At 34.2% G+C, this 72,089-nt stretch overlaps 1 protein-coding gene and 2 pseudogenes across 1 annotated transcript; all 3 read left to right on the top strand.

Annotated features, from left to right (window-relative positions):
• The window catches only part of LOC125863663 (uncharacterized), a 10,960-nt pseudogene extending 3,397 nt beyond the window's left edge, over positions 1–7,563 (top strand).
• A 20,275-nt stretch (positions 7,564–27,838) lies between these two features.
• LOC125863661 (isoamylase 1, chloroplastic-like) lies at positions 27,839–38,757 on the top strand (annotated as a pseudogene).
• A 5,983-nt stretch (positions 38,758–44,740) lies between these two features.
• On the top strand, positions 44,741–64,925 carry LOC125863660 (two-component response regulator ARR14-like). The gene is made up of 11 exons (XM_049543702.1): positions 44,741–44,843; positions 46,171–46,323; positions 48,345–48,710; positions 49,269–49,345; positions 50,462–50,731; positions 51,096–51,173; positions 53,219–53,293; positions 53,478–53,552; positions 61,200–61,277; positions 61,630–61,707; positions 64,827–64,925. Exons 1-11 carry the CDS (start codon positions 44,741–44,743, stop codon positions 64,923–64,925), a joined length of 1,452 nt encoding a protein of 483 aa, XP_049399659.1.
• The last annotated feature ends 7,164 nt before the right edge of the window (positions 64,926–72,089 follow it).

Here is a 72,089-nt window from a genome sequence, read left to right as displayed (position 1 = left end):
GTTGTTATCTTCCTCGTGGTGAAAATTTTATAGTTTCTTTTTAGGCTATTTTTGCTTATGCTACAATGCTGATTCTTCTTTCAATTTTCTTTCAAATAGTTTCATCTTGGAGGAAGGTAAAATGACAAGTTTTCTATTGGCCACCGCTGGAATGCTTCAATTACGTCATGCAATAGTAAAAAAGAAGATGTTTCTTGAAGGACTTCTTTTTGTTCTGGTGGTTCCTCTTCTCAGATTTGGTTTGAACTTGGACGGTCAAAGCAGGCAGTCAATTCTTTATTTTTGAAGTCATTTGCTTCATGGACTATAAGCGTTGACAACGACACCAACTTATGGATTTATGTTGCTGATATATTGCCCTTTTTAGCTCTTGTCATTTTAGCTTATATATTTTATTACAAGAGCATCAGGCACAGTTCTTGTCGGGGGATATTCAAGTTAGTTGCCATTGGAACCATATTTGCTTCTTCTCTTGTAGCTCTGGCTTAGGCTTTAGATGGTAACTTATTCAGCCCAAGCACAATTATTGTGGATATAAAATCATATTGGATTCCTCGGATCATCTATGTTATTGGTCTTCTGCAATTATTTTTATTAGTAATATCTCAACTTTTTGGTAAAGAGAAGACTTCTGGTTGGGAGGAAGATACAATTGTTAAAGAAACTGACATGTTATCAGTATAGAGTTCAACAATAATCATTTTATTCGAGAAACAAGGTCCTCTAGTTGCTCTAGCAGCAGTAATTCAAGGGTGGTGCGTAATTAGGTTGATGATGTTGGAACGGGCAAAGAATGACTATTACGACAGTTCAACTTCATATTCTTCTCCGGTAGCAAAATGGAGTCTTTTAGTTGTGTGTGTTTTTCTGCACCGAACATTGGTGTGCCTTTGATGGCATCCGCTATGCTTCCTCAGTCGTTGGGTTTGACGAATTCAATCTTATTCGTCAAGCTGCCTTGCTTACCATAGATACATTTGGTTTCTCCCACATTCTTCCAGTAATGGGACTTCCACTTATCGTTGCTTGTCGACGACATCCAGAAGTCCAGGCTGAGAAAATGAAAGCATTGTTTTTCTTCAATTATGTCAGGTTTATTTGATGTACGGACTTACTATGGTTATATCTATGACACTTACAATTATATGTGTAACGATTCAAAGGTGACACTTAATGGTATATGGTAAGGTGTCAAGCCCCAAGCCTACACCCTAGGAGGGACTGGCACTCGAGAACCATTGATGGCCCCCAGCGAACCCTTGGCCTGGCGTACTTACTCAGCGGAAGACTTAAACATAAGAAACATAACTCATGCAATAACTTAATAGATAATAACTTAGCCAAAATGGCAACTCAAGTCTTAAACGTATACAACTGAAATGAATAAGACTAAAGAACTATACTATTCGTCTATGAAGCCTCTCTAACAAAGAGGGATGTCGGGACAAGACCCGCAAATATCTTAACAACTGAAACACTAGAAAGCAATGTAAAAAAGAGCCCTTCGGAAAGCAAGGAGGCTTACCAACAGACTATGAGTGCTCAACTGGATCAACGAGGTGCTGGAAGCTAATCCCGATTACTTGTGTCTGCATCATAAAAATGATGTAGGCCAAATGGCATCAATACATTGATTGTACGAGTATGCGAGGGGAATACTAAACATAACATAAGCTTGAAAAGAATTTGAAAGAAACACTTACCTTGGCTTTACTCAACTCATGAATAACTTAACTCAATATAAAGTAATAAAACACATGCGATATATGGAAAACTTTTAAACAGTAGAAAACAACTTAGTTCGTTAAAGAAAATGCAATAAAAAACTCAACTTTACTCATATAATAAAATAATATAGTTTCTGTGGGAGTTTCTCTAACCGACAACCATCACTATGAGCCTAAGTGGTGATACAACATCTTACCCACGCTGCCAGAATTGTCCTATACTTTGCCGTCATATAGAGCGCTTCAACTAAGTGAATCCACTAGTCTATGCTTAAATGCACTTGGGAGTCATCTAAAAAGTATGATCATTTACTACCCATGATGGCTACATGGTTTATGAAGACTTGAGTTATTATGAACTCGCGTCCCCATATCGGTGTTCAATACTACTCTCAAAATGTACTTAGCTCATATGTTTTTAAAGCAAAACTTATTTCTTTGGTTTGAGATAATTACTCAAAACTTAGCTTAAAAGCTCTCTTAGAATCAATGTTCCCTTTCTTGCTCAAATGTGAAAAAATTTCTAACTTTTGGGAATACTTAGTTCCCATATAATCTTTGAAGAATGAACTTTATTCTTAACTCTTTAGTCAACTCAAAACTTAAGTCTTAAGACAAAGCTAAAACGTTTGCGAAAGACTTTTGAAAACTTTATGAACTTCTCTTGACTTGCTTCTTAACTTCTTGACTTGACTCTTAACTTTCCTTGAATTGAATTATGAATTCAAGGTTCATGATCTCATGTTTATGGATGATTTCATGATGTTTAGACGTACCTTATAGTGTTGGAATCAACTAGAAAACATAGGTACGTTGCTAAGGAACTAGTATGGAAAGATGGGGGAAGAATGGGAAGAACTGGCGTCCCTGGCACTCTGAGGGGCGCGGGGCACCAGAGGGTGACATTCAAAGAATGACTTGGGGCGCTCTAGCTGGTGCGGTGCCTCAGGGGTCAACATTCAGGCCCCCTCCCCAGGTGCATCCGACTTTTCTCCTTCATTTTTCAGCTTTAACCCCTCTATTTCAACTTAGTTCTTTCCCCAAACACTTAGTATCGATTATACTCTCAATATATACAAGATTCAACTGGAAATCACACCCAAAAACATGAATCAAACTCAAGAAAACTTCAACAACACAACCCATAAGAATTCAAACGAATTTCATCAAGACATCATAGGATTTACATTCAAATCAATTATACTTCGCTGAATTTAATCATGATTGGCGCATGGGTGAACTAACCCAACGCTATATGATCTCACATACCTCGTAGGAATCACCCTTGACGAAATCCACACGCAAACCTCCAAGAAATCGACGAATCTTGAACTTTCTTCTCTTTTCTCCAAGCCCTAGCGTGAATTTCAAATTGACTAAACTGATCTAATTCTTATTAGACCCCAAATAAACTCCTCAAAACGAATTAAAATAATAGGGTAAGGAAATGACTAAAATACCCTTTCAAAATCCGGTTTTAAACTTTCCTTATTTGAACATCCCAACTTCAAATGGGAATATCTCACTCATACCAACTCGGAATCGTGCAAACTTGGCGGCGTTGGAAAGATTATTCCAAGATATTTCCTACGATATTTGGAAACACACCTAACCCATCCTGAGCTAGGAGTTATGGTCGTTTGAAGTTGACTAAAAACCCAAACTAACATAACAAATTTCCAGATTTTTCATTCTTTCCTAAAATGACTATTTCCAATTCTAACTCTTTCTAGTTCTTTCAATTAGCAAGATGTTACATAAGGCTGGGCACCGGACCAGAACCATCCGACCAAAACAAATCGGTATCGGGCAGGAACGGGACGGGTTGACCGATTTGTTGATTGGTACCAGGATGAATCGGACCGAAATTACCGGGATGAATATTCGGTCCCGTCCCATCCCGTCCCACTATATACCGGGATGGTACCCGACCGGACCTGAACGGAATCGAAACGGACCGGGACGGGACGAAACATATTTCAAAAAATAATAATTTTTTTAGTTATTTTGAATCACGAAAATATGAATGCTTTTTTATTTAATGTTTTTTTATTTTTCTAAGTTTAAATTTTAATAGTTTTGAAATTTATAATGTAATTTTACTAAAGTTTATTTTAAAGATATTTTTTTTCACTTTTACTTATTAAGTTTGTAAGTTGAGTTTAATAAAGTTTTTTTAAAAATTAATTTTTGAGCTTAAGTTTTCAAGATTTGAATCTTTTGAAGTTTATAAGTTATAACTTACTAATATGTTATAAGTTATACTTATAACTTGTAATTTAAATAACTTAAGTTTGTAATTTTAAAAGATTAAAATCAAAATAAAAGTATATAACAATGACACAGATTAAAAAAAATATCAATCCAATTTATTCAAATTTGTATTACAATTTACAACTATTAGTAGAGTGCCTAATTTACGCAGCCACCTTCTAGGAAGGGTTCTCGAATGTAATACTAATAGAGGTATCGTCCTACATGGCCTTTCTCTAACGCAGATATAGATTGACCGATATCAACTACTGATATTGGTAAAGCTCGTTGACGATCTTGAAGTTCCATGTCGTCGTCACTATCATATCCAATAGTTGAATCTATGAAAAGTTCATATTGACTACTTAACTTTGGAAGTCCTAGATTTCTCCGCTCAGCATTTATCCAATCTCTAAACAACATCGATATCTCCAAACTGTCCTTTGCTAACGAATATATGTGATCTCTAATTTGAAATCTTGTCGTGCTGAAAGCTGCCTCCGAAGCTACTGATGATCCTTGAATTGCAAGCACAACCTTCAACATCCTACTAAGTTTTGGAAATTGAGTTCCACGAGCCCTCCACCAGTTCAGAAGTCATGGTATACCTCATCGTTTGTAATATTATCTGAACCATGTTCAATATATTTAACGAATTCACATTTATTAGAAGAATCAAGACCAAGTTTATGTTTCATTCTACCATGGACACCTACTTGAGGCATATACATTTGAGGATTTTCAACATTGTCTAAGGAACAATATTTATCGTACATTTCTTTAGCAAGTAATTTTATACTATTTTGACATGTTACCAAATCAGGTTCTTCATCTGGTTGAATATCTAAATTTTGATAAATGCATTCAACTAAAGCTTTTGTACCATATTCTTTATATTCAGGGTTGAAAAGAATTGCAGTTAAATAAATTTGAGGGATAGAAAAAAAATATTTCTTAAATTTTGAAATCATAGCTTCATTAGCATTTGCAAATAATTCATTTGTTTTATATTTAGCAAAGAGAGATGAAATCTCACATACATGTATTAAAATTTCAGAAATAGTAGGATAATACATTCCAAAAAAAATTTTAGTAGCATCATAAAATGATTTCAAAAATATTCTAAGTTCATATTCTTCTTCCCAATCACTATCATTAAGTTTTAAATCAGAATAAGCATTATGAGAATTAAAATGCATAGTAATAGATTCTCTATATGCATAAGCAACTTCAAGCATATCATAAAAGGACTTCCATCTAGTTTTTATATGCTTTGGAACTTTTCTAAATGGAAGTTGGCATGCATTACAAAGCTCTTTATATCGATTAATTATACTACTACTATGCATATAAAAAACAAAACAAAACAAGCATTATCAATTTTTTCACACCTATTTTCAAATAATTTCACACCATCACTAACAACAAAATTTAATATATGTGCAGCACATCTAACATGAAAAACATATTTACTAATAATACAAAGTCTAGGTTCTAGCATACTAATAGCATTTAAGTTAACAGAAGCATTATCTAAAGTACTACTAATGACTTTATCACAAAGAAAAAAAAATCTAAAATATCCAACACAGTAGTAGCAATATACATCCCAATTTTTTTCTGTTGACAAATTTTATAACCGATAATTTTTTTTTGTAAATTTCAATTATAATCAATCCAATGTGCAATAACAGTTAAATAATCAAAATCATTAGGACAACGACCCATATCAGTGGTAACAACAACTTTACAATCCATTATTTCAAAATAGACACGCAAATATTGACAATGTTTTTCTTGAAATTCAAAAATATCTCTTTTTACCATGCCTCTTGATAAACCAGTAAAACTAGGATTGTATGTATCGCGAATATATGTAATAAAAGACGAATGTTCTCCAAAACTAAAAGGTAAACCACAAACAACAACCATTTTAGCAAAATTTTCACAATCACGATCCTTATTATATGTTTGATGTGTAAGAGGACCACATGGGTTCAAAGTATTTAATTCACCTTGAACCATATTTGATCCTCTAACTGATGCTCCAACGCTAGAATCTTCATTAACACCAAGAGAAGATAAATATGCAAACCACTTTTTACTATGTTTTTGAATCAAATGTTTTTTTAATCCTCCCGTTGAACCTCCACTCCCACCAGATGTATATTTAAAATATTTTTTTTACAAATATTACATATACTAAAAGTTTTTTCATCATTCAAATAACAAAATTTTCACATATTTGATTTTTTAGTACGTTCTACCTTGGTCTTACCCCTAGTTGGAATAATAGGAGGGCAACTAGTTCCAACCGGAGGATTGTCCTCCTGAGGTGAAACTTCAGTACTATTGAGGTCGGGACTAGTCGGTGTATCATCTAAATCTACTTCTTCATCAATTTCTACTTCTTCATTTTCTTGATAATTACCATAATGTTCATAAACCTCATAGGGAATTATAGGAGTATTCGAATTAATTTCTATAGGACCGAGACGAGAAAAATTAGTTTCATTCACATGCATAAATTCATCCGTATTTATTTTAACAAGAGGAACTTCAGAGTTAGAAGAACTAGAACCTTTATTATTTTTTATAAACATATTTTTTACTCTTCTACAACACCTATTTTACTTTTACCATTTTTTTAGAAGACTCCATGATATAAAATTATAAATAATAAAATACAAAATTTAACAAGAACAAATAAAATATAATAAGAACAACTTACAAATAATAAATACAAAAAATAAATATAAGATTAGAGAGTGGAACGAAGTTACCAAACATTTGTGTAAAGAACAAACGATTATAACCGAAAATTGAAAAATTGATGTCGAAACTTGAAGTTTGAAGAAGATTCCTCCTCCATAATTCACCAAATGATTATTCAAATATTCACAATTACAAAATAATATGATTGAAATTTGAAACTTTGAGAAAGATTGAGAATTGAGAGAAATTAATATTTGTTAATTGTTACTGTAAATCTGTAATTAAAAATATAAAGAGAGGGAGTATATATAGTTTTTAGGAATAAAAGGGGAATATGGATTTAAGGAACAAAATTCTTACCGTCGAAAAATATTGTTGTTGGAGTCTTGGAGAAGATGAAAATTGAAAGTGTCGTTGGGGGCAGTGGGGCAGGGGCCAGGGAGCAGTTTTTCAGCCTTTCAAGAAGGCCTGCTGCTATCGCTTAGGGTAGTGGGGCAGGGGTAAGGCTTTTTAGCCTATTTTTTTAAAAAAAATATGCCTATCAGCCTATATATAAAATATAAAATATAAATTAATTAATAAAAAATAATAAACCGAATTACCGGATCCGAATATACCGAGATCAACCGAACCGAAGTTACCGGGATGAAATTGTGATTCCATTCCGTCCCGACTACCGGTTCACGGTGTCCCATTCCGTTCCGTAGACTACCGGAACGGACCGAAATGATACCGGTACCGGTACAACCCGATCTGGTGCCCAACCTTAGTATGGGGTTTATTTGCTCCAAAGTTCATCTTTGATGTTGTGGGTCTTCTTCTTACCGACCTCTTCATATGCCTTGCATCACTATACTATTTTGCATGACCAAATAAACTAGATGAAGAATTAAGCATTATGGAGGTCATCTTTCAACAATTTCATCAGACCAATTTCAAAGTTCTTCCATTAACATCAGTACATCGTCCTCGATAAGGTAACTCCCCATACAATTGCATCAGGATATAGTTCATTCTTGGAAAGAGAAGAAAAGTGAAAATAGTAGAGTAACATTTTGTTATGTCCTAATTTATTCTCATATTTTGATTGATTTATTATAGATTTATAGTTACCATTTAAGGCGTTGGCCTTAAGTGGGTAAATTTTGATGGATTATTAAAATGTTGTATTGAGACTAGAATTCTTTTAACTTCCATCAGTCCAAAAGTACGTCCAAATACTCTTCGAGTCTTTAGTTTCCCAACAAAATTTGGACTTCGCTTTCAAATTCTTACTTCTCATCTCAGAAAAAGGTCGATTCTTCATCAAATAGAGATTCAAGCTGGTCGAACTACATAGGACCTGAATTCTCCTCCGTGAGATATGTAGACAGCAGTTCAAGGCTCGGTCCCCATTTTTTAGAAATTATATTTTTCCAATTTTTGCAAGGAGATTTGAATTTCATCTCAATCGAAAATCAGAAATATAAAAGGATTTTGGCTCCACACAAGTCAACCTTCATATTATTCACTAATTCCAAAATCAAATAGACAAATTTTTGTGTATTTAGTTCTATATTTGTGGGCTAATTTATCTTTGAATGAAGTGACTCTTGTGTGATTACCACTTTGCGTGTGATATCTTGTATTACCTATTACCTACACAAACTAACACATGCATTTGTCTTTTGAGTTATTTTTTTTTGTTGGGTACTTAAAAATGATTTGTGTTAAGAAATTGGTGGAACATTCAAAGTTGTCAAAGATTCCTTTCCCACTAGAAATTTGTTGAAAGAAAAAAGAAAAATGACCCAAAATAGTGAGAATACTAGCCTGATTGAAGTTGTTATAGTTCAACCCCCTGCCGTTGAACATTCCAGGTGATGAAAGACTTCTACTCCATTTTTCTCCTCTGAATTCAAACTTAGAACATGTCCTAAGTAACCCACCCTCCAACCCTGTTCAAAATCCCTCCACCATCGACTTAACTACCCCGAATCTTCATCACACCAGCGCTTCATACCAAGCACCGCCTGCTCTTTGAAGCTTGAATCACAACCCTCAAACCTTCCCTCCATGTCGAAGCCTAAATGCTAACAACTCTCAAACATTCCCTCCCTTTCAAAGCCTAAATGTCAACAATCCTCAAACATCCCTTTTCATGTTGCCCCTGCTCAAGGCACTCAAAATCCATTTAACATTCAACCCTTACCTCCAAAAGTCACTTTTAATATTTCAGTCCACATTGAACCACACCTTCACTATACTGCCTATTCCGAACTTGGCCACTACGAAGAGAATGATAGAGGGCCAAAGAGGAAATGACTAAGCAAATCATTAAGGAAGAGATTGCAAAAGTGATAAAAGAACTTTATTACTCTTTAGATGTTGTGGGGTTGAACGACAAAAATTTATGCATACATCCGAATTTGGACCTTCCGGAAGCGTTCAAAGTGCCAAAGTTCGTCACTTTTAATGAAACTGGAAATCCTCTAGCACATCTTAAAGTTTATTGTGATCAACTTGTGGGAGTTGGCAAAAATGAAACATTGTTAATGCGCCTTTTTAGTCAAAGTCTAAATGAAGAAGCTCTAGAGTGATTTACATCACAATAATTAAAAAAATGGACGAGTTGGAATGCACTTACAAAGGATTTCATTGAAAGATTTGGACATAACATAGAAGTTGCCCCTGATCTTACTATTTGGAGAAGATCAAACAGAAGTCTACAAAAAACTATCAATAGTACGCTCTTCGTTGGAGAAAAGAGGCTGCAAGAGTTCAACCTCTTATGTCTGAATGTGAAATCATCGAAATATTTATTCGAACTCAAAAGCCTAGGTACTATGAAAGAATGTTGTGCACGATGGGAAATTTTTTTGTTGAGATCGTCAAGGTGGGAGAAGCTTTGGAAGATAGTTTCAAGACTGGAAAGGCCACAAACCTTATTGCATTGCGAGCTAACGACAAAGCTATCAGAATTAGTGATATGGATATGTCAAAGGAAAAAGTAGAAGAGGTATTTGTGGTGACGGTTACCTATATGCAGTCAGCTCCACAAAGGAAATATCAAAACCACAATGTCAATCAGAAAAAATTTCCTCTTCCAAACTTTAGGAAGACTCCTAAAGGGTTTACACTACTAAGGGAATCTCAAACTCAAATTTATGAAAGGTTGAAAGAAACAGGTATGCTCCATCCTATAAAAGGAAAACCAGCCAATCCTTTGGGAAAATTTTACAAGCCTGACCACAGATGTACTTATCATTCAGGAGCAGTTGGACATGATACAGAGAATTGTTCAACCTTTAAACACAAAATTCAAAACATGATCAACAACAAATTAATTAATATTGAGAAAACTTCCCCAAATGATAGCATATTAGATGGTTAAGAGTAGGCACAAGGCATTTTTGAACAAGGTCATGTTAAGTATGCTCGACATTGGCACGAATTCTGCATATGAAGTTATTGGTTCTTTCTTTTGTTAATGCACATTTAATCTCTTTCTTTCCATTTTATCGCACCTTTCCTTGTAGTGAACTACGTCTGACCTGAATTCTCCTCTATGAGATACGTAGGCGGCCTATGCCAGCCTCGATCTCCCCTTTATCAATTTTCAATATTCCCCTTTGTATCGGAACTACGATTGACCTATTCCTGCCTCAACGAGATACGTAGGCGCCACAACGGCTCAGTCGTATTTCTCGTAAGATTTCCATTTCTTTTGTAATGGAAACTGTCCTCTCAAAAATTCATTTGAAGATGGACTTCTTCAACAAGTCAAGACTGAAGATCAAAATGCAACTGGAACAACGAATTCACAAAAATGGCAATGTCCAAAGCTGCGAAACATGACAAAAGATGCAATTTATACCCATCGTGGCCTCATCATCATAACTCTGACAATTTCTCATCTCATTTTATCTCCATTACATTATGTTACTTTAAGTGTTTTTAAGTTTTTTTTTTTAATATTTCATAGAAATTGGAGATGAGCACTGTTAGATTCTTCCAAGATGACAGTACTGGTAAAGTCAAGACCATCCCTGAAATCGAGCATCCACCTCGTTACAGTTGTACTATTATCGAGGTTCCACCTCATTACAGTTGAAATATTTTCAAGCATCCACCTCGTTACAGTTGGAATACTATCGAGCCTCCAACTCGTTACAATTGGAATATTATCGAGCATCCACCTTATTATAGTTGGAATTTTATCGAGCATCCACCTCGTTACAGTTGAAATATTATCAACCATCCACCTCGTTATAGTCAGAATATTATCGAGCATCCACCTCGTTACAGTTAGAATATTATCGAGCATCCACTTCGTTGCAGTTAGAATACTATCGGGCCTCCGCCTTGTTACAATTGGACTATTATCAAGCCCCCACCTATTACAGTTGGAATATTATCGAGCCTCTACCTCATTACATATAGAATATTATCGAGCATCCACCTCGTTACAGTTGGAATATTATCGAGCATCCACCTCGTTACAGTTGGAATATTATCGACCATTCACCTCGTTACAGTTGGAATATTATCGAGCATCCACCTCGTTACAGTTGGAACATTATCGAGTCTCCACCTTGTTACAGATGGAATACTATTGAGCATCCACCTTGTTACAGTTGGAATATTATCGAGCCTCCACCTCGTTACAAATGGAATATTATCGAGCATCCACCTCATTACAGTTGGAATATTATCGAGCATCGACCTCGTTACAGTTAGAATATTATTGAGCCTCCACCTCGTTACAATTGGAATATTACCAAGCATCCACCTCATTGTAATTGGACTATTATCGAGCATCCACCTTGTTACAGTTGAATTATTTTAAAGCCATTTAGCTCGTTACAGAGATCACCGGAGTTTGGCATGCAGAAAACAAACAATGACATCTCCAAATTCTCAGCAAATTATGAGTTGTAATGGACATACGGTGTTCGGAAGCGGCATCCATTATCTTTTACCCTCAAAACTTCTTTATTTTCTCATCTAGTTGAAAAAGATGTTTATGCCTATCTATAAAGATATACTTATTTGTTATGTGAATGATCTTTCTTTATTTTTTGACTAAAACTGTTAGCTAAAGAGACACTGTGTCTACTAATTATTTACTTTGAGTGTGCAGACTATACTGAATATACCTATATGACATCTTTCAAAGCAATAGTGACTTCAAAACGCCAAGACAATGACGTATCCATGGAAACACGAAGAACATAACCGAAAAGTATCGTAAGAGATGCTACCATTTTTTTCAATTACAGTTTCTACTAACAAGTTTATTTCAGTCTTTGTTGAGAGCATCCAAGAGGATGAATACTCAAATCAAACCATAAGCGCGAACGACATCAATAAGGATGTAACACAACGTGGAACTTTTTCTTAGCAGCGAACTGAGACATAATTCGAAAAGGAGTATCAAACTCTTAGAATGCGAGCTAAGGATCGACTTCCACCACAATCAAACTACACCCCTATCAGAAGGTATGTGTGTTTTTCTTTAGGTTTCTTGGTTTCAATTTCGTATCCGGGATTTTTTGGTGTTCATCGGAAGCAACTTTCCAATCCAAGTGGCAATGCACTAAGAGCTTTGAAAATTCTGTCTGTGTAAATTTTTATTTATGAGTGTGAAGGGCCCCACATTCATAGTTGAGAGTTGCAAGCCTCTGTTTTCATAATTCGACTTATTTTGTCACTTTTCCCAACGAAAGGTTATCTTAACATACTAAGTTTTCTTTTCAATAGATAGAATTGAACTACAAACAACCTGATTCCTAATGTTTAAGGATATGTAGGCGGGCTCAATGTTGAAAATTTGGCTGTACTCCAACATTCTCTTTTAAATCTTATTCTCGGGCATTCCGATCCCTTTATAATTCGGTGTCAGGATAGCTTTTGAATTCTTTCAGAGTTGTGCGTTAAATCAAACTTATCAAACTACAAGTGACCTAAATTCTCATATATCCTGAGATATGTAGGAAACCTATTTTCGAGGTTCGACAATAATTCCTAAAGTCCGTGCCAAAATCCCTTTTCTAAAGAATGAAGATGTGGTAGGTCAAAATTGGATTTGCCAATTTCATTTGACTCGAATTTCTTACATCAATTCAAGTCAAATGAGGGAAAGTTGTTGACACCCAATTTTGATCCTCGACAATGCATAATAATTATCGAGCTTCTTCAATTTCAAACGATTTGGAGTAATTAATTTTGTAAAATTCAATACAACAGTAATACCAAAGAACCGAGACCCACGTTTTTTTCTTCAGCGAACAGACCCAGAATACGCCAAAGAACAACCCCGACCGACCCTTCTCTTCTTCTTCTTCTCAGAACGAAAGCCAGAAATCTGCCCGGTGAATCGGGCCTCGCTGTTTTCTCTCTCCCATATCCTCCTCTCCGTACGAGAATATTCGAGAATCGTCGCATCTCCTTGCGAGATTGTCCTTCTCTCCGTACTATTCCAGCTCTAACCATGGAATTCGAATTTCAAATTGAAAATCCATTTGAATTCTACCCCTAATTTTCCCTCTATAAAAGCCATCTTCTGTTCATTGTTTTGTTAGAGGAACTATTTCCTTCTTGGGCTGTCTCAAGCTGTTTTGATTTGTTAGAGTTCGTCCGAGGTGGTGTTGGTGGAAGCTCATCGTGGCTAGCTCGTTCTCATCTCAGTCGCAGGTAAATTCTTTCTTAGCTTTATTTCTTCTATGTGTTCTGTTTATGTGTTCTTAAGTTTTGTTTTAAGTCTCTATAGGTGGTTGACGAACAATGTTCCTTTATTTCTCGTGTTAGTATTTTACTGTTATAGTGCTTAGCTTATTTGATTATATTCTTGTTACTCATTTGAATCATCCGTAAATGCTTATTCACAAATGTTTAGTCATCATATTTGTTCAATAAAAGGCGTGTTTATGCTTCTAAGAAATGTCAATGTATTAGTTCGATTTCTTTGTCTGTTTGAAGAATTATTTCTTCTTTTTTTCTAGTATTTCTTCTTTGACATGATGGTGTCCATGTTTACGCTTCTTCATAGTCAATATTTGTTCAAGTTTTAAGTTGCTGGTGACCTGTTTGGGTATAGTTTCGATTCCATTTCAGTGACCGTCGCTTAAATCTACGGATCTTCTTAGTCTTAATTTGAAATGTGCATGTATCCAACTTAAGGCTGATCTGGTTCCTGGTTGCTGCATATACTCTTGTTGCTTGTTATTTTCTTAAACTTGTGGGCTGTTCAAAGTTTTCCTTTCATGTCCATTTGAATTTCAACTGCCGTCTTAGGTTGATCTTTATGCTTAACATAGTTTTGGGTTTAATGGCTTAGTGCTTCTAACATATATGTAATAGCATATTGGTCTTTTCTTATGTGAGTGTTTTGAGTAAAGTTGGAGCAAAAAATCTGATTTAATGTCCAAGTATAGCTTTCTCTGTTTGTGGCCAACTATTTTGTTAATATTGTTATGGCTCCAACTTCCGCCTTAATTTAATGTATTTGTTTGGTTGCTAAAATAGTAGGCTATAATTTCTATTCTATTGAAAGAATTTAGACTTAGAACTTGTTGATATGTAAAGCTCTCCAATTTAAATATCGGGTGAAGTCGAAATTATTCTTTTGGTTGAGATTTCTGCCCTTTTGGAGAGATTGTTGTTTCGTATTTAACATAAGCATCGTTTCCTCTGTTTAACTAGTTTTCTTGCTGCTCATCTACACTTTATTTGTCGTGATTAATATGCATAAGATAGTGGCTTTGTGTTATTTCTTTTTTATTTCTTTGTTCTTAAACTGTTCTATATGGCAATGATCTTCCATCCTCCATATTTCCTTTAACCCGTGCTATTAAGTGAATATTGTATCTTTGTTAGTTAATTTTGTTCAGTTATATTAAAACGTGACTATGTTGAATTCAAAAGCTTGTAAATCTCTTTCCTTTATATGTTGTGGAAGCCTTTGACCTATAAATTCGAGCATGAAATGACTCGGTTTGATTTAGCTTGCTTTCATGATCTGGACTATAGTTTTCCTTAGATATTTCTTTCGTTGAAACTTTTGGTTTGACAACAGTAGCCTTCTGATTCTGTCCCGTTGTTTTGGATGAATTTTATCTCATTAAGATTGTGTTGTTACATTGTTTTAACTATACTCTTGTTTGGAAATTTTTCCACTAATCTTCTTTAGTTGTTTTTTTTTTCTTTATTCTATGCAACTGTTATTTCTATTTGTGTATTATAAAATGATACCTTAGAGTTCCTCATTAATCTTAAACATCTATAATTGATATTCTTTTAAGTATTGTGTTTTACGTTTTACTTGTGATTTATATTTGAAAATATATTTAAGAAATTCAATGTTATTACTCCTCATGATTGTATATATGTATATATTTTTTCAATTGCAAATATAACTTTGATTATGTTTCTAATTATTGACTTAATTCTATCAATTTTTTTTCATTGACTTAACCGAATAACCAAACCGAAAAGAGAAAAATCAAACCAAACCAAATTTATTTTGATTTGGATTGGATTACACTTCTTCAAAACCAAATACCGAAATACCCAAATCGATTAGTACAAAACCAAATCGAAAAATTGAATGCACACCCTCTACATTAGTATCTACATTGGACTGTACTTGATCATAACATTATCATTCTTATCCCTAGGGACAGATCTTGAAGGGGGTAAGGATGTTCACCCGACCTCCCTAGACAAAAAAAAAACAAACAACACTATATATAAGATATAAGGGTGTTCACTAGACCTCCCTTGACAAAAAATAACACTATATATAAGATGTATTTTTTGTGTTTATATACATATATAAATTTTGAATCCCATGATTAAGATTCAAATTTTGAATAGTCCAACGCATTCAAAATGCACCTCAAACGTCTGAGTTCCGATTCTCAGTAATTGCATTATTTTGTACGTACTTATTTATACATTTACATTTTTATTTTTTAAATTTCTAAATAAAAATTATGAATCCGTCACCGAATTATCTCAATTACCAAACGATCCCTAAAACTTAACTGATGATATACCGTGTAAAGAAATTTTACACTATTAGGTGAGATTACATGCAGTGTACATGTACTTTCTTTCAGTTACTTTTGAATTTTGTAATTATTTTATTGGGATTAAATGTATAACTTTTATGTTATTGTTGTACTTTAGCTGATATAATAGGTTATTAATCTATTGTCAAAATTATCATATGAAAATTGCATGCCCTTAATTCGATTATCCAAAAAATTATACATTACTTAATTTCTTTTTATTAAAGAGTTGTTGTGCACACAAATTTATACTCTACTTTTCTTTTCTTTTCTACTATAGTAGGAGTGTGGGTGAGAATGGGTAAAATTCTTATAAGTTGAGGGTATTTTCGTTGTACTAAATTATCTTCTCTACTTCCATTGATTCATCAAAATCCATTCATCTGCCAAATCTCCAAACTTTGATTTTTCTCAAACAATCACCTTGTAGCTGCAATTCTCAGGTACTTTATTTTGTTGGTCTCTTAACCTTCAATTTTTCCTGCGTCGTCACTATTTGGTTGAATGAATTTGTAAAGTTTCATATTTTGCCTTTCAATTCTCTTCATCTTCAGACTCAGTACGAAGAAAATAGCAATTTTTTAGATTTAGTTGAATGGGTTTATTAAAGGGAAAATTGTATGAAATAACAAACTATTAATTCAAATTAAATGCTATAGCCATAGTTTCTTGTATTTGTAATTCGCAGCAAACATTCCATGTTTTTTGCCGTCCCATTTGTATACTGAAATATACAAATAGACTCATTCGGTATACATAAGTGTTATATAAAAATTAATTGCATCACCCATTTGTATACCGAAATATACAAATAGACTCATTCGGTATACATATGTGTTGTATAAAAATTAATTGCAGGACCCATTTGTATACCGAAATATACAAATAGACCCATTCTGTATACATATGTGTTGTATAAAAATTAATTGCAGGACCCATTTGTATACCGAAANTTTAGACCAATCAGCTTAGTAGGGGGTGTCTACAAACTCATTGCTAGGCTGTTGGCTGAAAGATTGAAGCAAGTGTTGGATAAACTGATCAACAAACATCAGATGGCTTTTGTGAAGGGGAGACAAATCATGGATGCTGCACTCATAGTTAGTGAGTGCATTGACTCCAGAATAAAGGAAGGAAGCCCAGGCTTAATGTGCAAACTGGATATCCAAAAGGCTTTTGACCATGTAAATTGGTCTTTTCTCTTAAATATCCTTAGCCAGATGGGCTTTGGGGACAAATGGCTGAAGTGGATTGAGACATGCATCAAAACTATTAAGTTCTCTGTGCTTGTGAACGGAGAACCTGTGGGTTTTTTTGAATCAGAAAGGGGACTGAGACAGGGTGATCCTCTCTCCCCTTTCCTGTTCATCCTAGCAATGGAGGGATTTAATGCTATGATGAGGATTGCTACACAAAATAGATGGATCAAAGGCTTCAAAGTGGGAGGCAGAGGGGGGGAAGAAAGAGAAATTGGTCATATGCTCTACGCAGATGATACCATCATCCTTTGTGATCCTGTAGAAGAACAGATAAGCTACATTAGAGTGATATTGGTACTTTTTGAAGCAGTCTCTGGATTGAAAGTGAACTGGGGAAAAAGTAGTCTCTTCCCTGTGAATGAGGTACCTCAGATAAAAGAGATGGCAGGCATACTAGGGTGTAGTGTTGGGAAGCTGCCTACCACCTATCTAGGCATGCCATTGGGTAACAATCACAAAGCCTTGGAAATATGGGATGGTATTTTGGAGAAAACTGAAAAGAAGCTCTCTGGATGGAAGGCTCAATATCTTTCACTTGGAGGACGATTGATCTTAATAAACTCTGTTCTTGATTCTCTGCCCACTTATGTGATGTCTCTATTCCCAATCCCAGGAAAAGTAGTGGAAAATCTGGATAAGCTAAGGAGAAAATTCTTATGGCAAGGCAACAAGGATGGAAAAGGCTATAGCTTAGTAAACTGGGAAACTGCTCTACTTAGCAAAGACAGAGGGGGGCTGGGAATTAAGAATTTGAAACTACAGAATGAGAGCCTATTGAAGAAGTGGTTGTGGAGGTACACTGAAGAGAGAAATTCCCTTTGGAAAGAGGTGATCATAGCAAAATATGGTGAGTTAAACCCTTGGTGTACAGAGATCACAACAGAACCTTATGGTGTGGGTGCATGGAGATCAATTAGAAACTTGTGGTCACAAATGGAGACAAATTTATTTATCAAGGTGGGAAGTGGCACTAAAACAAAATTTTGGAAGGATGTTTGGATAGACCAATCCCCTCTAAGAGATCTCTTTCAAATTTGTGGAAATCCTGATGCCAATGTTGGCGATTGCTGGACTGAACAGGGCTGGGATCTAGTTTTTAGAAGACTTCTCAATGATTGGGAGGTGGAAAGGGTGGCTGAGATATTAGGGATGCTAGGCGGAGTGACCATCAATGCAAATGCCACAGACAGGATGTTGTGGAAGCACAGCAAAGATGGCCTCTTCTCAGTCAACAGTGCTTACAGAAGAGGTCTCCAGGTGATGGCAGGGAGACCAACACACCTCTGGAACTATTTTTGGAAGGGGGATATTCCTACAAAAGTGAAATGCTTCACTTGGATAGTGATAAAGAGAGCTTGTTTAACACAAGAAGTACTTCAGAAGAAGGGTAGACAGCTGGTCCCTAGGTGTTTTTTATGCAATTTGACAAGTGAAACTAACAGCCACCTCTTCTTGCACTGTAATTACACTGCTCAATCTGGAATTTGTTCCTTAGCATCTCAAATCTGAATTGGACAATGCCAGAACGTACATCAAACGTGTTGAAGAGCTGGGTAAGGAGAGGGGGTACCAAGAGCCAGAAGAGATGGTGGAGGTTAATACCATCATGTATATGGTGGTCAATCTGGAAGGAAAGGAACAATAGATGTTTTGACAATAGATCCAATTCCATACACAAGGTCAAATGGAATTGTATAGTATCTCTACTTTTTTGGTGTAAACAGTTGTGTATAGTAGATACAGATCAGATTGTAGATTTGATAGGAAGTTTGTAATTGACACTTTTTGGTGGTGGCCAGCATGCCCTTAATGCTGAAGAATACAACCTTACCAGTTTCAAAAAAATAAATAAAATAATCCTGATGCTTTAATAATATGGTGCATTTTCAGTCTCCATCCTAACCACCGTTAGTTTTTTAACGGAGCACAGGTTATGCACCTGCTCCTCAATTGAAAACTAAAATCTGAAATCAATCAAGACTAAATAACATATAACCATTCATTCACAAGGTTCTAATACATATTATTTTGATATTTTGATACCAAAAAATATTATCTGTTTGGAGCATCATACAATTTCGTTATGGTTTAGCTGCAGACGGTCATCCAAGTCATGTTGGTTCGAAATTTCTCGAGGACTTGAAAGAACTGATAGAAAGTGCAAGCAATTCAAATGGAGGTAAACCTGTTATTTTTGTTTTTCACAGCTTAGGAGGTTTATATGTCCATCAACTGCTTGTTCGGAATTCGAAATTGTGGACCCAAAAATACGTCAAACACTTTATAGTATTGGCCACCCCATGGGGAGGAACAGTTATGCAAATGCTCACTTTTGCTTCTGGTAACACACTTGGTGTGCCTTTAGTTAATCCATTACTAGTAAGGGAAGAACAGAGTAGTTCTAAAAGTAACATGTGGCTTTTACCTTCTCCTAAAGTGTTTAACACCAAAACACCACTTGTTACCCCAAATGTTACATACTCAGCTAATGATATCCCGGAAATCCTTAAGGTCATCGGCTTTCCTGAAGGGATTTTGCCTTATACATGTTGTAGTTCGAGTGTCTAAATAAAATATACTGACAAATGTAAGGAGCTTTGGATGCTACTCTTTTATTCCTTGAAATAACAGGCTGCAACTTATAAACTATATTGGGAACTAGAAAAACATATAAAAATGCAATGAATTTTCAAAACATTTAAAAGATAAATATGTCAACTAATTGTGGTTTCCTCCATGACATTCTGAAGCTGTCCTCTGTTCATGACATAGCTGCAATCCCTTTGGACAAATAATAAAGAATCACAGCACCTCTGTCCATGATTTTTTTAAGGATATCGATTTTTTTTTTGTTATCAAAATACCAAAAAAGTATAAATTAGCACCTTGTGAATGAATCGTTATATGTTGCTCCCTTAGTTTAAAAAAGAATGGCTTAATTTGACTTGGAACGGAGTTTAAGAAAAGAAAGAAGACTTTTTAGTCTTGTGGTTCTAAATTAAAGTTAAGTCAAATGTACCAAAATGTCCTTTAATCTTGTGGCCTTAAACATGCCACGTGGAAAGTTGAAGTTAAATTGTTGCCAAAAAAGGAAATGGGTCATTCTTTTTGAAACATACTAAAAAGGAAAGTGGGGCATTCTTTTTGAAACAGAGGGAGTATTTGGTCTATTTGGTCTGATTGATTTCAGATTTTAGTTTTCAATTGAGGCGCAGGTGCATAACCTACTACTCTGTTAAAAACTCACGGTGGTTAGGAGACTGAAAATGCACCACTTTATTAAAGAATCAGGATTATTAATGCTCCACTAAAAAGAAATAGGACTATTTTAAGTCTAAACTCAAAGATAATGGACTATTTTAAGCCTTTTCTCTTGTTTGTCAAGTGCAACATCTCAGAGTATGTGAACGGCTATTTCTCAATTCGAATGCAATATTTTGACTATCTTCTCCCTCTCTGTTTCAGTGATCTTCCCAGCTGTTATACTAGAAGCTTAAGAAGAATTGGTCGCAACTCATTTAACCGTATTTCCAGGTATCTGAATTTCATTTATTTTACATTGCTCATTAGTTGAATCTTCTAATTTCTTCATTATTTGTATTGTGGTTTGGGAACTTATATATAGAGTAAAAGATCATAGTTTCTTTGATCATATTGAAATCCAAAATACATAGGATGATTGATCTTAATTTAAGTTGATAATAACTGGATAGCATAGAAGTTTTAATTGCTTGCTGGTAGATTATCTGTGTAAAAATGTAAGTGAAATACAAAGGTTTTCTAATAGAAAATGTATATGAATGAAATTGTAGTAGTCTTGGAACAGCCATATTTTTATATTTCTACCTCGTTGAATTTGATGGTGGCCTTTCATTAAGTTCATATATTTCCGATTAATTTGACCATAAAGGTTTATTCCATGACTGTCAAATTTCACTTCATTAGATTTTGAACCTTCAGCAGCTTTCCTATATGTGATATAGAATAATTTATTTGTTGTGCATCTTAAGAGAATTCCATGTTCTGCAGGAACTTGGTGTCAACTGTATAGAGCTAATGCCCTGTCACGAGTTCAATGAGCTGGAGTACTATAGTTATAACTCTGTATTGGGCGACAACAAATAAATCCCATCCTCACTTCGCAAAGAGTGACTTTCATGCTTTGAACTTATTGGTCTAGGAACATTATAGAAGTTTAACTTGTAAGACCACACAGTATGTTATCACACATTTGATATATTTTTTTTTTGAGAAAGGTAACTTGTATTATAAACAAAGAATACATAAGGAGTATTCTAGTAATACTTACATCCAAAAGTTGCTAAAAGAAAAGAACTCCTATGGAGGTCATAAGAACTCTAAAATACTAGGAATATCCTCTGCATCTTGAGGATATTCATGTTTACACCAAAAAAAGAAAAGAACCATGCAATTCAACTTCAAATTCTGCATAGAGCAGCTCTTGTTTTTAAAACATCTCTGGTTCCTCTCCATCCATATAGACCACCAAATGCAGGCAGGGACAATCTTCCATCTCTCCCTGTGTCCTGACTGATTCCCATCTCTGTTCCAGCAAGCTAGAGCTTCTTTGATGTTCCTTGGCATAGTCCAACTGATGCCCCTTAAGTTGATGAAAATCTGCCACAACTTCGCAACCTCTCTACAATGTAGAAAGAGATGATTTATTGTCTCGACCTCACATTCACAAAACCAACACCTGGAACAGATTTGCATGCCTCTTTTCATGAGGTTGTGTTGAGTGAGTGCAGCCTGATTGGCTAACAGCCAAGTGAAGCATGCTATCTTGAGTGGTATCTTGACTTTCCAAATCATCTTCCAAGGCCATCCACCTATATGAGTACCAGGTCTTTGTGAGCTTCTATAAGCCGAGCCAACTGAAAATCTGCCTTGCTCATCTGGATTCCAAAATAGATTGTCCTCATTTGTGTTTAGATCTTTGTACTGCCCTAGAATGTTGAGTAGCTCAACTATTTTATTGACCTCCCAATCATTTAGATGTCTTCTAAACCTTAGATCCCACCCTTGATTATCTCTCATTTCTCTGATTGTAGCCTCTTTTTGAAGGCTCATGTTGAACAAAATAGGGAACCTATTTCTCAAAGTCACCTGATCCACCCATTTGTCTTCCCAGAACAAAGTCCTTCCACCATTCCCTACCTTGATTTTGCATTTGTTAAAAAATTTGATCCATAAATTTCTAATGGATCTCCATACTCCAGATCCATAGGGTTGTGTGGACAGGTTGGTGATCCACAAATTCTCCATACCAAACCTAGCCTTTATGGTTTCCTTCCAGAGAGCTTGTTCTTGTGAGGCAAATCTCCATAACCACTTCATAAGTAAGCTTTGATTCTGGATTTTCAGATTCCTTATCCCCAAACCTCCTTCCTTTTTGCTGAGAATGACTTGGTCCCACTTCACTAGATGGAATTTATGATTATTAGGATCACAATTTCCTTGCCACAAAAAATTCCTCCTAATTGCATCCTTTCTATCAATCACATTTGCAGGCATATGGAAAACAAACATCATATATGTGGGTAGAGCATCTAGCACACTGTTGATGAGTGTGACTCTTCCTCCCAAGGACAAATATTGACTCTTCCAGTTCACCAGCTTCTTCTCACACTTTTCTAGAATGTTGTTCCAGATACCTTTTGACCTACTCTTGTCACCCAAAGGCATGCCAAGGTATGTTGTGGGGAGATCCCCTATCTTCCCCCCTAAAATATTTGCAAGCATGTTTATCCTAGGCACCTCATTGACAGGAAAGATGAAGCTCTTTCTCCAATTGATGTGTAGGCCTGAGATGGCTTCAAAAAGGATCAGAATTACTCTCAAGTACTTTAGTTGAGAGCTGTTTGCATCACAAAATATCAATGTGTCATCAGCATACTGTAAGTGGGAGATGGCCAGACCTTGTCTGTTATTCATATTAGCATTGAATCCTCTTATCCATCCTCTTGTTTGGGCTGTTCTGAGCATGTCATTTAGGCCCTCCATCGCCAGGATAAAGAGGAAAGGAGATAAAAGATCTCCTTGTCTCAGTCCTCTCTCTGATGAGAAAAAACCAGAGGGGGCACCATTTATCAAAATAGAGAACTTCACAGTTGTAGTGCAAAACTTAATCCATTTTAGCCATTTTCCTCCAAAGCCCATGTTTTCCAAAGACTTCCAGAGGAAGCCCCAATGCAGGTGGTCGTAGGCTTTTTCAATATCCAATTTGCATAAAATGCCTGGCACCTTACTGTTCTTTCTCTCCTCCACACATTCATTTGCAATCAAAATTGCATCCATGATCTGCCTACCTTTTATGAAGGCCATTTGTTGGGCATCCACCAGATTATAGACCACTTTCTTAAGTCTTTCGGTTAAAACTTTTGAAATGATCTTATAGATGCTCCCTATTAGACTAATAGGTCTAAAATCCGTCAACTCCTTAGCCCCTATCTTTTTTGGAATCAATGCTATGAAGGTAGCATTAAAACTTCTTTCAAAAATACCATGATCATGGAAATTTTGGACAGCTGCAACTACCTCTTTTTTAACTACCTCCCAACATGTAATGTAGAAAGCCATAGTGTACCCATCAGGGCCTGAGCTTTGTCCCCAGCACATGCCATGACACAATCCTTTATTTCATCCTCTGTAAACTGACTCTGCAGCATGATATTGTCCCCTTCACTAATCATCTTGCCATTTCTAGCAATGAACAGAGGTCTCCACCTCTCTGTCTCAGTGTAAAGATTTTTATCTTTAAGATTTCTTCTTGCTGGTTCTTGCGTGCACACTCCATTAACATAAATCTTATCTATGTTGTTGTATCTCCTGTGGCTGTTTGCAGTTCTATGAAAGAACTTAGTGTTCCTGTCCCCCTCTTTTAACCACAAAGCTCTGGATCTTTGTCTCCAAGCTACTTCCTCTCTCTTTGCATTATCTTCAAATTCAACGGTGAGAACTGCTCTTAAATAGGATTCATCATCTGTGAGTTGTCTTTGGTCTTGTATCCTCTCTAGGTCAGCCAGTTGATTAAGAATGCTCTGTTTCTGTAGTCCCAAGTTTCCCTGTCTTGTTCTGCTCCACTCTTTGAGTTTATCCTTCAAGTATTTTAATTTACTTGCCAGGATAAAGTCAGGTTTTCCCCTAAAATTACTGGAATCCCACCAAGTCTTCACCATTTCCTTAAAATTTTCTGTTTGAAGCCACCAATTCTCAAACTTGAAATAGGAGTTTGGTCTCTCCCAATTACCACATTCCAATATCAGAGGGCAATGATCTGAAATGACCCTTTGTAATGTCGATTGTTTGATGTTCTTAAAAGTGTTCTCCCATTCCTCAGAGATCAGGAATCTATCCAGCCTGGCTGCAGGATCATGGCCTTCTCCTTTCTTCCATGTAAAAACATCTCCTGCTAGCTGGATGTCAAGTAGCTCTGCATCTTCGATAAAATCTGTGAAGTCTGTCATGGCCTTATTAAATCTGGTACAATTTCGTTTCTCTGAAGGGAATCTGACTGTATTGAAGTCCCCCCCAACCACCCAAGGTCCTGAAAAAAGACCTCTCACCGAGCACAATTCCCACCAGACTTCCTCTCTCTCTTCTCTGTTATTAGGGGCATAAACTCCAGACATGTGCCAGCTGAAGTCTAGAGATTTGCCGGTGAATTTGCACGTAATACAATATGCACCTGTTTCACATACTTCCCCCTCCCAAACTCTGCTGTCCCACATTAGAATGACTCCCCCTCTAGTACCGCTTGCCTCTAATTGAGCATGTTTTACCCATCTGTTGGCCCATAAATCTCTCACTAAGTTGTTTATATCCCCTTGCAATTTAGTTTCCTGAAAACAAAATACATCTGCCTTCCAATTGTGTATGAGACTTTTGATCACCAGCCTTTTCCTGGCATCATTTAGTCCCTTCACATTCCATGAAACTATGTTAATCTTCATGAGACTGCACGATGTTGCATCCCCCCCTACTTCTTGTGCCATAGCTAAAAAAATTTGTTCCCACTTCCAGGTTTTTTAGTTCCTTTGAGACTTTTGATTTTGGTGTCATCAACATTAGAGCCTTTGCTTCTTCACCGGTTCTTTGCCTTTTCCCATCTATCTTCATGAACAGTTCCTCTGCGATTTCCTCACACCCATTAAAGTGAATCCCAAATTCTTTTCCCAAATTAATGATGTTCTGTCGGACCCATAAAGGAATTGTAGAGTCCGATGTTGGTTCGAAGTTCTCTGGTAACTCGGTGTAATTTAATGGAGTGGCTTCCTCAACATTCACAGCTCCAAGTTCTTTGTTTCCTTGTTCTGCATAAGTGTCGATCTCTAATCTACTGTCCATCTGAATGATTGACATAGCGTCATCATCCCTCTGAGTTGCATCCTGGAGCTCTTGATCCAGCTCTTCTCCCTCGCTTTGCAAGTCTCTTGATGAAGTGTCAAAAATATTTTCTCCTCTGATATGTTGAGAGGCCTGCGCTTCTTTCCACTGATTTGCTATTATTTCATCTATAAAAGGGTCTGCTGGGCCTTTTGCATTTTTCCCCTCCCCTTCTTTAAAACCTATTTGGGCCACTGGATCATGGCCCAAATTTCCCCAGCCCAAAAATTCCCTCTTCTCATTTAAATTGCCTGCACGTGCTATCACACGTGTATCAATACCCTCATCCCTTTCCCGTGACCTCTGGTACGTTTGCCCATCTGTAAAATTCAAATTTTCCTGCGACTTTGAAGTGCCCATGTGCCCCATCACCTCGGTGCACTCAAAACCCCCGCTACCCTCTATAAAGTAGGGTTTCTTCATAGACTGCTGGGTAATACCCTTCTTCCCCCTTTGTCCACTATTCACCAACCTCGCCGGAGCTTCAATCCAAATTTGGACCTTGAAGATAGATCCATCGTGTATCAGTTCCACCGTCTTTGGGACTGATTCTTCACCCCCTCTTACCTTTATTCTAGCCCATTTTATGTGGTTTCAGAGCTCTGTTTCCTCTTCTGTTTGTATCCATCCACCGCACAGATTTCCGATCTCCATTAAGAATTTGAATTTCAGGTTCATAACTCTCACTTAGATGAATTACTTGCATTTCAGTTCTAAGCATGGTATTCTGATTAGCTTATGTCATGCTTGAGAGATCCTTTAAATTCACAAAATCTTGGAAGAAGATTGTTACATTTTACCTGTCTAGCTTTGCATGTTTAACCTTTTCTGTCAGCAAAGTTACTTTGTCCTTGTCCAAAGAAATCAGAATACTCTTAGGTTCAGAAAATAACCTCCTGCTCAGCTACCTGGAAATATTCCAACTGAATTAGAATGGGGAGGAACTTAGATTATATCCCACTTCGATGATTCAAGTGATGAAAGCAGAAGCCTGCTGTTGTGTGGACTATGTGTCGCCACTAGTTTGATTGCTTTGTGGCAAAACCAATCCGGGTAATCATAAGTTGAATGAATGTTAATTTAATACATAAGTGAGGCTGAATCAGTAGACAGTAGTGTTAGGAGGTGGTTATTTTTTCCTTCTTCTTTGGATACTACAACAACTTACCCGATATATTCCCACAAGTGGGGTCTGAGGAGGGTGGGGTGTACGCAGACCTTACCCCTAATGTAACTAACTGATGTTCCCTATTTTGATCGCGGGAGGGGGTTCTTTTATTTCTTTTTTCTTTGGAGGTGGGGCGGGTGGTATGACAGTTCTGAAATTAAACTAATTGATGCTGTTCCAAATCCCATTTATTGACATAATGTTATAGCTGGATTTAGTAATGTGACAAGTCTAGCTCATAGAAGACTGATTAAGAATCTCTTCACGTTTACCATCCAAATATTGCTAGATGGCTTAGAAAGGTAAAAGTCAAATGGGACAAATTGAAGAGAGATTCTACAAGAAGAGTAGAGAGCATACTTTCGAAAGTCCTCTTAAGAATAATGTGCAATGATCGCCAGAATGATCTTGCATGCAGGGATTGTAGACAATTGATTTGGATGTCTCTTTTTCATTGTGCCCATATCTGAGATTTGAACCTGATTTTTCTACATAGGATTAAGTGCGAAAGTGATGCTAAGCTCTAATGGTGATAACTTTCAGTCACTTACATTTAAAGATATTTTAGGCTTAATTAGTCAATACTACTGAACACAACATAATTGACATCCAAACGTATTCATTGTGTCGAAGCTGCTTGTAGATGACGTGATAGTAGATAGTAGATACTGTTAAAGAATAACAAAAGTCCCACATTGGTGGTTAATGAGATGGGTGGACTCCTTATAAGACTTGAGCAATGCTTCTCCCTTTGAGTTAGCTTTTGGGGTGTGAGTTAGGCCCAAGACCTAATTTAACATGGTATCAGAGCAGGATCCATCTCACCCAATGTTGGGGACCCCAAAAATAAAAAATTGCCCATGCACCAGATGCTAAGCACTAAGCGTGAGGTGGGGTGTTAAAATAACAAAAGTCTCACATTGGTGGTTAATGAATGAGTGGACTCCTTATAAGGCTTGGACAATCCTCCTCCCTTTGAGCTAACTTTTGGGGTGTGAGTTAGGCCCAAGACCTAATTTAACATGGTATCAAGGCAGGATCCATCTCACCCAATGTTGGGCCCCCCAAAAATAAAAAATTTCCCATGCACCAGATGCTAAACACTTAAGCGTGAGGCGGGGTGTTAAAATAACAAAAGTCCCACATTGGTGGTTAATGAGATGGGTGGACTCCTTATAAAGTTTGGGCAATCCTCCTCCCTTTGAGCTACCTTTTGGGGTGTGAGTTAGGCCCAAGACCTAATTTAACAGATACATAATGCTAATTATATCTCTTTGGTTAGTGGTATATGTCCTTGACAGTATTTGCTTGAAGATATTAACAACTGCATGAAAATAGTCAAAACTCAAAAATATTGGCTTTGTGATCAATTTTAATCTTATGGGATATTTATCTTTCTAGGTTCAACTTTTGGGGCTATTCTACTGTCAATTTCTTTTCTCCAATGGGAAGATACTCATCTGCTGGTCTAAGTAATTGCGGCCTCGGTGCAATAAACGAATTTAAGTATCTTGTCAAGGAAGCACATAAACGTGGAATCGAGGTGACTGATTACTGGAGAAAACTGCGAGTTTGATCTCCAAATTTTGGTGTAATCTCTTCTGATTGTTCATTGGCAGGTTATCATGGATGTTGTTTTCAATCACACTGCTGAAGGAAATGAAAATGGTCCCATACTATCATTTAGAGGCATTGACAACAATGTGTTTTATATGCTAGCTCCTAAGGTATGTTTGTCGCTAATCCATGCACTTTTTAGTTTTTGACTCTTAAAATAAAGTCCAGAGTCTAAGTTGAAGTTCCATATATGGATTCATTTGCTTTCTCTTCAGAATTTATCATTGTGAAGTTGCTCCACTGTTACATTCGCCGAATCATAAAAATATCCTTTTTTTCTATTCTAGGATAATTAAACCCTGCAATTGCTTTACTTAAAAACAAAAAAATAATAATTAAACCCTGCAGTGTGGGATTCTCCACCTTAAGCTTATTATGTTGTCTATATCACACACTTCATCAAAATCATAACAGATGAAATTGTTAAGTTGTAAGGCTTCATTTTTTATGACTGTAAGCACTTTGGTGACGGTAAATGTGGTGCAAATGAGCAGAAACATACTCATCAGCAATGAGCCATGCCTTTCAATCATGTTTCCCTGGTGAAGCACTAAAATGGAGAGATTTTGGTTAGTGTCATAAACTGCTGCCCAATGAATAAATTTGAACATAATATATTATGGCTTCTCACAAAAGTCATACCAGAATACTCATGGATGCTTGAAATTTGCTGATACTGGCTTTTTTCTGGTTGGTGCTTTTCTATAAAGAATAAGAACTCACAAAATACTGAGTTCGTCTATATTTTCTTGCTATACTTATTCCAAAGTCGTTATTTTACATTGTAGAGAATATATCTACAAAAGGTTCTTGAATGTGGACCAAGTTGTGCCCCCCCTCTTTTTTTTTTTTTTTGGTAAGTGTATGTGAACAAAGTTGTACTTAGAAAAAGCAAAACATGTTCTTACTTTTAGTTCAATTCGTTTAAAAAGGAAAGTCTTATTTACATGAAGGAATGTAGAATTCTTGTTTTAAAACACGGATTAACTGTATGGTTCCTAGTTAAAAATTTATCTCATGACTTTACAGGGTGAATTTTACAACTACTCAGGATGTTGAAACGCCTTCAACTGTAATAATCCCATTGTACGTCAATTTATATTGGATTGCTTGAGGTGAGTTGGATTCAAAATGCCATGTGGTGAATGTCAGTGTATTTCCTAGTTGTTGTTGGTCTGTGACAATCATATCCTGCTTAGCCATACCTCAGAAAGATCTCATGGTAAAATAATCATGCAGCAGTTCTGTTAAGATCAGTAAATAAACAAATAAAAATGTTCCATAGCCAACATCCTAAACTTTTAGATGAGATGTGGCAGGCACCACACAGAGATCCTCCTCTCAACTGGAACTGCCCCCGATAAGCATATATTTCTTCAGGCTTGTCTTGAGGAAGCTAATCAGTCCTGCACATAAAGGGTTGTATTAAAAATTACTCTAAATAAATTAAATGATCTAGCACCCAAGGGTGTGTCTGGTGATCAATAAATTGGATTGAGAACCATGAGGTCTCAAGATCAAATCCCAGCGGATGCAAGAACACTAAGAGATTTCTTCCCCTCTGTCCAAATCTTGGTGATAGAGTTACCCGGTACCTGTGCTGGTGGGAGGTAGCAGATACCCCATGGAATTAGTCAAGGTGCGCGCAAGCTGACCCATCATACCAAGGTTTATCCAAAAACAAAATTAAAATGACCTATCTTTATCAAGTTAAGTTCCTAGATTAGATGACTATACAATTCAGTTTATACCATAACAAGGAGTAGTATGAAGCATTTTACTAAAGATCATGTATACTGACCTTCCCTTTGTGTACCCTCTGGCTCACTAGGTTTTGCATCCTCCCAGGAAGTTGCTCATCTTTTACTATTTTAATTTAACGTTTTTACTCTTTAGCAAATATTGTTTTTTAATGAAAATGGAACACAAACACATTTTACCCACTGCTGTTATAATGTTGACGACTCATTTTCTTGACCAGACAATCGTAATTCACATCTTGATTGAATAATATTCTTTTGCAATTCATTGGATTTAACCAGTATTCTGTTGCAATTTGTATCAATTTACTGAAATTTGAAGGATAGAGCATTTCATGTCTATGAAGGAAATGAAGCTACATAAGAAAATAATTAAGTTGGTTTCAGTGCGTATGTTTTCTGCTTTTTGTTTAAAGGAAACTTCAACTTTTAAAGCATTTATTGCTGAGGTTTCCTTAAGCTTTTCACAAGTTAACTAAAGAAGTTGTTAGTTCTTCAGTGTGTATCAATTGTTTAATCTTGTGTCTGCATCTAATCTTCAGTCTAATTTTGTTGTCTAAGTGGGATTATCTAGATGAACTTCTCTGCTATTTTGAAGGCTCAAATTTCTGTGGCTTTAATGCATGGAGTTCCCTATAAAGTCTATATCCTGTATATGAGTTACAAATTTGGTGCTCTAACCATGAAATGTCCTATATTGATAATAATAGGAAAGGTCTACTTTGATCTCTTGACAGATATTGGGTTACCGAAATGCACGTAGATGGCTTCCGCTTTGATCTTGCTTCTATCCTTCCAAGAAGTAGCAGGTACTTATGCATAGCCACTACAACAAAAACAACTTTTAGCAGCAATAAATATTGACATTAATAAAGAGTGCTAAAGTCTTTACCGGCATTAGTTAAGTGCCATTAGAACCAATGTCGCTAAAGGCTTTAGGGACATATACAAAGAGTGCTAATTGCCGCTAATGATCAGTTTTGATGTAGTGAGCCTCATAATTTTTTCTGAATGTTGTTGAAAAGTAAGCTTTTTCTCTTTGGCTTTTCAGCTCGTGGAATGCTGTAAATGTCTATGGAAATTCAATTGACGGTGACGTAATCACCACAAGCACTCCTCTCACAAGCCCACCATTGATTGATATGATTAGCAATGATCCAATACTTTGTGGAGTAAAGGTGTTTAAGTTTATTTGTGTGTTCCTCTGAGGAAGTAACTTTTACTCCCCTTTTCCCTTGGGACAAGGACTTGTATCTTTTACTTTTGCAACTGTGTTGGCACCTGAGTTTTGCCATGTTCCTTTTCTTTGGGTGATAAGATGCCTAAACATTCCTCTTTATAACAGCTTATATAGCTGAAGCATGGGATTGTGGAGGCCTTTACCAAGTTGTCATGTTTCCGCACTAGGGTATCTGGTTGGAGTGGAATGGAAAGGTCAGTTTGGAGACATTTTTGGTGACTATCTTTATTTCAGGCTGTTCACGTTTAGGGATATGAGAACACAGACAACTGGAAAGATAAACTAAATTATTAGAGGTCATCTCATTTGTTTACTATAGGTTTCGTGCATACTAAGTAGAGTTCAGTTGTTTCTTCGTGGATTCCTGTCTCATAAGCCGGAACTTCATAATGATACCATCTAATTTCGTGGAGTCTCTTATGCGGATAGAGGTGCAGGAATAATAACTCTTGAGGGCTAAGTTACTTTGACTCTCCAAAAATGTTGCCACACGTGTCGGATCCTCCAAAAATACACTATTTTTGGAGGATTCGACACACACCCGTCGACATTTTTCAAGAGTCCGAGCAACATAGCTTGAGAGTAAGATTCTTGCTCTTGCTCTGTGATTATGAGCTTCACTCTGATCTTCTTGAAGTCCAGAAGATCCACAGAAAGAGCTAATGAGAAGAGGAAAAGTATTTTATACTCTCTGTAGGTAGTTTTAGAGTGGATTGGACTTGAATAGAGCGAAATGGATATAGAGGATAGCCCCTACTATTTTGGAAATAATTTGACATACTCTAAAGTCTAAAGAATAAGTAACAATTGAAATTACTTTGCACGCGAGTTGAAGACATCTGATATTTTGTTGTTAGAATAGGAATAGGTTTATACAATCCTATTAGAATAGGAATAGATTTACACAATCCTATTAGAATAGGAATAGGTTTATACAATCCTATTTAGAATAGGAATAGGAATAGTAAATAGTATCCTACTTGGTAAAGGATTGTATTCTAGTGTCTATAAATAGGATCTCAATGTAATAATGTAGACACAACAACAATTCAATAATATTTTTCTCCTATATTTCTCACATGGTATCAGAGCCTCTACGATCTTGGTAGAAAATGAAAGAGCTTCCGTTGCTGGCGGGCGGCTATTACTCATATATGTTGCCCGTCTGGCCAACAATTATGTTAGCAAAAGTTGGGTCACCGTGTATCATTCCGGTGACTACTTTCTATATCTAATTTGTGTAGCACTGTGTTATCTTTCCGGTGACTACTTTTTCATATTTAATTTGTGTAGCACCGTGCGATCTTTCCAGTGACTACTTTTTCATATATGGTTTGTGTAGCACTGTGCCATCATTCCAGTGACTACTTTTTCATATTTAATTTGTGTAGCACCGTGCCATCCTTCCGGTGACTACCTTTTTTTGCATATCTGATTTGCGTAGCACCGTGCATCTCTATGGACTACTTTTCATATTTAATTTGCGTAGTACCATAGATTTTTACGAACTATTTTCTCATATCTGAGTTGCATAGCATCATGTGTCTTTTCAATGACTCAAATTTAATTTGCATAGTTCCATTCATCTTTCTAGTGACTCCTCAAATCTGATTTGCGTAGCATTGTGCCATCATTCCAACCCTACCCGTATAAAAAATAAAATAAAATTTGGTAGGGTTTGCCATCATTCCGACTCTACCCATATTATTTCTTTTTCAATGGGTCGTTCCATCAATTCGAACTATCCAATATAATTTCTATTTTCTAGTTGGGTCGTGACATCATTCCGACCCTACCCATATAATTTTATTTCTTAGATTGTGACCACTTTTATCCATCAAATCTAATACTCCGGCATGAGTATGTTCCGGACAGTTTTTCGGTGACTTTTTTAATATCGACTCATTTATTGATTCCAACATGATCCATATACTTTATATTATATTTTGAGCACTTTGTTGCTCAGGGGGAGTTTAGTAGCCTTGTATGTCGATTATGTGAGTTACTCTATGGTCTGAAACAGTTTTTGCAAGTTTGGTTTGGGAAGTTCAACACTGTAATTTTATCACTCTGTGTTTTATTGGCATTTTGCATCAAATTCAGTATTTCATGAGAAGAGTAAGCACATTGAGATTGAGTGACATTATGCATCAAATCCAGTATTTAATGAGAAGATTAGCACATTGAGATTGACGGTCAATTTTGTGAAGTCGACTGATTAACTTGCAGATATCTCACCAAGCCCCTCATTGGTCCTCGTATTAATTACATATGTAACAAGCTAGGTACATGAATTGTATGCACTAGCTTGTGGGGGAGTGTTAGAATAGGAATAGGTTTATACAATCCTATTAGAATATGAATAGATTTACACAATCTTATTAGAATAGGAATAGGTTTATACAATCCTATTTAGAATAGGAATAGGAATAGTAAATAGTATCCTACTTGGTAAAGGATTGTATTCTAGTATCTATAAATAGGATCTCAATGTAATAATGTAGACACAACAACAATTCAATAATATTTTTCTCCTATATTTCTCACAGTGGTGTTGTTAAGTATTACTTAAATCAGATACATTTTTCTATTGACTCATTTAATTTTCCCCTTTTTTTAATTAAGGTAAGCAACAGTTTTCTATTAACTCATTTATTTTTCATTATTTTTTAAAATTAAGGTAAGAAAATTTTATTAAAGCAAGTACCAAGGTGGTACTGCAAAATAAGAAGTTAGAAAACTCCAAACATCACCATAAAGGAGCTGTTCTCCAAGGCTAATTTCCACTCTTATTATATAGAAATTACAGTCTCATCTTTTTGTTATTGAATGGCAGAATGACGTGATTTTAAGAGTCAATACCTATTATATTCTGTATTCAAATTTGCAAATCCTTTGGGCAAGGCTAGGAATAAAGAACCAAATTAGTTCAAACTCCACGTCTCATGTTAGAGTTTGGCTGCAAAATCTAACAGCTAGGAAGAAAGAAACAATTTAGAACCTCATGTTGTATTTTTGCTGGAAAATCTTAGGAAGTCATGTGATTGCTTTCAATTGCCATCCACTTTTTCTTAGTAACTCCTGTATACCCTTATCTGTACAACAACAACATCATACTCACTGTAGTCTAACAAGTGGGGTCCATGGAGGGTGGGGTGTATGCAAACCTTACTACCTTTGTAAGGTAGAGAGGTTATTTCCGAAAGACCCTTGGCAAAGAGGAGTAACAGCCCTTGTAATTCCCACCCTTATCTTGTTTTGTATTTCGTCAAAAGTTAACCAAGTGTATTCACAAAATTTCGTACTTGTCAAAAGTAATAATTGTATTCTACTTTTTGGCGTGCTTTGTTTGAAGTGTTATATAATTTCACCTCTATAGAAAATAATATTTTGCCCGGTTAAACTAACTGATTGAAATAGAACTCTGAAAATTCCTATGAAGATCAGATGCATGTATTATATTACCAAGGTAGCTATGACACTGAATCCTGTCATATCTACCTATCTTATAACCGTACAAGGATGTTTGAAGCCTAGACATTCATGTGAATTAGTTGGCGTAGTATATGTAAAACAGTTCTAACCTTTTCTTGACCAGGTTGAAATCCTTACAGAATTCATCAATGCCTCGAAATTTCTGCATGTAGTGGTTTCTGAGGCAAATCTGTCAAATAATTGATATTCCTCTTGCAATTCCTAACACAAAATCACAGAGTATTTTTTCCATTCTTTCTAGCTAGTATGATTGCATAAGACCTCAAGGCGAAGGCTGATAAAATCTTATACTTTAGTTGTTGAATGAAAAATTAAGCAATGTAAAGGCCAAGTTAGATACTAGCAAGGAGGAATATTCAGGTATGATTTTTTTCGCAGGTCTCTGAACATAGGTATCAATGCAAGTGGAAACAAGTTAATTACATACTAGAACCATCATTTGATGCAACTTTTTTAACGATTGAGCTTGCATATTTTTCTTTATTTTCTGACAATTAGAATCTCCTACAGCTTTTTGCTGGAGAACTCACAGTCGCAGAAGTGGTTAGGGTGGTGAGATGGCTGGCCTATAAGCAACTACTTAGTTAACTTATAAAACTTGACTAAAAAGAGAAACAGTTTATACTCAACTACCAAGACCATTCCGTGTTGTGTTATTTTGAACTTATCAGCTCATGAGCTGTAACAAACTCAATTCCAACAGACGCACTCTTATAAATATTAATTACTGAATACAAGTTAGAAGGTAGAATACGCACAACAAAGTAATAACACACTAATTACGGATAGCTTAACATAGACGAAGGTAACTAGAAGGGGATGAGATACTAGACCATAGAAAGGAGATGAGAGGATCAGAAAGCCAAAGCTTCACATAATTTCCATGCCCCTTCTTCTAACTTCTAGTCCTTTTTAATAGAGATACTAATTGGGCCTGGATCCCCAAATAAAAGTATCTAATAGCCCATAGGCCCTTACCAAGTCACGTCGGGTTCACAACATGAGCTGCAGACTTGTTAAATGTAATATCAGGCATTCAACTGTGTAGCTCTTTAGTTCGCATCCCCTGTTCTAGCTACATGTCTAATTTACACCATCTTTAAGTTCAGAGAAGCATATCGACTCTGAACTGCACTTTCCACTGCAGTGTTTATTCTGTACTTCAATACTCTATTCGAAAATTACTAAGCGTCTGGAATTTGGCATGTAATTAATTGAAATGTGTCCCTTAAAATCAGTGAACGCCAAAATGCTCTTAATTTCCTCAATTTATATTGCTTTCCCTTTATTCTCTGTCAGAACATGACTAACATCACTAGCCAAACCTCTTCCAAAAATTTCAGGGAGCACATTAAGATTTATCCTAACCGAGTTGGATTTGTTATTTTATTTGTGGGATGATCTAGCTCAAGTACATGTTTGATATAAGTGGGGGTTTCTCTCTAGATCCTTGTTAGTCAGCTGGAAATGCATTTAACCGTAAATACGATAGCCGCCTAGGTGTTAGTATTCAGTTAAGAACATTGTTTTCTGATTGCTGTCATTTAGGATATTGTTCTCTGTGTATAAATTGGCTGCGGTCTTTCTTTTCTGATGTTTCATCTCTCCTGGCCTTTTCCTAATTAACTTTTTCTTTTAAATATATAGAAAAGAAAAGGAAATGCTAACCAGCTCTCTTGTTTTTTTTTTTTTTTGTTTCAGTACCGTGACATGGTACGGCAGTTCATCAAAGGCACTGATGGGTTTTCTGGGGCTTTTGCTGAATGCCTTTGTGGAAGCCCAAATCTATACCAGGTACACTACTTTAGTGTTCTTTTACCTTATAGCTGTGGAGCTAGTGATTTCTAAATTCAGTTGGGGATGATTCAGTTCCTTAATAATTGAACCCTTTGTGTTTATTGGTGTTCAATTAGAAAGGAGGAAGAAAACCATGGAACAGTATAAATTTCGTGTGTGCCCTCGATGGTTTTACTTTGGCTGATTTAGTGACATACAACAATAAACACAATTTGGCAAATGGAGAGGACAACAAAGACGGGGAGAATCACAAATTCACAATAATAGTTGGAATTGTGGTGAGGTAAGTCACTGTGCACAAATCTATATCTTCTGGATCTTTTCACTTATTTAAGCTGTCTTGATGCTTGATTTCACACTGCGACAAGCAGATTGCTCTAATAGTTCAAATGTTATATTTTCCTTTCTGTTGCTCTGAGATTGAGACTGAATTATGTCCAACATGGTAGTATCCACATCCATGTGTTAGTGCATTTAGAGGTATCTGTGTTTTCCTTCTGCTCAGTCTGGGTAATAATTGTGTAGATGTTGTAATTGATTTTGCCAATATTTTTTCTCGTGGCAGTTCAGTGTTTCTTACATTAATATCTGATCTCTGCATGTACTATCTTGTGTGTTGTAATAAATAGCACCAGTTTCTTTCTCTTTTGTGTAACACCGACATCATCTTTAAATTAGTAAAAAGTACTTTTACTTAATTTTCTTTTAGCATAATAGATCATAGACTGAGTGGTGTTTCTGTGAATGCAGCAAGAATAGTAATCTGGGTACTTATGGAACTGAGTATTATTTCATAGCTTTTTAGTTGCTGTTTCTTTGTTAAAATTTCTAGTAGTTACTTCAACCAATGAAGTAGTTCTGCAGATTAGATCTATTATAGTTAGACGCCACTCAACTTTCCTGTTGAGACTTTTTTTTCTTGATAAGTAATGATATACTTCCCTGCTGAGACTAAGTTTTACTTGAAGTGATATTAAAGGGCAAATGTTTGAAGTTTTCTGCTCTTACTGTCATGTATTAGGTGTAGCTCTATTATTTATATTGACAATTTATCACATACCATATCTACATGAAGAGGATTCTATGACACTTCCTCAGGTGATTTGATATAATTCTGGTACGAGATGTTCCGGCATGGATATCTTCTTAAGAGTGTGATACTGAGGAAATTTAGATAATGTTGAGGGCGGTGAATTCATTGTTTTGGGTGCATCTAAAAGGTTTTAAATGTGGATATCAAGAACCGTGCAGTACCTTAACATGATACTTTGTCTTTTTTTGTTTTCAGTTATAACAAGTTACTTCTTCTCTGTAGGAAGGAGAGTTTGCAAGTATCTTTGTGAAGAAATTGAGGAAAAGACAAATGCGGAACTTCTTCCTCTGCAAGCTTATGGTTTCCCAAGTAAGTTCAGTTCTCCCCTTTTGATGGTCTTTTGCTCGTTTCTCATTAATTTGTATGGAATCTGATCATTCAACCTAAAATCATAAGACGAGTGGAACAAGACAATATATTGCCCTTTTGTCGCCATTCTATACTTGATGTTTGACATTATATTACTCGACACCGGGTTTGTGAGTGTGGGGTGGGTTTAGTAAAGTTTGGGGGTTCTAATACCATAAAAAAGGATCTGAGAATCTAACAAAAAAGTGTAGTAGTCCTAGACCTTTATGTGCCCATCTGGAGGGCTTTCTACATGGCTACACCAACTGTGGGACAATATAACTCAACAATTAGCTTAAATTTTACGATTTAAGAACCTACCTTTTTTGGCTATAATTTCATGCATTTCTTCTTTTTGAAATGGCTGTTCCTACTCGATATATGTTTTCTTCTTATGATTAATATTTTCCATTTGTGGTTCTTCAGGGTGTTCCCATGATATCTATGGGCGATGAATATGGTCACACTAAGGGAGGAAACAACAACACGTATTGCCATGATAATTATGTACTACTTTACTTTTGGGCATCCTTCTTGAGACTATCTCCTCCGAGATTTTCTGAAGCTATTGGGGAGGATGTCCACGAGTTCTTGACTATCTGCTGTGAACAATTGTATACGTACTTTGGATTTGGTGGAGTCAAGAGGAGCCGACTTCACTGCTTATAAGCTTGATGGGCCAGGAGTGATAATCACCATATGTTCTGAGATTTCTTCACCCTTGGCCAAATTAGTTAGGAGGATTACATGCCTCATTATTCCGTTGCTAACATCCTATACTGTATTAATAATACTCCGTTCGTTTAAAAAAGAAAACATTTATTTTTCATTTTAGTTTGTTTAAAAAAGAATGATTTTTTTTTTGTAACATTTTAATTTCAACTTTTTATGTGACATGTTTAAGACCACAAGATTAAATGACATTTTAATTTCAATTTTTCATGTAGCATGTTTAAGGACTAAAATAAGAATAATACAATATCACAAGATTGAAAAGTCTTTTTTATTTTCTTAAATTTTATGCTAAGTCAAACTAGATTATTCTTTTTGAAACAAAGAGATTTGTCTTATATTAGATAAACATTTTCTATTTAACACAGTTATTACGAAATCATTAATTAATAGATTGATCACCTTTACTATTTTTGCACTTTGCTTATATTAATTAGTCTCTTGAAAAAAGAAATTTTAGATCTTCAAAATTTGTTTAAACATCCAAAGTAACATTAATTGTAGGGGTAAAATGGGAAAAAATCGATTAATTTTATCCTAATTTAGTAAGCAATCAAGTAATAAGAGACAAATACTTTTAGTAAGATGTCCATCTAATAAACAAAGGTAGTAATATATATTAAATTAGTATTACGATTCAATATTAAATGGATGACTTTTAATACTCCCTCTGTTTCATATTACATAAGTATCTTATTAAAAATATTTGTTCCATATTATTTGATCACTTACCAAATTAGGATATAATTAATTACTCTCTCTGTTCATATTTACTTTTCAAATATTTTCTAATTTGATTTCTACTTTTACTTGTCATCTTTGACAAATTAAGAAAGAACAATTTTTTTTTCTATTATGCCCTCAATTTATTAACATTGAGTATGAGATTTGTTAAGAAGGGGAAGTTCAGTCCCCGATATATTGGTCCTTACAGGATATCCAAGAGGATTGACAATGTAGCCTATGAGTTGGAGCTACCATCAGAGTTAGCAGCAGTCCACCCGATGCTTCACATATCAATATTGAAGAAGTGTATGGGAGATCTTTCACTTATTAGTTATTATACCGACTGAAGATATTGGTATTAAGGACAACCTATCTTATGAGGAGATTCTCGTTCAGATTCTAGATCGTCAGGTTCGTAAGTTTAGAACCAAAGAGGTAGCATCGATCAAGGTCTTATGGAGAAATCAGTTTGTTGAGGAAGCTACTTGGGAGGCGGAGGAGGATATGAAGAAAAGATACCCGCATCTCTTTGAGCGCAGAGAAATTCCCAATCAAGGTACTACTTTTTTTCTTGGTATACTCTTTTAATTGATATGCTGAGTGTGTTAATTTGCATGTTGGGTGTTTGAGTTGGGTGTTAGATGTTTCCACCTTTAGTTCTACTATAGAGTGATCTCATTCGAGGACGAATGTTCCCAAGGGGGAGATATTGTAACATCTCGCCTTAGAAAGAGCTAAATTTAGAAAGAGCTAAATTGGAAATAGCTAAATTAAGAATTTTGCAAGTTATGCTTAAGTTGTGAGTTTTAGGTCAAATTAAAATGACCATAACTTTCAGTACATGATGAGTTAGGTAGCCCTTGAGATATCAAATGAAAGGTCTTGGAATCCTCTTTCCAACGCCACCGAGTTTGCTAATTTTCAAGTTCGAATGAGGGAGAAAAGCCCGTTTGAAGTTAGCCTGTCCAGTTAAGGAAAGTTACCTGAATTAATGAGAGGTATTTTTGTCTTTTCCTTACCCCATCGGCTTAAAACATTTTTTTTTAGTAATATTTTCGGGTCAAATATGATTTGGGTCAGTTTTACAAATCCTAAATTTTCCCTAGGGTTTTAGAAGAGAGTTCAAGAAGAGAAAAGAGGAGAAGAGGAAGAACGATCAAGATTTCTTGCGAATCGAGGAATTTTTTGCCAAATCGAGGTATGTAACTTTCATAGTGTTGAGTTCGTTCACCCACACTCCAATCATGAATTACACATTCGAATTCATCCATAAAAATTGATGAATTTAAGCTCTTGATGAGTGTTCTTGAAGCGTTGTTCTTCGTTCTTAAATGTTGATGTTTCGTTAAGTTCTTGCGATAAGGATATTGTGTTTGGGTATTGTTCTTGAGTAATTTAGAGTGGATTTTGTTGTAATTATGTTAGGTCTAAGAATTCATAGAAGTTTTAGGGAAATCGTTCGATTCTAGAGGAGTTAGACATGAAATTGAAGCAAGAAAAGTCATCAAAATTATGGTAAAAAGGGTAGGGCGCTGCGCCACTCAGTGCGCCCAATGTAAGTTTCTGTAAAGTGGAGCCTGGCGCACCGCGCCACTCAGTGCGACCCAACCCACCTTCTTTAGTTTAGGGGTTGGCGCCCCACGTCACTCAGTGCTCCAGGGTCGCCAGGTCCTCTACCTTTCCGACCTTCTTTCCGTGTGAGTTCCCCTGAGTTGTACCTATGCTTTCTACTTGATATACACACTCAAAATCTTCATTAAACATTGAGAGATCCTTCATAACATGAATCATAACCCTTGAATTTATAATTCAAATTCAAGGAAAGAGTTACGAGTGAAGTCTTGAGAGTTCTTTCGAGTCCTTTGAGAAGTCTTTTACAATCTTTTAAGACTTCTTTTAAGACTTAAGTACTTGAGTCTGAGAATGAGTAGAGTTGAGTTTCATTTTTCAAAATAAATATATGGGAACTAAATATTCCCAAGAGTAAATGTTTTTAGATTTAAAATGAGGGGAAACACCGATTTCCTAATGAGTTCATGAAGAGTTTTGAGTACTATCTCTTTTAAGAGAAACCCTTTGAGTCATAATCTCAAAGTTGAGGATGAGGAAATGTTTTGAAACATATGAGCTAAGTTATATTTTGGGAGTAGTATTGAGCACCGATATGGGAATGAGTTCAGATAACTCAAAGTCCTCATAAACCATATAGACAACGTGGGTAGAAAGGGTCATACATTTTAGATGATTCCTTATTACTTTTTAAGCATAGCTTACTGGATCCACTTAGTTGAGGAGTTCTATACCCTGACAAGGTATAAGATAGTTCTAGCAGCGTGGGCGAGACGCTGTATCATTACATATCTCATAGTGATGGTTGTCGGTTAGAGAATCTCCCAAACAGAGTTATTTTATAATTTTTACATACAAACTAAGTTATTATTGTATTTTTGAATACATTGAGTTGTTACCTACTATTTTAAATGCTTTATATAAACTGCATCTTTATTGTTGTTTTATACTGCTTTGAGTTGAGTATCCATGAGTTGAGTTGAGTCGAGGTGAATGTGTTTCTTTATTTTCAAGTTAAAGCTTTTATGTTATGTTCAGTATTCCCCTTGCATGCTCGTACATTCAATGTAATGATGCCATTTGACCTGCATCATGAGATACTGATCTGGTCATCAATAGGCGATTCGTTGATACCAATTGCAGTTCCAGAGTTGTTTGGTGAGTCTCCTTACTTTCGAAGGATCCCTTATTTATGTTCATCTATTTCAATTTTGTTAGGATGATTGGGGTCTTGTCCCGATATCCCTCATAGTATTAGAGACTTCATAGATAAATAGACAATAATAGTTCACGAGTCTTTTTTCATTTTAGTTGTTAATGTTCTAAAGTTGAGTTACCCTTGAGGCCAGTTGAATGTTTCTTTAAGCATTTATGAGTTTATCATTTGAGTTAAAGTTGTACTTTTAAAGTTATCTTATGTTGAGTTAGTCTTCCGCTGAGAATTGAGCCAGACCAAGGATTCGCTTGGAGCCAATAATGGTTCTCGAGTGCCAGTCGCGTTCAGGGTGTATGCTCGAGGCATGACATATTTACAAGCGTGTAGTATTTTATTATGATTGTGATTGTGTTAGTGCGAAAATATGTTGGCTCGGGTATGACGTCTGGTACATGATATCTCTTGGTTGGCTCGGGTATCATGTATGCCTCGAGTATCACGTCTGGTACAAAATATCTCTTGGTTGGCTCATGTATCACACCTCATATGAGATATCTATATGGTTGGCTTGGGTACCACTCCTGGTAAGAGATACTAACAGTTCGCTTGAGTACCACGCTTGGTACATGATACTAACAGGTTGCTCGGGTATTATCCTGGTACATGCTTGACTATTCTCTTGTATATTAGTTTCTTGAGTGAACCAAACTTGTTTGTGATCATGTTGGACATGCTTCATGTAATTGTTGAGTTAGAATTGGTGACTTAGAGTCTTGTTGTATTTCTAACTTGGTTAATCTATGTGTTTTCTTGTCTTTACTATGTTTAGTTATGTGTTTATATTATATTCATACCTTTGGAGCTGACCGATGATCCTACCAGTAAATTATGGTTTGTGTACTGATACTGCACTTGCTCTTTCTTTATTGAGTACTGGACACATTCAGGCAATTGCTTCGCGACCTCAATTGTGATTCTAGGTTTATCTAAATTCATGGGTGAGCAACTTCCACCCGTTGTCGTGGATTCATTTGTTTTTTCTTAGTCCATATGTTTGGACTCAGACTCATTAGATTGATTTCTTGTTTGGGGTTGCACCCCTTATTCTAGACTATGTAGAGTTTTATTTGGTAAACAACTTTTAGATTCTAAGGGGAATATTTCCGCATTTATTTTATGACTTGGTTGTTGCTTTATGAAAGTTGCTTTTTTAAAGTTTGAAAACTGCTTACTTCTGGTTTTTTAGTAGATTGTGTGTTAGTAGTTATGTGATTCTTCCATCGGGGTCAGTGCGTGTGCCACTTACGGCGAGACGGGATCGTGACAAATATTAACTCAAAAGTTAATTGAAAGATAGAAGGTAAGTTATCGATTCAAAATTTAATTTTTTGAAGATTGATACTGCGCATGTGTCAATTGGTCCAAAATGTTATATTTTGCATCCAAGCCTACTGGGCTCAATTATTCTTACTACCTACTGAGGTGGTTAGAACTATTGAAGCATACTGTAGGAGTTACGTATGGTCTGGATCCAACACCATCACTAAAAGGTCACTAGTAGCTTGGGATAATGTATGCTGCCCTAAATCANTATATATATATATATATATATATATATATATATATATATATATATATGGATAAAATAATATGTAACTATGATTGTGAATTTACTAAAATATTTGAAGCAAATATCTTAAATATTAATTATCTAAATCATGATTAGATCATAGATATATACAAATTATGGTAAGTTGTAGTAACTTTTATCTAGTATTTTTATTTTTGGTAAATAGCTTTAATCTAGTTAGTTGTTTATTGCATTAGAGCAAAAAAAGGACAAAATAAATAAATAAGTAAGCTACTAAAACTTGGTGAGCAATCTAAAAGGTAGATTTTAGTGCAAAAAGATTGCCTCAAATGTTTGTTTACATGCATAATACATAAATCTGTCATTTAACTTGACTTTAGCTGATATTTTTGTCTTCTACAAATAAGCACTTAACTTGTATAAAATTGAACAAATAGACACATTCGTCCTACGTGTCATCCTACATGACAATTTTGTGTCCTATGTGACATTTTGCATGTATTATGCCACGTAGGACGTATGTGTTTACTTGTTCAATTTTATACAAGTTTAAGTGTCTACTTGTGCATACTCAAAGTTGGAGGGCATAGATATGTGTTAAAGCCAAGTTAAAGGGCTTATTAAAGGGTTTATATAATACTCCCTTCGTCTCATTTTATATGTCACTTTTTTACTTTGCAGTTGCATTAATAAATGATGTAGCTTTACCCTTCTACCCTTATTTAATGTTTTCTTAAGTCAACTTTATAATAAATGATGAATACATTTTCAAGATTAATTAACTACTCTATCAAGGGTATAATAGGTAAAATATGGTAATTTATGCATAAATTTTATAAAATAACTAGTATTGTGGTCTAACTATTTATAAAAAGGGATGACATATAAAATGGGACGGAGGGAATAGTTAAGAAGTGTTCTTTTCAAATTTTTTTTTGCTTATCTGTTTTAAGTTTGTGTTTCCCTTCTAGAAAAACAATCTAAAACACCTTGCAATCAATTGTTATCATTTATGATTTGGGGAAATTGAAATCAATGGAGGTAGAAAACAGTGAAAAGTTTAGAATTCTGGTTGTGGATGATGATATCAATTGTCTTCTCACTACTATTGCATCACTCAAGAATTCGAAATTCGAAGGTACTTGTCTGTTTTTTTTTTCATTTTTTCGTAATTTGTGAATGTCATGATCTTAAATCTGAAGTTGCGATCACACCTATTCCATCCCAAAGTAGGGTATTTTTTCTATTCTTTTCTTGATCTAAGATTTATGTACGTCAAAACTGACATAAAATGAATTAAATGGATTTTTGACTTTATTTAAATACTACTATATGAAAATTCAAACAAGACAATTGTTCTTTCCTTTTCTATTTAATGAATTTTGACTGTACAAATTAATAAGACACCACTATTTTATATATATGTAGAGCTAATTTTAACATAAAATCTATATAGAATAGACATTTAATTAATACAATATTGGGTTGGTCCTATTTTATAATATATGTATTAGGTTATGTTGGTATCTATGTATTGTTTTATGCGTAAAATAATGAGATGCGAAGAGACTATAAGGTACCAATCCGGCGGAATCAATAACTTCTTTGCAAATTCATATTATTTATCTTAAATAATTTATTTTATATGTATAAATTATTATTTAAAACTCAATAATTCAAAGAAATTATAATAAAGAACTCATAAACTTTAAATTATGAATCCTCTTCTGAATAAAATATCGAATAATGATACCTACACCAGGAGATTACACTATTTAAGGACAAAGATACCTTTAAAGTAAAAAATTCTTATATAACAATAATAACTCATTGTTACTATTAATTACTTGGAGCATTAGTCAAAAGGAATGCTACTAGTAATTTAATAATCTAGGCATAATAATTTATAAAAAATCTATAAAATAACACATTTTATAACCTAGGTTACCTATATCCTTAATCAAGAAGCCGATTCAATCTAATAATTTAGTGTAAGTATACTCATTTAGTTTAAGGAATTGATACTCTATTTATGGTAATAAAATCTTAATTAGCATATTTTAATATATATTCCCTCTTCTCCTTTTTATTTGACACAATTTTCTCTTTAAGAGGCAAACGATATGAATATTGACTAACATTATAAATGTATTTTTTTTTTGCATCAAATTGACATAATAAATTGTAATATATAGTAATTTTTGTATAGTTTATGGATATTAAAATTTTTATTTTAAAATATCAAAATAATGTAATTTAATTTAACTTTGAAAGTTAGTCAAATTGACTCTTGAAAAATTGCAATAAGACAACTAAAAGAAACCGAGGAAGTATATTTCACTTCATCTAATTAATTTCTTTAATTTTTCATCAAATGATTTTGGAAATATTTCTATATGTATTAGCATTAATTCTTTCTTTTTATATGTTTATGTATAATAATAGAATTGCTTTGTTTAATTCAGTTATGACAGTGAATAACATAGAAGTTGCTTTGGGTGGCCTTCGGAGCAGTGGCCTCTCATTTGATCTTTTGCTCATAGATGTCCACATGCTTAAAATTGATGTCTTTCAATTTCAACAAGAAATAGCTAAAGAATTTGACATTCCTATTGGCTGTAAGTTTGTAATTCTTTTATATTCTTTGTGAAACAAAATATATGTTAAATTATAGATGTATATGAGTGAAAAAGTCGTTCTTTATTGATAACTCTCAACTCACAAAGATTCAAATAATATATTGTAGTATATATGAAATAACGACTAACCCTAATAATGCTATGGCTGATTTATGAAAAGAAATTAAAGATATGCGGAATAGGGATTAATCTAGAACAATCAAGCATCTAACTAATTAAGAAGAAATAATTGAACACATTGTTGAGTTAACAATAATGATCACTTCTCAAGATAGCTAGCAAAAACGAGACAAGTCGAGTTATTAAGATACAAACAATTAACGTCATGAAAAATCAAAAGAGAACTTGACACTAAAAGGTTTTTTTAGTAATGAAGGGATATCCAAAATTCCCTTAAACAATAAACATTCTCAAATAACTTCATATAGAACTTCAAGTATGTTATCACTTATGTTTGTGTATTTTTCAGAGTAGTTTTGGTTCTTTAAGTGTGTTAAAACTAAGGACTTTTAGTCTCTCATAAATATTTTACAAACTCTTGCTATTGGCTTTAATAGGAACTATGAGAATATTTTTTAATTAGAAATACCAGAAATATCCCATCAAATTTCAAAATTACACGATACTAATTAAAAATGTACCAACAATATAAAACATTGTATGTCCAAATGAGAGTTTCCATTAAGCCTTTTATTTTTATACTTCTTGTTAAATCAATTCTAGAGTTTTTTTTTGTGGTCAAAATAGACTATTATATTAATACTAATATGCATCATTATAACAAAGTGGCAGTGCTAGACTGATAGGAGGGTTTGGGGGAGGATGTACAGTAGTACTAGTATAGAAACTTCATTAGTGGAGATGGAGGACATTCTAAGGTTGATAATATTTGAGGGAAAGTTGATGAATTTTAATATGTTTCTTATGAAGGACCATTCTATCTTATCGAATGCCTTTTCCAGATCAATTTTAGCTAATAGTTTAGCATTTTAAATTTTCCTTTTACTTTCATGAAATGAGTGATTACTTCTTGGATGATGATGGCATTATCAGTTGCCTGCCTATTTTCCAAGAAACTAGGTTGACAAGGTCCTATTAGTTTATCCATGAAAGGTCTAAGTCTTTGGGAGATGATTTTCATAATGATCTTGTATGTGGTATTACAAAGATTAATGGGTAAAAAATCTTTAAGGTTATTGACAGTACTCTTTCTTTTTGGAACTAAACAAATGTGAGTTCTATTGATTTATTTAGGGATGTGGCCATTTTGAAAGGCATCCTTATAGAGATTAACAATTGAGTCTACACTTTTATCTGTGACGTTTAAGATATCATTAAAGTCCCCACCTAAGAGCCAGTTTCCTTTGAAGTTATCTTTTATTTTTATAAGATTATGACATAAGATTTTGCGTGAATCTCTAAACGTACTACAAATGACTCACGGCTCTTTGGATGTATTTATGCTAGTCTTGACCTTAGGTGATATTGCCACAAAAGGTCAAGATTTTGCGTGAATCTCTAAAGTCGTCCCCATTGCACCCTCTACAATTTCATATTATTAAGCTCATGGATCTATTTATCGTGGGTAGTATTATCATTGGAGTCTCCCTCTCTTGGTTCCTAGGGTTCTCTGTTACCAAAGACGGATTCATTACTACCACATAGTTTCCTAACTCCTAGTTGCAGGGCACAAAAATATCGATTGAGCTTTTTGATAGATTTGATGGACAGATAAGTATGTGTATTTTTTTAAATTCTCAATATTATTACCGAGTTTCCCTCATTAACTCTATTGCGTCCTCTATCTCCTAAAGATATACTTATTTTCCCCTAAATTTGGTACTAGCTGGGGATTAAGGGGGGGAGGAGTTCTGGGAGAACAAGTAACCTGTCAACATTTGTTTAGTTGCTGCTTGTTTATATTTGCAACCCCCATCCTTTTTGCTCTATTTTGCTCGAATTGTATGACTTAAATCTGTATCATTGAATGTGATCACCAGTTATGTCAAATGATGAGAAAGACAATACACTTATGAAAGGACATGACAATGGAGCTGCTTTCTTCATAATGAAGCCCATAACACAAGATAATATAAGTTATTTATGGGAATACACAACATCCTTGCAAAAGAAGAAGCACACAAGCAAACAAGAGTTTGAAGAAAACACTAATGAGAAAATCCTCAATGAGGTAATTTATATTGAATCTTCGTCTTCGGTCAGTGAGAGGGACAAGTCTACGAGAAAATATGACAAGGCTGAAAATGAAGACGGTTCATCTCAACCATCCAAGAAGAGTAGAATCGTTTGGACGGATTCCCTTCACAACAAATTCTTGGAAGCTATTGCAATACTTGGCGTGAAAAGTAAGTCTTCCAAGACATAAATAATTGTTTAATATGAGGTCATTCAAATATTATCTATATGTAAGACACCATAAAATATGTGATTAGAAAAATAAGACCGATAAAATATGACCTACAATGACAGAGCCATTTTTCATCGATAAATTACATTATTTAGCTAGATTAAAATTTCAATTATATTTATATGTTGTAGGTACTTGACAGATACCTCTTATTTTTACTCATGTCCACTTTTGTATATTTTGACACCGTTTTATAAATTTCTTATATTTATATAACGCAATCTCATTAGATGATTATATACGATCTTTCACCGAAAAATTATACTATTTAACTAGATAAATTTTTTAATTTCATGTATATATTGTAGGTACTTGATTGAGTCCCCTTATTTTTTACAGATGTCTACTTTTGTATTTTTGACGCCCCTTAATAAATTTTCTGCCTCCATCACTAATTGTATATATATATTTCGATTGAGTAAAACAAGGAAATGAACATGATATTGGTAAAAAAATATAATTTATTATTTTTTATATGTGATTTTTTTTTTTGCAGAAGCTTATCCGAGAAAAATTCTTGAACTCATGGATATTCCTGGATTGAGTAAAAAACACATTGCCAGTCATCTTCAGGTTTAATTAATTACCTTGATGTTTATATTTTCTATCAACCGCTTTTTTTTTTACTTTTTAAAAGTCACCATATTTATCATTTTAGGAATCTATACGATAAATTCACATATAGAAAAATAAATATTATTTTTGAGATGGAAAGAGAAAAATACGAAATACTAATTAAGAGTTAATACTGGTTTATAATAATACTTATTTTATGTAAAGCTAGGTACTTAGCTAGCTATGATGTTGCAACCCTTGGAGAGAGAATTGGTAGTTATGATAGAGAAGTTAGATAGTTGATGCAACTCTGGGGACTGTCCAGCTTGTTTTTTTTTTTTTTCATGAATTGTATTTCCAACTTGGCAATAAAATCAATTTATGTACCAAACAAATAAAATAAGCGTAAGCATAATTAGAAAATTTCGTTTCATTTATAATAATCAAAATTACTCCATTTGTTACAACTGAAAAAAATTGAGAATAACTTTATAAACATATTTCAAAGTAGGTAATAAAAAAAGAATTAATAAAAATAGAGGTATATTTATAACAATTTTTAAAATGATTATCTATTTATAGAGTAAATAGATTTTAAATTATAATTAAGAAAATATTTTATCAATAACAATAAAAACTCATTTCTATATTAACAATAGAAAATGAAACAAAAGTGAAACTTAATCTCATGTCCCGAGTCTACGTCCTGGACGTGTCCTGCACTCAATACCGTTGATGGTCCCAAGTGAATGTTAGGGGTAAAATAGATATGACTTGAAATAAGGGGGAAGGGTAGAGAGGGATGGTTAGAAAATGTCTATTACTCAAAGTTGATGAGGAGTTCGATTTATTTTTTAAATTTTTTTTAGTGAAAATGGTTCTCAACCTATCAAGATATTGTAACATTTCTTAAATGGAACTCAAGCATCCTTAAATGAGATATTTTCTTGAATAAAAGCCATCAAATTTGATAGTTGTTGTTATATGAAAACATGCTCATGTTATAAACTCCTTGATAGAACAAATTAGAAAGTTAGATAAATCTAATGTGGAAATTCACTTAAAGCAATTGCATCATTATTTTTCTTTATTATTAGAACAAGGTAATCATATCCATGCTTGTACACTTTGCAGAACTATCGTATGAGCTTGAAAAAAGACGCTAGTCCAGAGTTGATTTTGAATTCAAGTAAAATCACATATGAAAATGCCAATAAATTGTCTACAAGGAAAGCAACGTCTGACAATATTTCAACTTTAGCTCCACAACTTATGATAGAAAATTTCAACTTTGCGGGTCATGATACCGAGGCTGATCTTCGAGACTTCCAGTCTGATCATGAGAAAGATAGAGAGTTTACTAAAATATTCAGTCGACATCTTAATCAGAAGCCTTGTAATTTGGTACGTACTTCTAATTTTTATATTTGTTCTTATTTGTTTTCTAGTATTCTCTATGTTTAAAGAGTTGTAGTCTTTCTGACGTAAATATTTGATTATGGAGCTTTTTATAATTCCAGAAAAGTAGAATGAAATTGTATATTATTAATGAGTTTCCAGTACTGTTTATATACAAAGAAAAGTAAACAGATTGTGCTAAGCTAACTTCCTAGGAAATAGGAGCAGGTAATCTACGTCAATAGTAGTATATTACGTGAGTTATTCTAAAGTAACTGATAAAAGTTATATCATAACTTACAAATAAATAATGTAGAATTATTAGTATTAAATCTTCATATAATTTTTTGTATCTTACTTCATTATGTAGCAAGGAAATCATGAAGGTATTAATGCAGAGGAAATACCGTTACATCTTGGTAATGTTCTCCCGAATTCAGAGTATGAGGTAATTTTTCATATATCTGTCTTATTTTCTGAAAAATTAATTTATACTTAAGTGAATTAAAAAAGTTTGTATACACTATCATTTTTCTCTTCATAATTTTGTTTTTTGATTGATTTTTTCTCCCCCGGTTAGTTAATGGAGATGATTGCCTATTTTGAGGTGAATGGGTTCCCAAATACTTATGTTGGTTAATATAATCTAATTGTTTCTTACATTTTTGTATAACACAAATGATTGACTTTTGATATGAAAGGGTTAAATTTGTATTGTATAAAAAAAAATTAAATAATGAAACTCAAAGCTACATCATAACTTGTGAATACATCATTAAAATAATTATCACTAAATATGCTTATAATTTTTAGTGTCTCAACTCATTGTAGCAAGGTAATTATGGAGGTGTTATTATAGAGGAAACATCATTCCATCTCCAATATTATCCCCAAATAGTTATGTTATAACCACTTCCTCTCCCCCGATTAATTAGTAGAGATGGTTGTACAGTTTGAAGTCAAAGGATTGCCAAATAGTTATGTAGGTTAATATTCAATTTAGTTGCTTGTCTTAATTTTTTGAAGGATACAAATAATTGACTTTGGATACATAAAAGGTAAAATTTGTGTCGTATATTTTCAAGGGTAAAAGATAATCTAATAGAAAAATTCAAAATTATATAATAATTTGTGAATACAACATGATAATAGTAAAAACACTTGCAATTTTTGATGTATTATTTTAATGTATAGCAAGAAAATTACGGATGTGCTATTACAAAGAAAAAATATTTTAATTCCATTATGATCCCCTATATTTAAAACTTGAGGTATTTTTTCATATATTTATGTTTCGTCAACAAGTATTATATTATGAAAATATAATTTATAGAGTTAAACGAATTAAGAAAATACATATACACTAACATTTTTCTCAGGGTTTCCAAATAATTTGATTGGTTAATTTTTAATTGACTTGTCTTTTACATTTTCGGAGAACACTATTGATTGACTTTTGTTATATGAAAGGTTAAATAAATATTGAATAATATAATTCAATATCGAATATCAAAACCATATCATTATTTGAGGATAAAAAATGTTTAAATAATTGTAATTAAATATGCTTAAAATTTCTAGTGTTTTATTTTATTGTAACAACAAAGAAATTATGCAAGTATTACTGCAGAAGAAAGACCGTTGCATTTCAGTAATGCTTCTCCAAATTTTGCACCTATATACCTATGTTCTGTAATAGAATATTACATTTTAAAATATACTTATATAATTAAGAAAAGTTGTACATAGTATTTTCTTTTCTTACTATTTGTCCTTTTTACCCACTTTTCCTCCACTAGTTGATTTGTGGAGATGAATGATTTGATGTAAACGAGTTTACAAATAAGTTGGATGATAATTTTTTGATTAGGTTGTTTCTAACTTTGTTAGAACACAAATGATTGACATTATATGAAAGGTTAATTTGTGCTGTTTAATGTATTTTAATAATAAAATTTAAAACTATATCAAAACTTGTGAATATATGAATTTTTACAGCTTGTGATGTCTTATTTTACTGTGTAGCAAAAAAATTATGAATATGTCATTGCAGAGGAAAAATCATTTCAACACCTTTATGTTCCTCAAAATTTTAAACTTGGGATGGTTTCTCATGTACCTATATTGAGTCATAGAGAATTGTAGCCTAAAAATATTATTTACAAAGTTAAGCAAATTGAGAAATTTGTAGACACTATCATGTATCTCTATTCTTAGAATTTTTTTTTATCGACTTTCCCTACCCAAAGTCTACCCTATTTTATTAGTAGAGATGGTGGTTTATTTTTTGATAAATCAGTTCACAATAAAGTAATTTCTTACATTTTGGTAGAACACAAATGATTGAGCTTTGTTATATCAAAGTTTAAATGTGTGTTGTATAAAATAGTTCACTAATGAAACTCAAAATAATATTATAACTTTTGAATACTTACAAAAAATATTTTTCAGTAAATATGCTTATAATTTTTGGTGTCTTATTTCACTATGTAGCAAGGAATCTATGGAGGTGTTACTGCAGAGGAGGCATTGTTCGAGCATCTTTATGTTCCCTCAAATTCAGATGGGGTAGTTTTTCATATACTCTACATTTGGTCAATGAATAATATAATTATAAATAAAGCTAAGAGAATTGAGAAAGTTTATACACACTATCATTTTGCTATAAAAGATACTTAAATATTGAAATTCAAAACTATATTATTTTTAGCAAAAATACTTACAAATTCTGATATCTTATTTCACTTTGTAGGTAGGAGATTATGGAAGTCTTACTGCAGAGGAATGTTCATTCATCGATAGTATTATCTTGAATCATGACCTCGAGGTAGTTTCTAATATACATATGTTTGTTAAATCACAGAGCATTATGTTTTGAAAGTGCAATACCAAAGTTGAATGAATTACGCAAGTTCTTATATACTATTATTTTTCTCTTAACTTCATATTCCTTTTAAAGAAATTTGTAGCACCCATTTGATACAAGAACCTGGTTCTTGTTAGACTTTAAGTGAAACACGTGTCACGAAAGAACACAAATGTTTATCGTTGTAAACCTCTTTGCTCAAGAAAATAAAAGGCATGGCCTAGAACATGTAGAATTTTCAGCAAATTCTCACTAACTTTAAAGAGTGGTTTCAGCTTACAACTCAAGAACGATTCCAAGTCACAAAAATGATAAACTTACATTAGAAAGAAAACCTAACTCTAGTTCTCCTTTCTTCTATTATTGTATGCTCCCTCTGCCGCTTCTTTCCTTTCGCTGAGAAAAACGATATTCAGTGTGTGCAAAAGCAATTGCCTCATTATGCTAATTTTCCTTTTATAGACGTCTTGTTTTATGCGTATGAAAATCCCTAGTTGAGTCTTACAAGGAAAGTAGTTCCTCAAAAAGTAGGCCTTTCCTTTTATAGAACCTTATGCAGATTCTAACTCTATTTTTGCGCGCCTTATCTTCCTACTTCACTCTATAACTAATCTTCAGAACCTAGTCCACTTTGTCAATCATCAAAACTATTTTTTACCAAATATTGACCTGTCATCAATTTCTCCCCCTAATATATATTCTGCACAATGATCAATACACAACCAGGCCACATACTGAATAATATCTTCTCTTTTGGCATCATTAATTAAATAATAAAAGTGTCAATTTATCAAGGCAAGTTGAAATAAACACTCATAGCCACTAGGGCAACAATACCACAAAAATCAAGATAACCAAGAAACCATAAATCTAAGGATATTAGTCATCCAAAAATATGCAAAGAGAGACTACAACACATATGAAAAAGATAGACATGATCAAGAGAGCACTGCATTTAAGCTCCAAGGGCACCAACATAGTTATCAGGACAATGTAGTAAAAAATATCTGAAATATCAACAAAAACAACAAAAAGGACCAGTTAATCACTAGAGAGACTAGAGGAAAGACTAGGATGGGAAACAAAAGAGGAAGAGGGCTTGTCTAGGAGTTGTAGCAACCTATCCTAGCCATGTGCAAATCATGAGAACAGTCCAATCAATAGGTTCCTCCTGATTAAGAGCATTTTCCAATCTCATGGCCCTATATGTCAGCTCATGATGACATTCCCCCTAAGGGCTATCCCCTTATGCACTACCTCGAACAACAACTTTTGAAAAGGCTCCATCTCCCCCTTCATCACCTTACTAGGCCTCACATTCACCCTCCCTTGGTTTAACTTTGATGCGAGCAAGCAATTCTCATCCTTAAGCCGCACATGCTCAATCAACCCCAATAGTAGGAACCTGTAGGATCTCCCCCAACTTGGTGCAATCGAATACAATCTCAACCCCACCCCCCACCCCCCACCCCCAAAAAAAAAATTGACTACACATATTCCAACACTATCAGATTAGTATAAAATTCTTTGACCTCATTTTCATGCACCCATAATGAAGTATCTAACTACAAATGCACTCATCCCTAAAAGCTCAATTTCTTGAACTGTTGGATACTCTGTCATATCGACATCAACCACCCTCCCCTTTAGTACAACCTTGGAGGCAAAAATAGACTTCCTTCCCCATGGCTAAGAAATTAGCAAGGTTCTCATTCATCTTAGCATGGGAAGGGATGGGGTAAAAAGTGAAAGTGACCTGGTCTTCCTCTGGACTCGAGTCCACATCAACAAGTTCATAAGGAGATTGAATAAGTGACTTACCCCTAGTGGGAGGATGCTTGCGACCTGATCCAGAGACTCATGTTGTTTGCTAGGAGTGAATGTAGTACGAGAATTAGTCTTTTTGACTACGATGTGCTTGCGTGGGTAATTGAATAGGTGACTTACCCCTAGAGTGAGGATGTTTGCGACTGGACTCAGTGGCTTGATGTAGAGAGTGCAACTTTCTCTTTTCCCTAGTGTTCATCTACTTTTTACTTTTTCAAAGGGCAATGATACGATCCCTCCATCCACCAAGAATGAAAGGGGTGATCGTTGATTTTCTACGATTGATTAGAGTACAAGGACAAGTACTTTTGACTGTGATGTGCTTGCATGGGTTCTTTGGGGAAACATGACAAAGTTGACTTAGAGGTACATCATCATTTCAAATAAAAGGAGGATGAGAATGCGATAATTAGATGGTGGCTTGTGGTGGAACAGAAGCTTTGACATGCCTTAATTAGGACGAACTTATTGATCCAGATTTGGGATGATCAACATTGGGGTTTATAGAAGGGGAACGATTGATGTGATGCTCAGCAGGTGGTGGCGACGGTGACGGGGTAAAAAGGTCTTTGGAGGCCAATAAGGGTAGAGGGGAATCATGTGTGGTGGATGAGGGGTATGTAGTCGGTGAGGGACTATGGTGAAGAGAGAGATTAAGGTTTTCAATGAGAGTGGATTTTTTATAGAACTTCCTTAATGAGGGTAGGGGGGGGGTTTCTTCCCCACGAGTTTGTGAGGAAGAGAGGCAGTTGGGGTGGATCCCCCCTGAAATGATGATGCATCATCGTCAAACGAATAATCAATCAGAGCTAGTGGTGGTGAAGGGTATTATAGAGAGGCAGTTTGTGGATGAGATAGAGGAATGGTAGGTAAATCCATGGTAAAGACGGGAAATGTTTTGGATTGAAAGTGGAGAGATGCTGATTTTTGGAGGAGTGCAGACACTTCAGGAAATTTTGGGCTGATTGGAAAGAGGCAATGATGATATTCTGACTTGTGATTTGAAATGAGAAAAGAATGAGGCAGTTGATATTCTAAGAGTGTCATATCCTGAAACGTCTTGGAAAAAGTCAAATATAGGTCCTGCCATAATATAAGGATTAAGGAGAACGGACAAGTGATGAACCATGTTCTTTTTTTTAGTTTGTTCAACATGGATATATTTTGATGTACTATGTCAGTGAGAACAACTATGAATGATTTCATTCATGAGATAGACCTCCCTAGTGCTCATTGTAGGAAACTAAGGGTAGTATCATTAGATCTGAGCCACTTAGTTCCTTTGAGTTGTGGGTGTGAACTTGTTACCGTACAAAGCTGAGTTGATACTTTAAAATGCTTATAGAGTTAACATTACTACAAGTCAATCTATCCATTTAGAAAGAAGGTGGATGCATGTTAGGGTTGATAAAAGAGACGAAGTGCAAGCCGATTATTGTCAAACTACTCTCTCTCTAACACCTTTGTGAAAATGTCATGATCCTCTGTTTTGCACAATTTCATGACAATGGGACCATTTTCAACATTGTCTCTGAGAAAATGATGATGCACATTAATGCGCTTGGTGCACTTATGGGGCACTGAATTTTTGGCTATGCTGATTGTACTAGTGTGGTCACACATGATTGGTATGCACCCTACAATTATTCAAAAGTCCTGATTTTGTTGGTTGATCCGTAGCAATTATGCACAACAAGAGGCAACTGCTACATATTCCACTTTTGCAGTGGATAAGGTGATCGAGTTCTATTTTCTAGTAGCCTAGGACACAAGACAAGGTCCAAGAAAATGTGCTATCTATGTGTGCTTTTATATCTTCTAGATATCTTGCATAATTTGCATATGCAAATCCGCTCGAATTGAAAGAATCCCTAGTTGGGTACCACATAACCAAAGTTCTATGTACCTTTGAGATATCTGAGGACTCTTTTAACAACCTTCAAATGTGACTTCTTAGGACATGACTGAAATCTTGCACACAACCCTACATTGAAGACAATATCAGGTTTGCTCAATGTGAGATAAAGTAGTGATCAAATCATCCTTGTATACTTTATGTCACCGACCAGGATACCAGGTTCATCCTTCTCAAGTTTAGTAGTTGTGGCAATTGGAGTGTCATTCACCTTGGCTCCATACAGGGCTTTGTCCAACTTGTATACATATTCTAGGTGGTCATGAAATCCAAAACCATGTGGTTGACAAACTTATATTTCCTCTTGTAGATACCCATTAGAAATGTACTCTTCATATCCATATGATACAACATGAACTCCATATGAGCTACAAAGATGAAAATCAATTTGTTTGCTTCCATTCTTACCAGAGTAGCGAATGTTTTACCATAGTCGACCCCTTCCTCTTGATTGTAACCCTGAACCACTAACCTAGCTTTGTTCCTGGTTATTGTTTCTTGATCATCAAGCTTGTTTCCGTACCCCTATATGGTTTCTGTAATGGTTCTATTTTGGGGTCTGGGACCAGGTTTCATACTTTGATGTGCTTAAACTGATTAAGTTCTTATTGCATAGCTACATCCAATCTGCATCAAATAGTGTTTCTTTTATACTTTTTATTCTATCATGGAGAGATAAATAGAGAAAGCACACATGTTCCTTAGTTTTGATCTGTTTGTTATCCCTAAATCAAGAGGCATAAGTATGGTTTGGACTAGATGTGATCTTTCATGCTTCCAGTTACTCATGTGAATTTCTTGATTAGCAATGGGAGATGATGAACCAGGTTCAGAGGAGTAATTGATGGATTCATCTCCATAGTTCTCATGATTTTCATTCTCAATGAGGTTTATGGAATTTCTGCATCTCCACCTTAGGACCAGTTTCACTCCTTTCAAATTCATCTATGTCATCTTCAAAGTAATTTGTTAGTCTTATTCCATCAGAGTCAACCTGCATAAATTTCTCAGCCAACTCGTCAAATATATATAACATATGCTCTTTATTCAATACATCTTGTTCTTTTGTTGAACACTTTATAAGCCTTACTTTATGAGGAGTAACCAAGAAAAATTCTCTTATCTCTTTTGGAATCAAACTTACCTAGAGCGTCTTTTCCATTGTTTTGTACACAACATACACATCCAAACACTTTTAGATGAGCTAAATTAGGTTTTCTACCTTTTAGTAGTTCATAGCGAATCATTCATCTGTTAATTAAGTAACAAGTCATGTTTACAACCTCGCCCAGTATCTCTTTGGAAGACCACTAGCTATCAACATGGTTCTTTCCATGTTTTCTAAGGTTCTATTTTTACGTTCAACTACACAATTTATTGTGGTGTTCTTGGGGAAGAGAAATTATGATCTATACCATTTTTATCACAAAACTCAAGAAATTTGGAGTTTTCATATCATGTTACATGATCAGACCTGATGCTGATTAATTCACATTTTTCATTTCTTTTGAAACAGTTTCACAAAGATGGAAACACAAAATACATTTCATATTTTGTGGTTAAGAACAATATCCATGTGAATTTGGTGTAGTCATCAACGATAACAAAATCACACCTTTTTCCTTTCTTTGTACTCACATAGGTCCACATAAGTTCATGTATAGCAATTCAAGTAGTTTCGTTGTGCTCACCATCCCTTTTGGCTTGAATCTGGACCTCACATGCTTTCCTTGGGCACACACTCCACATATTATGTGTTCATAGAATCTTCGATTTGGTAGGCCTATAACCAATTCCTTTGAGATCAACTTGTTCAACATGCAAAAACTAGCATGTCCTAATCTTTTGTGTCATAATAGTGAACTATCAACAACAACACTCAAACATTTGAGTTTTTATTCTTCAGGAATCATGATGTCTACTTTGTATATATTTTATATCTTTTTTTGCAGAAGAATTAATTTCCAGAATTAGAATCTATTAATCAACATTTTTTTTATGTAAACGTCATATCGTTTCCTTTATTGCACATTTGAGACACACTAAGAAGATTTCAGAGGACCTAGTCCAACTCATATCGTGATTTAAGTCCATTTTTGTCTTATGGATTTCCTAATGAAGGACTTTATTCATCTTAGACATAGTATGTAGGCTATTTCTCAACACTTTTATGCTTTCCTCTGGAGTCATATGAGCATTGTTTTTCACATTTTTCTCTTTTCTATAAGAATTTAGATCATTTATTTTTTCTTGAAGATAATGATTATATTTTTCCATAATCTCATTCTCTGATCTCAAAGATGCATAATCTTTCAACATCTTTTCCCTCTCGGGAATAATATGCATCAATGAGAACAGAGGATAGATATTCTACCTTTTTCTTAGAGTAAAGATGGAGATTTTATTTAATATAATTAAAATTATTATACATAGTACATATACTTGTCAATATAATTTTTAGTGTCATACTTCAATGTGTAGCAGGAAAATCATGGATGTGATATTACAGAGGGAGGATCGATTCAACTCCGTAATGGTCCCCCAAATTCAAACCTTGAGGTAATTTCTTATATACATATGTTTGGTAAGAGAGCAGTATATTCTAAAAATGCAATTACAGAGTTAAACGAATTATAAATATTTGTACACAATTTTACTTTTCTCTTGACTAGTTATTCTCTCTACCTACTTTTCACTGCCCCAGTTAATTAGTTGAGATTGTTATATATTTTGAGGTGAAAGAGTCTCTAAATAATATGACTAATTAAATTTTAATTTATTTTTTTTCTTACCTTTTTGTAGTATACAAATCATCAACTTTTGTTAGATAAATGGTTAAATCTGTTTTGAATAAGATCATCCAAAATTGAAGATCAAAATTATATCCTAACTTGAGAATAAATAGTGTGAAAATACTTATCATGAAATATGCTTACAACTTCTGAAGATGAAAGATTGTTCTTTCTCCGTAATGTTCTTTCGAACTTAAAACCTCAGACACTTTTTCATATACCTGTGTTCAATCATAAATATTGTATTCTAAAACTATACTTACACAATTAAGAGAATTAAAAAAGATTGTACGCTATTTTTTTTTCACTATGTGTCTTTTTTATTCACTTTCCCTCCACTAGTTAATAGTGGAGATAGTTGTATATTTTGAGCTGAAAGAGTTCTCAAATAATTTGGCTGGTTAATTTCTAATTAAGTTATTTCTTACATATTTATATAACACAAACGATCGACCTTTGTTATATAAAATTCAAATTTATATTGTATAAGATATTTCAATAATGAAACGTAAAACAATATCATATCTTGTGAATACATAATGAAAATATTTGTCAGTAATATGCTTATAACTATGATGTCTTATTTCACTATGTAATAAAAAAAATATGAAGATGTTATTACAGCGGTAAATTTGTTCCACCTCCATTATGTTCCCCCAAATTTGAAACTTGAGTTAGTTTCTCGTATACCTATATTTATTCATAGAACATTATATCCTAAAACTGTTATTTATAAAGTGAAGCAAATTAAGATAGTGTGTACACACTGTTATTTTTCTCTTCACTCATATTTTTTACTTACTTTTCGTCCCCTAGTTAATTAGGGGAACTGATTGTATATTTTGAGATGAAAGAATTTCCAAATAATTTGACCGGCTGAATTTTAATTTACTTGTTTGTTACATTTTGTAAAATAGAAATGACCGACTTTGTTACAAAGAAGGTTAAATATGTATTGAATAAGATTGTACAATATTGAAGATCAAAGCTATATCGTAACTTGCGTATAAATAGTATGAAAAATAATTTTGTTAAATATGTTTACATTTTTTGGGGTCTTATTTCAACATGTAGCAAGAAAATTTTGGGGTTGTTACTGCAAATGAGAGACCATTTAATCTCCTTAATGTTTTCCCGAGTTCGGGACATGAGGTAATTTTACTGAGTTGAGTGAATTAAGAAAGTTTGTACACATTATTACTTTTATCTCAACTATGTCATTTCTACCCACTTTACCTCCAATTAATGAATAGAGACGACTATATATTTTGTGGTCAAAGGATTTTTTTCAAGTAATTTGGCTAGTTAATTTTCATTTTTTAGTTATTTATCGTATATTTGTATAACACAAATAATTGACTTTTGTTATATGTAAGTTTAAATTTGTGTTGTATAAGATAATTCAATAATGAGATTCAAAACTATAATATCACTTGTGAATACATAGTGAAAATAATTGTAAATCAATATTTTTCAACTTTTGATGTCTTGTTTCAATGTGTAGCAAGGAAGTTATGGAGGTGTTACTACAAAGGATAACTCGTTCCAACTTTGTCATGATCTCCCAAATTTGGAATCTGAGGTAATTTCTCATATACCTATGTTTGATCATAGAGGCTAGAGCATTATATTTTGAAAATGTAATTTATAGAGTTAAGCAAAAAAAAAAAATTAACAAGATTGTACACTTCTTTACCATCTGATCTTTTTATTAACTTTCCTTCCCCAATAATCACCTAGTTAATTAGTGGAGATGGTTATATATTTTGAGGTAGAAGAGTTTCCAAATAATTTGGTTGGTTAATTTTAATCTACCTGTTTGTTATAATTTTGTAGAACACAAATGATCGACTTTTATTACATGAAAGATTTTATTTTTGATATTATATTAATATAGTTAGTTAATATGCATCATTACAAGGTAGTGATGGAGCGCCCTAATCAAAATTAGTACTACGAGGAGGGGATACAATATTAATATTTCAACAAACAGAAGTAGATGAGGTCTTAGTTAGCCTAGTAAATAGAGTTTCTGCTATGTCTGCTTTTTTACATTCCGAAACAAACACCAGTGGAACTACTAAGTAGCTTAGGGAGTGACACTGCTCCATAGGGGTTCCTTCTTTTGCCAATGCATCTGTCACTTTGTTAGCTTCTCTATAATCATGCCTAATTGGGGTGCCCCAGTTGATGAATCAACAGCCAAGCAGAATTGTTAGATGTAATAAGATTTATGACCTCGTTGCAGTCCACACTAATTTCTAAAGGAACAACTCTCCTGGATAGAGCTATCCTCAATAGGTTCTGAAAGTATTTACTAAATAGGTTCTGAAAGTATTTACTAACTTTGTCTTCTGAAAGAATGCTAGTTCAACCTTCTCATTAGCTAGGGCTTTATCAGTAATCTGTAAATACAAGGTGAACAAAGTCTAACGAACACATTGTTAACTAGTGGATCCATCTTCTCCCATTTGTACTTATCCTTGTAAGTACAGTAGAAGCATTTCCGAAACAGTTTAAGGCATTTAAGTTCATATCAAATCATATTATATAAAACTTTAACTAAAAACATATGTCAAGATACTTAGTTCTCAAGTAATTAACAATAAACATGCCTTATAAAAATGCGAACATCTCACATAACCGTCTAATATCATATTAAGTTGAAGACTTGTCTCATATGTAAGTTCAAAACATTTGATAACACATTCACTTTACTACTCACTGTACTGCTGTCGAATTACCAGACTCATCACCTCAAGCAATCCGTAGGACTTCCTTTGATCAATCTACAATCACATCATATTGATCTCGTGTCTTATAGTGTCTTATTTCACATCATATGCTTGCAACTTATAGTGTCTTATGTCACTGTGCAGAAAGAAAAAGGTAAATCTATTATTACTGCAGAGGAAGGACCGTTGCATCTACATAATGTTCTCTCAAACAAGGAATCTAAGGTTTTTTTTTCATATATCTCTTTTTTTTCTTTTATCATAGAGAAATATGTTGTAAAAGTATTTACTAGCTTTGTCTTTATAATTTTTCAGCAGGAATATATAGAAAATTTGTGGATATCGAATTATTTTTCGTGCCCTCAGAATGGTTATCAGAAGAAGTAGAGAGAAACTAAAGTCAATAAACAAAGATCTATGGGGTCTGTTGGTTTCTGTTCCTTAGTCAGCGCTGTCTTAGATTGAATGTTGACTTAACTTATCTCATTGCCGTTCAATCTCTAAGGCGGGTTTCCTCTGAGAATGGAATAGTGTTCGTGGTTCATTATCAGTACATGTTTTAGAGCGATATAAAATCTTTGTCCGGCTCTTTCCCTAGCCCTCAATATATTTTATGGTTTCTGCAATATGTTCTTCTCCTTGTACCTCTATGTTGGTTTGAAATTGGAATTATTCTGTTCAGTATCATTGAATTGGAATAACATATTGTGTTTTTCGGTGGACTACTGCTACTCTTCTTTTTCTCTGTTTAAGACTGGCTTTCAGTTTGGTTGTAGTGTGAGCCAGAATTAGGAGTTTGGGTTCTAAATTTTAGGACAAAAGAGAGAAATATTGCAAAACAAGCTTCCTTTATATGTGGAAAGTATTTTATTCGCTCCTTCCTTACCACTTAGCTGTCAATCAATTTTGTTATAGGGTTCACAAATTAATATACATATATAATTATTTAATTTTCTAATACAAATACAAGATCTATGAAAAAATAGTGGGTTTGTTGTCCAAACCCATGAATCACTACCTAGTTTCGCCCCGGTCTAAAATTTGGGATTGTGATGTTACCTATTCTACCAAGTGATGTATCGTATATTTTTGGCAGAATACCTAAACATCCCCTTTCCAATCCCTTAAATTTAACACGTTTTATTCAAATTCCCTTTTGAAGTACCCTTGGTTAAGTTGACTTTTTTCTAATTACTACCCCTCAAACAAGTCAAAAAAATTATTCCAAGTACAATTGATTTTTTTATAATCCAAGTGATTTCAAATGAATGATGTTTGGCGCATGAGATTTTAAAATAACAACTATATATCATATTAATATGATGTGTAAAAAAGAGTAAATTTCTCAATAAATCACTAAACTATAAGAAATTACTTAGGAAAGTCTTTTGACTTTGTTTTGTATCAGGTCCAATTATGGAACCCTTGAAAAAAGAGGATGAATCGAAATATAGTTGTTATGCCAAAACTAGGTGCAAAGAACCAGACTGACCTAGTGGATAAATCCGAAATACAGAAAGAAAAAAATAACAATTAGACCAGAGAATGCAATTGATTGCATTATAAGCTCTCAATTGAACATATCGAGGAAGCTTGAATTGACGTAACGAACAACAATATGGAATCTCTTTTGCTATTTTCTCAATTTACCATTTTATTTTATTAAATTATAGCTACAAGATTTAGATAAGAACAACCAAAAAAACTCTATTCTTCTTGAAAATACTCTATATATACCACTATATGCATGCTTCTATTTCAATTCAAACCATATAGTAAAAACAAAGGAAATTAAACAATGAAATTTCATGTAGTTATTTTGATGATTTTGGCCTTGTTGCTAACCGCGACAAGTGCACAACAATGTGGAAGACAAGCTAGAGGCCGCGCCTGTGCCAATAGGTTGTGTTGTAGCCAATATGGGTTTTGTGGCTCAACTAGGGCTTACTGTGGATTTGGTTGCCAGAGCAATTGTCGTCGTTATGATGCCACTGGCAAGGGTGAAAAATTGACGATGATGAACACAAGAATAATGGTGGTCACTGTTGGGGTTTATTTGCCCTGATTTCTTACCATAAATAGGTTTTCCTTTTAGGAAAATGTTTTAATATTTTACTAGTCCTTTTCTTGTAGGAAAGGTTCAGGACTCTATAAATATAGGCTTGTTCCTTCTAACTTAATTAACATTCACAATGTAGTCCTAGGGTTTTGAGAGTTGTGGTTATGGAGGAGAATTTTGTGTACCTCCTTGTATTCCGAGTGAATTGATTGAGGTTGTTTCTCTCTATATTTTGTACTCTCATATTTATAGTGGATTGTTCATCTCCTTTGTGGAAGTAGGTCGATTGACCGAACCACGTTAACTCTGTCTCTTTTGGTGTGTTTCTCGTTTGTCTTCTTACTCGTGGTCTTTTGAGGTTTGCTTTGCTAGCTTCCGCATTACACCTGCTTATTTCGGTCCTAACAGTCACAACTAATGAACGTATGATATGATGAGCCTTGTACTACTCCTAGACGTTGTAAAAAGAATAAGGTATAATATCATGTGTTGTGTGTGTTTAATATAAGTTGTAATTCTAGAATAAAGTGAAGAGTGTGTTATGTGACTTTCACTAGGACAACAATAGATAGTGTCATGTCTTGAACACTATATATGTAAAAAGTATCTTATCTTTTTTGGAGTTTTCTATGTAATCTAATTTAATTTGAAATATAGTATATTCAAATTGACTCTAAAAAAATGCAACATGACAATTGAAAAGGAACGGTGCAAATAAGTAGTTAGAGGTATTTTTATAATTTGGTATCGATGATGAATTTTGCTACTTTAAAATTGATATAGTTGTTGCCGCTATTCTATTGAGATAATTTAATTTTCCAGCTCAGCTGATGTCATCTGGTCACTAACGTAACTTCATGTTTATGTCTTTTTATTCTCTTTTAATATAGTTCCAATATATATAATAGGACTACTGAAGATTTAATTTTTGGATAAAAGTAAGAAATCATGTTTGTCAGGGAGCTAAAGGACATAATATTAAATTCAATAGTAGGTGATATATTTTTATTCTTGTTTTGTGATTGACTGTTAATTTAAATAGCCGTGATGACATTTATCCAATCATAATAGGCGAACCACAACATATTTTTAAATCAATTTAATACAGTTATGAATAAATATTATAAATAGTTGTTTCATAATGGAATACACACATGCAAAAAAAAAGCGTTACATCACCCAAATACAAGAGCGGCAAGATTTCTAATATAACTTTGATACTTTAATAATAACTCTCTACAAAGAAAGATAGGAAAATGATAAAGAAATGGAATTTGGTGCTTCGGATCAGAGGCGGATCCAGGATTTAGAGTCTGTGGGTGCCAAATAGACTTATCGATTAAATTAACTTTATATTGATTAAATTATTCGTCTTTTCGATGTATATGATAAATCAATCAATAAAATATAAATAATAAGATATTACAAATCTACACTCCACACTAAAGTATGAAGCTAACAAATTTAAAACTTTCAATAATATTACTAATATTATAAATATTCATCATTCATTTACAATTGTCCTCGACGAGTTTTCATATTCTGAAAACGATCGATAATGACATCATTACTAACATTTGTAAATACATCATGCTCTATGTAACACACTAGATAATCATTTAAATATTGATTACCAATGTTATTCCGCACTTCATTTTTTATGTGCTTCATTGACAAAAATGCCCTCTCCACAGTTGTCGTAGCAACAGGTAAAATCAAAGTCAACTTTACAAGTAAATAAACAAGTGAATAAGTCTCCGCAAGATTTGCTTCAACCAATGCCTTCGCCAAATCACGAATTCCTTGCAAGTCGGAGAACTTGGGATTACCACTTCACATATAAATAATGAACGTATCAAGTTGGTAGCTCAAATCTCAAATTTTTCCATCATCAAACTCACTTGGATAACACTTTGCTAAAGTCGTGATTTTACCTTTGTCAAAATTAGAGAAAGAATTGACCGGATTCAAGCTACCCATCCCAAGAAGAAAATCACTACTCACTACATCAAAACGATCATTAATCTCTTGAAGTTGCACATCAATGACAACAAAAAAGACTTTAACACGCAAATGGTGCGCATAACTAACATCCGAAGAATTACGTTTTGACTTTTCGGGAAAATAAGACTTATCCAACTTGAGAATCAAGATATCATGCACATCACAAAATGAGGAAACATCATCCAACAAAGATTTTCATCCATTTTCCCTCAGAGGATAAAATAATTTAATTAACTTAAGTCAAGCAGCAAGTTCCCATGCCTGTAGCCTTTTTTTTCTTAAAAGAACGTGTGCAGCGATTTCCCAAAATTAATAGATGCCAACGGGATTCAAACCCGCGACATCAACCTTATAAAATCGCCCTTCTACCGTTGCACCACATGCCAGTTTTGTTCTTTGGGTGGCACGCTATACATTTATACAAATATTATATATAGATACCTATGTATATGTAGAATTTCCGTCGAAGTTCGGGGATGGCGTGGCACCCCCACACTCCTTAATAGATCCGCCCTTGCTTCGGATTATCCAAATAGCTCACCCCGATGACTCCAAAGCAATCCTATATATATATATATATATATATATATATATATATATAGACAGATAGACAGTAAGACAGATAGACAGAAAGAAAGAAAGAAAGAAAGAAAGAAAGATAGATAGATAGATAGATAGATAGATACAAATACATTAAAATGTAATAAAGGGAAAGAATGCAACTGTACTAAATTACATGTTATGAAAGAAGAGGAAGACATTAAAGAAATTGAATTATTAGAATTAAGTTTATCTGATATACAAATAGAGAAAAGCTATGACTTAATAGAAATAAATACTGAACTTTATAATTTTAAGAAAGGATTACAACATATAGGAGTTATAAAAAACCAGAAGGACCTAGACGAAGTAATTTCCATCTTAAATAAACTAGAAATAACTGGAGAAAGACCCCTGAAGCACTGGGAAGCCAATCATATAACCTGCAGACTTGATATTATTAACCCAGAATATACTGTTAAAACTGCTTCAATAGAATCCACGAATGAAGACCTGAGAGAATTTGAAGATCAAATAAAAGAATTATTAAATTTAGGAGTAATAAGAAGGTCAACTTCAAAGCATAGGTCAGCCGCATTCATGGTACGAAATCATAGTGAAATACTAAGAGGAAAAGCTAGGATGGTAATAAACTATAAAAGACTTAATGACAACACTAGAATGGATGGATATAAATTGCTAGACAAATCAGAATTAATAAATCAGATACAAGGAAGAAAAATTTTCAGTAAATTTGACTGTAAGTCCGGATATTGGCAAGTCAAAATGCATGAGGATAGCATAGAATGGACAACTTTTACCTGCCCAGATGGACATTTCGAATGGTTGGTAATGCCCTTCGGTTTAAAAACAGCTCCTCCAATCTTTCAAAGAAAGATGGATAATATATTTAGAGACTATAAAAACTTTATTTTAGTTTACGTCGACGATATTTTAGTTTTTAGTAATAATACCAATGAACATCTAGGACATTTACAAACGGTATTCAAACTGTTCGTAGACAATGGAATTATAATTAGCAAGAAGAAAATGGAATTATGTAAGACTCTTATAAAATTCTTAGGAGTAGAAATTGGAAATGGAAAGATAAAATTACAACCCCATATAGCAAAAAAGATCCTAGACATGCCTGATAAATTAGACAATACTAAAGACTTACAAAAAATTTTAGGAATACTAAATTATGCACGAAGTTTCATCAAAGATCTAGGGAAAGTAGCAGGACCCCTATACTCTAAAACAGGAAGTCATGGACAAAAGACTTTTAATGTAGAAGACATAAAACTAGTACAAAAACTCAAACAAATGGTTAAAGATATACCAGATTTAGCCCTCCCACTAGAAACAGATTACCCAATAGTAGTAACAGATGGAAGTCTCGAAGGATGGGGGGCAGTTTTGAAAACAAAAAACAATAAATATGGAGATAAAAAAGACGAAAAAATTTGCGCTTATCACAGTGGAAAATACAAAGAAAAAGGAAATATGAGTAGCATAGATGTAGAATTTTTAGCAGTTATATACGGATTAAATAGTTTTAAATTATACATTATTAATAAACAAGAAATTTTGGTAAGAACAGATTGCGAGGCTATTGTAAAATTCCACCAAAAAATAGAAGGAAAAAATAGTAGTAAAGGAAGATGGTTAAATTTTTTAGACGCCACGTCAATATACAATATATCTTTAGAACATATAAAGGGAAAAGATAATTCTTTAGCAGATCAACTAAGCAGACTTGTGAAAACTAACTGTTTGTTTTCAGCATGAGTACAGATAAAGACAGAGCATCCAATTCAAGTTCAAGTGGACAGAAAGACAAAGACTTGTTGCAGACTCTCTTAGGAAATACTTTATTTCAACCACAAACAAGACAAAATACAACGAGCATGGAAATAATATATTTTGGAAAACAAAATTTAATTTTCTATCCTCCATCTAATATAAGTTTCAGGGTAAAACCATAAACGAAGATAGACAGACCTCAAAGATGCTTAATAGACAACCTATGGATAGCATACAACAAGATTCCTCGAGACAATAGTTATTTCGTGTCAATAGTAAATTCATTAAGCCATTATTTTACGGACAAAAATGAAGACAAAAAATTCAGATTTTATGTAGTAGTCCAAGGAAGATTACAGGGAGTATTTCAGACATGGATAGAAGTAGTAGATTCAATTAAAGACTTTCCTACCCCACTGTTTAAGAGATTCAATAATTTGAATGAAGCACTAGACTATGCCAGAGGAACTTTCGGGCCTAACTATTTCATAAGCCCAGCTTTGAGACAAATTTCAAGACCATCTTTGCAATACAATATTCAAAAAGACACAGACAGAATAATTTTCTGCGATCATTGTTCCTCAATGACAGAAGGATTCAAAAGACTAAATCAGACGATCGAAAGACTAGAAACAGAAAAAGGGAAAATGACACAACATATCCACTCATTACAAGAGAGGATAAGATTTTTACTTGGAAATACCGATCAAAGTAAGAGTTCTCCATCTCACTACAAAATGGATAAGACGGGTGTACATTCCCCAACAAATGTAGAAAAAGCTATTGTACCAGCTAAAGGTACAGCTAGTCCCGATCAAACAGTAGCGGGTAAAGACTCATCAAATCCGTTGATGGTTGACACTTTACCAAAAAGTGTAAGAATTTTGCCTGCAAGTTTCAGTACAATGGCAGAGACAAGTAAAAGAACAAAAGGATTAATCCAAAAAAGAAAAAAAAATAAAAGGATAGAAAAAATAATAAAAAGTTCCCTTTACAAATTACTCACAGACAAGACTAAGGAGGTAATACAAGAAAAAATTATACGAGAAAATCCAAAACCAGATCCAGCAAATTCTCACGAAGACATAGAGAGTAGCAGTGATGAAAATAATTTATCAGACCAATTTAATCAACATTACAACCCAAATGAAGACAATGATTCAGGAATGAGTTTTGATTCCATAGCACTACACAACCTGGATACCTAGAGAAATACGTAAGCAATGACATCAACACAAGAAGACAAACAAATAGGTAAGCAGTGACATCACAAGCATTTAAGATGAAGAAGACTCCACTACATGTCCATTATGATAAAGAAGACTCCACTACATGCCATTATGATAAAGAAGACTCCACTATGTCCACTTAGAAACAACTCCACTATCACAAGAAGACAAAGAAGGACACTCAATTTCAAAAAAGGTTTCACAAAGCCATGTGACGATGGGGCCCAAAGAGCACCCGGCAGGTGAAGAAAGTTTTTAGAGATTGAAATCCGAATTTCAAATCCGGAGGGACTTGTATAAATAGAACCATGTTGTAAGAAGAGAAGTAGAGCGAAGTGCAAGAAGAGCATCGAGAAAAGAAGTTTGTAAGATTGTAAGGATTCATAGTTTACATATTCCCCTTCCCTTTCAAAAAAAAAAAAAAAAAAAAAACAAAGAGTGTGTACAAAGTGTGTGAGTGCTTTAATTTTCAAGTAGCAGCAAGGTCACTCGGGGACTCCCGAAAGGGAAACCTCAGTCCGGCCATTATCATGTAAGTAGTTATTAGTTTTCTAGATCTTCGTAACTTTCTCCCTATATCATATAGATATTATTATTGTACTATTGCTATGTATAATTATTTACTATTTCTATAAATATAATGTTTATATTACTATAATGTTTATTTAAGGTTTAAAATACTCTTAGTAAATGGTTAGTTCCTTATCTTCTTAGTAACCCCGATGGATTAACCTGTAAATGCCTAAGGAAGTTGAAAGTCCGCCATGGTTATAGAACCAAAAGGACTGTGTATCCCAGGGTGTGGTTAAAGAAGCAGGTGCTAAGAAAAGGGGTAAGGAAAAGAGATGAACAGAGTAAAAAAAAAAAAGTAATTTTGGGAGAAATTGGGAGAAATTACATAGATTTAGTAACAAATCGCTACTAAACAAGATAGCGGAGTAGGAAGAGGGAGTACTGAGTAGGATTTTACAACATATTTTACAAACGCGACCATTATAATTTACAAACAACTTGAGTTTATTATACTTATCTTCAATTTATATTTAAACGTATTTTACTAGTATCAGAGCTTGAAGGTTTTTGGGAACACTGTTTAAGAATTTATATTACTTTATTAATATATGAAAAAACACCCTTTTGCTAACCAATTAAGATTATATTATTGGTATCTATATAGAGAATTACAGACTAAAACCGACTGGCTTAAGATAAAAGAGGCATTAAGTCTATAGCTAGAAATATTAGAAACTAGAGACCTAACAGACAAACTTTGTAATCAAAGGGGTTTATATACATCAAATCGACCAACCTTAGTCAATCCAGAATTATTAAGTGCTTTGAAGTGGGAACAAAATAGTATAGATAGTAATATCCAACACGCTAATAGACGCATAAAGGTCCAAAGGAATCATATTAGTAATTTAAATTTCCCTTTAGGATAAGCAAATTAGTACATACCTATAATACAAGTAAAAGAGTATATGTCATCTAGAATATATAAGAAAAGATTTAGGCCATACGAAAAACAGATTATAATTGACCAGGAATATCATTGGTATCTATTAAGAATAAGACAGAACTATAAATATAT

This window comes from Solanum stenotomum, chromosome 5 (genome assembly GCF_019186545.1).
Source record: "Solanum stenotomum isolate F172 chromosome 5, ASM1918654v1, whole genome shotgun sequence".
NCBI lineage: Eukaryota > Viridiplantae > Streptophyta > Magnoliopsida > Solanales > Solanaceae > Solanum > Solanum stenotomum.
This window is presented reverse-complemented; position numbering and strand designations above follow the sequence as displayed.

Excerpts from the sequence above, each read along its gene's own strand:
- LOC125863660 (XM_049543702.1), top strand. The coding sequence starts at position 44,741 with ATGGAGGTAGAAAACAGTGAAAAGTTTAGAATTCTGGTTGTGGATGAT. Across the intron at positions 49,346-50,461 it reads ACATTGCCAGTCATCTTCAG|AACTATCGTATGAGCTTGAA; the intron begins GTTTAATTAATT and ends TACACTTTGCAG. Across the intron at positions 61,708-64,826 it reads TCCCAAATTTGGAATCTGAG|AGCAATTGTCGTCGTTATGA; the intron begins GTAATTTCTCAT and ends TTTGGTTGCCAG.